The following is a 72089-nucleotide window of genomic DNA, read 5'->3' as shown; positions in this document are numbered from 1 at the left end:
TTTCTGTAGAGCCTGAAAATTAATGGATGGACTGGATACTATTTTACCTACCAACATGAGTTGACACTCTTTCACTTTGTGCAGGGGCGGTGAGTCATGCCAATCTTCAATTTCGTGGTCAGTCCAAAGGCGGCCCATTCGATTGCGGAGGGCAGCTAGTCGAGAAGTGTCTGCTACTTCTTGGGCGTCCATTGACAACAAACGCGAAGGAATTGAGGCAATCAGTTTAGGGAGTGCTAAGGCAGTGAGGCCATGCAAGGTGCGAGATGGAAGGGAGCGACATCAGAATTGATTGAAGGGTACTGGGTATTGAAAACAGGTGCATGTCAAGAGGGGTTTGGCGAGCAGAGAGATGAGGGTTTGATTCTGTTGGGTAGTTGGTGGATAGTGAATGAGAAAGGAAGAGACAATGGATGTCGAAAAAGGTTCCCGATGGAATCGAAGGCTGTTCGAGAACACCAAACGGAAGAGGCGAATTGGAATTGTAGAGGACGGGGAACTATTTCGATGGAATTGCAGAGGACTGTTGTGAAGTGGGATGAAGATGAAGGAAATCTGAGGCTATTAAGGTCGACGATTCAGTGAAATTTCACGGTTAGGGTTAGAGATACTAGCGACCATGATGGTCGGAAAGAAGCTCTGCATTTCGAGAGAGAATTTTCTGCAATCAGGTCCTTGTAATCATGTCATCATGTCTGAAGGTTTAAATAGCGAGACTTTGTATATTCTCGCTCAACTAATAATGAGTTACTTTACCGCGCTTTACATTTTGTTGTCCTTTTTATCACATTTGAGTGATATAAGGTTTTAATTTTAGCTCATAGCGTTCTTGTCAGGACCCAAAAGAGAAGAAGAAAAGATTGTTAAGTCAGATAAATTTGTCCAAAGATGCCATTTCAATTTAGTTAATCAAAACATAGATATGAAAAAAGCCTTACAATTGATAGAGATACCAAACCATTTCAATTATATCAAATTTCCAAACAATGTCTATGCAACATGCAGATTCGACAATATGTGATATAATTAACAATATAAACATTGATGGATAATTTTATAGAGAAAATTATCAAAATAGTTATAAATTTATTGCAATTTTTCCAATTCAGTTATAAACATTTTTTTAGGCCAATTCAGTCATAAACCATTTGCATCGCGCCAATTTAATCCATTAGGTCATTTTTGGCTAGTCGGTTGACGCCGATATAGACCAATTTTAATAATATTTTATTTTTTTTTCAAAATTTTTTATTAATTTTATTCTTTTTTTCGTCACTTCCTTCTCCTTTCTCTAGTCAGTTGCCATCAACAATGAGCTAGAGGTAGGGCCAGCAAGGGATCTCGTCGGCCTAGGAGAATCTTGGCCATGGTTGGGCGACCTCCCTTAGGCCACCCGTGGTGCTAGCGAGGCTCACGAAGTCGGATCTAGTGAGGGTCGAGCCTCGCCAGCCTTGGGCGATGCTTGACCTCACTAGATTTGAGAGGTTGTGCCTTGCCGAGGTCATGAGGTCGAAGGGTGCAGCCTTTAGCTTGGGCGAGTCTCACTAGACATGGGCAGATCGTTGCCTCGCTAGATTTGGCGAGGTCTCGCTCAGCCATTGCGAGGGTAGCCTCATTGTCACTGTTCGAGGCTCACTCTTGCTAATGGCCAACAAGAGCAAGCCTCGCTAGTGGCCGGTGAGGTTGACCTCCTAGCCAAAGGAAGGAGGAAATAGGGAAAAAGGTGAAAAAAAAAAGAAAAAGAAAAAGAAAAGGAATACAAAATAAAAAATTCGGAAAAAGTAAAATATTATTAAAAATTATCAACGTTAGCGTCGGTCGGCACATCAGCACTAGTTGGCTTAAATTGGCTGGATGGACTGAATTGATACAATTACAAAAAATATTTATGATAAAATTAGCCAAATAAAAAGTTTATAACAAAATTGGAAAAATTGCAACAGATTTAGGACTATTTTGGTAATTTTTGCCAATTTTATGACAAAAAAAAATATTATAGGTATTGACAATAAATAATAAGTTGCAGAAACTAAAAGAACAATGAATATCATGATTCCGGTGCTTCACTTTACAAATAGAAAGAAACAGACTAAATTTTATTTTCATAGCACATAAACTAAAGTTAGCAACTAATCATTTTAACATTCATGGTAAAACGCACTATTTATAGATAAACTTTGGTAATTATTCGTATCCTTAGAACTTTGGCACATACGCTTTGGTAATTATTCATTTCCCCCAATACTTAGGTAATTATTCATTTCCTCCAATACTTTGGCACGGTTTGTGCAATAACCTCCCTATTTTTTTTTAAGGGGGAAATGTATAACATTGCAAAGATCAAGAGCAATTGCATGACAGTGTCAAAGTTCAAGGAGGTCATGAGCAATGACGTTATGAACATAACTTAGTTTATCAATTGCTTTTTACCCTAGTTTTTCAATTGCTTTTTACCTTGAAAGGTTACTTTGTTATTTCCGCCAGAAAGACATTTTGCTTTAAGTCTCTTCTAAGACAGGTTTAATTTGTAGAGATGAATTCAACAAATATAATATATCCACAATTTGAGCATATTTGGTTTAGATGTTAATTTCACTATCCTATCTTGGAGCTCTTTTTGGTGGAACCTATCTTGTAGTTTAAATTATTTTTTCTTGTAATTACGTATATCAAACTTTTAATTTTTCTTATGACATTTAACTTAGTCTATATTCTAGCTTAAATATTAGTATTTGTAGCTTCATTATAGAACTATTTTGGAGTAACAAGTTCATTCAATTTCAATTTCATCTCCATTCACAGATCTATATTAGTTCTCATTCGAAAATTTGTTCGAGTTTTGACTTCAACTTAGCTGCTGAAGTTTAATTCATCCAATGTAATCGCCTTTATTTAAGAAGTTAATATACATCTTAAATTTATTCCATGTAAAAAGTCCATACATCTACAATCAATTGAAGGGTGAAATTCAACCACTCACCCCATTTAACCTCACTATAAGTACCTTAAATGCCACCATACTTTATAAGAATCACTCACACCGCCAAACTTGATCCCCAAATCTCTTCCTCCTTCCCTCCCAGAATAATGGAGAGAGAAAAATGGCAACATCTAACGAAATAGGTTTCTCCTCGAGATTGAACTAGTGGCGAAGGCATTGTTGTGCTTTCGCCTGCAAAATCGGTGTCTGTGTGTTCGATTCTTGTCCTGGAAAACTTAGATTTATGTAGAGAAGAAGTCATGAGGGTGGGTTGTTTGCTAGTGTGCCTCCGGAAAGCCATTTAATTACGGTTATACCCCTAGGTTATCAAACCAAAAAAAAAAGAGAGGCTGAGTTTTATGGGGAGAAGGAAGGATAGCAGAAAAGAGAGGGAAAAAAGAAAAAAAAAAGAAAAAGAAGGGAACACATTTTAAAATCATGCGCACTAAAGTGTCTTTTTATAGCGAAAAATATAAGATTTAAATTTATATGAAGGACTCCAAACACATCTACATAAAGTATTATGCATCCTATAGAGTGACGTTTGTGGGCTCCCTGTTTCCGACACTTTGGGTGGTGAATGCAAGTGATTACCTGATGTTGGGATTCTCTACTATATATGCATGGAGCAATGGCTAGGTCCAACTCACAATTACATGCATGAAGGACTAACTGATATATAAGTTAATCTCTAAACACATGTGCATATCATGCTCTTAACCCTATATCCAGTGAACTTTCAAGTTCGAGTCTCTTCTGTAGATCAAAAAGGGCATTGTGTGGCTTTTCCCATTTGTGATTGCATGGCAAATAGCAGCTCAATGAAAGGCATCCCGAACAAGGACGGATCCATCTAGGCAATTTCCATGGTCTTAAACTAGCATGTCACCATGTATAAAGTTTTGATAGCGGGGGGGGGTGGGGTGGTTGACTAGAGCAAAATCATGTTAGCACACAAATAGTGATTATCTTATTCTTGATAACATTTTGGAAGCTTCTTATTTAGAATTTACTTGAGCGTACAACTCACATTTTCTAACAAGACTTTGGAATAGGGGCAAATTTTGAAAGGGTAGGAAACCCAATTTTCTTCTCAAACAAACTTTAAATTATTCTCCAATTTTCCGTACCCACATGCCATGTTTCGTCTTCCAAACAAAGTCGAAATGAGAAATGATCATATTTGATTAGTTCGTCTTTCATCAACAATATTCACAGGGATTCACATGGATGGTTTAATTCTTGAGAAGCCTCTATTGTCTGTGGATGAAGAGATGAAGATGGCTCATATTCAATTACTTATGCTGGGTTCTTTCGTAAATGAAGACATGATCGTTGCAAGATGGTTCCCTGAGACGTGGATGAGCTCATGTAATCCATCAATAGTCATGCGTCATGTCACTTAGTAACTAAGATTCAGTACTTGCATGCTGAATGCATTTCTCAACGATTAGCAGTCCATCTATGACATTTTATGTAACAGTGTTTTATTTGTTTTTAGTAGACTAACATAAAAAAAAAAAAAAAAAAAATCCAATTACTATTTTTTTCCTTCCAAAGAGTGCCAAACGTCCTATTGATAAAGAATTACGAACTTATCTTTCTAATGAGAAGAAATATAAATATATCTTTTGTTGTACGGTAATTGATCCTATAAGTGACCAAAATTCACCTACAAATCAATTTCTTTTATACTGTAATATCACAATCTCAATAAAAAAAAAAAACTTGAAATTGCCAAAGTATACTGATAATTAAGCGCAAGTTAACATGAATTAACATGATTTGGCTAGTCTCCTAGGAGATACCGCAAGATCCAAGATCCTCTATACAACATATTAACAATTTAATGCTCCGTTTGTATTCTCTTATTAGACATGCTCACTAGGCTCTAGCATGTCCTGGGCTCAAACCCTCTTAGTTCTTGCCTAGGTCCAAACTTGCGGGTTTGGGAAAGTGCCCAGGCCAGCCCAAGGAAAAAACATGGGCGGGCCCGTCCTGCCATTAGACCAACTTTCCTTTTCTATTTTTAATTTCTCCAGTAAAGACAAATGGAAACAGAAAAAACTTAAATTAATAATGTCAGGACTTTGTGTTATTTTATATTATCACTTTACCTATGATTTTTATACTTCTTTTATCTACCGTATCAGATTTTCTTTCTGTTAGTGTTCATAAATATTGAGCTAATTAATTACATATATAATCTATTTTTTTGTAATTATGTGGATGGCCGGGCCTGGCCAGACCTCAAGGCCCTTGCCCAAGCTCGGCCCACCAACTTATTGGATTTAAGATTTTGTCTAGATTTGCCCAACGGGTCTAAGAAGTTCCGTCAAACACGCAGAGTTTATGAGTAGCTTGCGATTCCGCCCGTCCATTGATAATGTTTGGTTCTGACCTACTCAGACACTTGGGAAATTCCAGATTATGCACATTGTGTATATAAGAAGGTGATCTTTTACATTTGCAGCCTCTTTGGTGGAATAAGATTATGATTTTATTGATAATGCATTCGTAATGTAGTAGAGTTGTAAAAAATATACTATGTTGTCACTGCTTGGTTTTGATGAATAACACATAATAAGGAGCGAATAGCATCAGAGTTCTCAAAATACCCCTTAAATCAATATGAGAGAGAACATAAGAATCACCACTTAACAGTTAATCCTGATTCATGATTTTTAATATTCTGTATATGTTATTTATGATATCAGATATTGTTTGTTCTTCAATAATTTATTTGTAAATACAATTATAAGTTAAGCATATAACGTAGGATTATAGGAGGGCAAGAGTCACAACATTGTTCATGAAGAGACTAAATTCCCCTCAAAAGAATGAAGACAATTTTAAGTGGTCAGCCCTACGCAAAGATCCTTGCTTCAAAGCTTCATTTGAAACCTTCTAGGTTGATAAGTTTTTTTTTTTTTTTTTTTTTTTTGCCTAAAGAGGTATCAAACCTCGACCCAAAATTTAGAAGGAACATTAATGATTACACCAGCCTTAGCTTTTCTTTTTCTTTTTACTTTCTTATAAAAAGACTTGAACTTTCCCTTTTGTCGTCAAAATAATTCAATAGATCCGAAAACCTAGTGAAAAAAGTTGAGTGTGTGTGTGTGCTTTTTTGTTCTGAGTTAATAATACGAAGAACCCCAACTTGGTACACCTATAATAAATTTACTGTAAACTAATTTTTTTGTCACAAAAACCCTAAATTGGTATACTCATGATGCATATACCCTTCTTTAATTTCCATCAAATTTTACCTTAAAATTGTTAGCTAGATGACACATAGTGATAACTCAATTGACATGGCAAGTTCATATGGAAATTCATAACTCTATCTTTGTTTTTTCAATAAGCCCCAATTGTTTTCAAATTTTTTTAATTTGAAAACAATTAGGCCTTCTCCCCTTATAGGATACTCTAATTCTCCATCGTCTTCCTCTTCATCGAGTATTGTTCTTCATTGTCGTCTTCATCTTCGTGATTAGGCATCAGAACTCATTCGAGCACACTCTTCTTCATCGAGCAAGCTTTTTTAACACTCGTAATCTTCTCATCTTTGATTTTTTTTTCCTTGCACACTCTTTATCTCCATTATTCTCCTAGTCTTTGATTTTTTCCCCCTTGTTTGTTTGTCAAACTCATTTAGCTTGGTGTGAAAGATCTCAAGCAATTGTCTATGAGAGTTCAGTTTTTTGGCTTGTATGTCAAACTTGAATATTCCAAGTAGCTTGTTTGTCGAACTTGATCTTCTCAACTCATTTATCGAACTAGATCTTCCTATCTTTGCTAGTTATCTGTGAGAGGCTTTTATAATTGCACTTAACCTGGGTGAACTTATGGAGTTTGGTGAGATAATAAAGTACATATGCCGCCATGTAGAATATCTCCATGATTGTAAGTCAAAGGTAGTGAATTATAATGCAATTATTAAGGATGTTATTGGTCTAGGATACATAGTTCAAAAGCAACGGTACCAAATTCTCGGGTATTCCTTGAGAAGATGGTGTTGTGCAAATTTTTGGTGATGATCAAGTGCTAGAATTGGTTGATCTAGGATTAAGTTTTGGTATTATGGAAGTATATATTGAAGGAGCTGCTCTTCGCGATGGTAGTGGTTCTTATACTAGTGGTAGTAATATTGATGAGGATGATAGCGAGAGTGATGATAGTGACGGTATAGCATGATCCTGGTACATTATCCGTAAGTGATGATGACTACATTCCCAGAGGTGGTAGCGATGATTTCTTTCTTGCAAGGTGAATACGAAGAGAGACTGATGCCATTGTTGCTACTAATATAGTTAACGTTTACATTCCTAAAAATGAGGATGATGGTGAAATTGATGGAGACATTGATCTAGAAGAAGGAGATGAAAATTTGAGCCCTCCTAACTCCAATGGAAATGAAGAAGTCAACGACCAAATAAGACCCAAAACCATCGAATATGACCCCAAATGTGATTGTAAAAAAAAAAGAGAATACAATTTAAAGTAAGGATGCGGCTTCCCTCATGTGTTTAATTCAAGAAAGATGTACAACTTTACGCAATCATAAACAGATTTAACATTGGATGGAAGAAGAGTGAAGCAAAAAAGATTGCTATTAGACTTATGAGTGGCTATGAATGGAGAGTTTTTGCTAGTTGGATGTGTAGTAAGAAGACTTCGGTAATCAAGAATGATGGAAATGAACATACTTAACCTAGGATCATGAGAAATTAGAATGCAATTTATGTATGGCTTGCAGAGTAGTTCTTACCTAAAATTAGAGCTAACTTGAGGTGTACAACATCACAAATGCAAGTAGATGCAATGAAGATGTGGACATTGACATTGAATAGGAGGATTTGTTATAGAATGATTGCTAAAGCTATTGAGATAATCAAACATCCATTTATTGAGCAATACAAGTTGCGACACTCTTGTAAAGTTGAGTTGATTTGGTGTAGTCGCAATAGCTCATTCGACCTAGAAGTTTATAATACGTTCAAGAGATTTCATGTGGGCTTCAAAGAATTGAAATAAGGTTTTCTAGTAGGCCGTAGATGAGTAATTGGGTTGCATGGATGCTTTATTAAGAGTTTAATCAAAGGAATGTTGCCTTGTGCTACTAGCAGAGTTGGAAACAACCAAATGTTTCCAACTATATGGGTTATGGTTGAAGTTGAGCCTAAAGAATCTTGGACATGGTTCCTTGAGCCACTATTGAAAGACTTGAAAGTGGGGCAAGGTCTTGGTTGAACTTTCATTAGTGACCAACAGTAGGTAAGATTGTGCACAAGCTTTACTAACAGAAGTGTTTTGTCGTTAAAAGACTAACTTATTTGCATGTCCAATAAATGTGTTGTAGGGTCTTCTTAATGCAGTTTTTTTACTTTTCCCGCAAGCAAAGTAGATGAATTGTACTCACTATACAAGAGAGAAACATTTAGGAATTGCTGCTTGAGAGCTGCATAATTGACACATGAGGCCGATTTCAACATAGCCACAAAACAAATGAAGAATCTATTCATGTATATGAAGACTTCATGAGAAAGGTCTTAACACTTTTGTAGAGCATTTATTAAGTGTGGATAAAATTGCAATGCTATCAAGAACAATTTGAGTGAGACGTTCAACACATATATCTGCAAAGAAACGGAATGTCCCATTGTTGATATGTTAGAGGGCATAAAAAAATTACTTATGGTGAAAACATATCAGGAAAGCCAATAAGCAATCAGTTCAAGAATTAGATTGAAAATTGAGGAGGAAGAAATGAAGCCTAGGTTTTGCATTCCAAGGCTTCCAAATTCGAAGTTGAAGTAAATGATGAAATATTTATGGTTGATTTGAATAAGGAAAAAAAGTAAAGAAGGAAAAGAGAAGAAAAAGAAAAGAAAGAAAAATTAATTAAAAATTTCAAAATTAAAATATTATTAAAAATTGTTAACGTCGGTGTTGATTGTACCACGTAGGACAACTAGTGTCCACGTTAGTGATTCCAATAAAAAAATGGCCAAATGAACTTAATTGACAAAATGTGAAAATGTTTATAACTCAATTTGCACAATTATAAAATTTAAGAGTGAATTGGCAAAAGTGCAATAAGTTTATGACTTTTGGACAATTTTCTCTTTGTGTGCATTGTGTCTTTTCTTTTACCATAGGTTAAATTAAAATTGAGCTCTTTCATAACCCTCTTAATTTATCATATTAATTTATCGTTTTAATTTACATAATCGAAAGGCTAAGGGTTTATCAAAAGAATGATAGTGAGGTTGTGAAGATGATGAGTAAGGCATGATGTCAAGGAGCTAATGGTGGTGCTTGAAGCTACCTATACGTAGAGGTATTTAAGAATGCATTCGTTTCATGGAAAGTAAGTCAGAAAATAATCGTTTGAATCGCTGACAAAAATAAACTAATAGAATTTTTTTTTCTCTGCTCATGAAGTAGTTAGGCAAAGATTGTAATCAATGATGAAAACATTTTCCATTGACTAATTTTTCTCCAAAAATATAAGCAATCATTTTTTGAAAAATGTTTTCCCAATCTCTCATTTTCCTCGAAACACCTAAATCATTCATAAAAAAGTATTATCTAACAAGTTCTTTCCCATGGATTGAAAACATCTTGCATGAGCACTTCAAAAGAGGTTCGTTGTATCAGAATTTGACAAGGTAGAAGGAGGTAAGAAATTATGTAGTGGCAAATTCGCAATAAGTTGGCCCGTAGAACCGCAGATCTACTCTATGACTAGAGAGAGAAAGAAAGCCGATGGGTCAAGATTCAACATCAGGGGCCCCTCGTAGCACAAATCAAGCGTCCTTTTCTTTTTTTAAGATAAATTAGAATTCGATGCAAATCATTGAATATAGTAAGTAAAAGTACAATAATTAAAACAAGATGATTAAAAAAAAAAGGTGGATCAACCTTGGATCCTTGAGCCTGATCAAGCGACCTTTTCTTTTTTAAGATAAATTAGAATTCGATGCAAATCATTGAATATAGTAAGTAAAAGTACAATAATTAAAACATGATGATTAAAAAAAAAAAAAAAAAAAGTGGATCAACCTTGGATCCTTGAGCCGATGAGTGCAACTTAGAAAAAGGTGCTCACAAAATGATGCGAGCCCCCACTAACCTTGAATTATTAATTTCAAGAAAAGAACTACATTGTCCTTCCTCGTTGCCTTGACTTGCTTGATTACCAATTATAATCATAATCTACAACCAGACTAATTAATTATAACTATGGATAATGTCTATTTTGTAACTCACCTTAAAAAAAGTGATTAAAGGAAAGGGGTGGATAAAAACATGATTCTTTAAAACAATCTCGTATGCATGGATGCACAATCGAGATATTCATCTTGCATGATGTCATTACATTCAAGTAATTCTAGATAAGCATTTCTCCATTAATTACAATCAACATGTTTCCCGTTCTTTATTGACCATCTTTTTACGTGCAATTGTCATATGATATAAGTACAATGTGAAAAAAAAACTTCTCGACACAGCAAGGAAGAAAGTATTTCATGCATGAGTTATATGAACACCTAAAGAAAATCTTTGTGAATTTAATTCTTGATTTGTGCTTCGATTAAGCAGTTAATAAAGGTGCAATCTCCCACACAGATAAAAAAAAGAAAAAGAAAGTACAAACGATTTTTGGAACTTAAAAAAAAAAAAACAAGAACAAATCATTTGGGTATTTGGACCGTCTCAATCGATTTTACGCTAGCAACTCGTTAATGGAACAGGCATCATCTACACTCACCTCACATGCGCCTTCCCGGTGTAGATAGAAGGAAATTTAGGAACGTAGAAAGCGTGATTGACGATTGGGTGGACACGGGTGCATAAGTGGGACCCATTTCCTCGTCTTTGCTTTGGCTTGGCCTATAACTAGGGGTGTGCAAAAGAAACGGGACCCACCCGGACCGCCTAGAACCGGACCGGAACCGCCCGGAACTGGTGGTTCTTGAGGGAACCGGTCCGGTTCCCAGTTCTATGGGCGGATCCACCCACTGGACCGAACCAATTATATTAAAATTAAAATAAATTTCAAAATTACTAATTAATAAACTTAAATTTTAGGGTTCCATCTCCTCTCATGGTTTCCATGATTTTATAAGAATTTAGTAAAGTGTGTAAGTTGTCTTTCAACAACTCAACAAATGGCTCATTCAAAGGATGCTTTTGGGACTTACATAGGACACTGTGTTCAAGAAAATGTGGAGTATTGATGAAATTGTTTCTACAAAAAAAATTCAGTAAAGCAAAGGTTATAAGAGATTGGGCAATGTTATGGAATAAAAGAAAAGACGATCTACATAAGAAAATCTCTCATATTCTTGAACTTAAAGAATATTTTAGATTTCAATTGAAATAATTCAAAAATAGGAAAAAACCTATTTCTCTTCTTTGGTAGTGTTTTCCATTAAAATAAAGAAAAATGGTACCCTTAATTAAGTCGGTTCGATTTAAAGAAAAATGTTACTCGATATGAAAAGTACTTCTAGTAGGATTTTGAAAATGATATTATTATTGGTGAGACCGGTTCCATGGATTCACTGAGAACCAGACCGGAACAGCAGTCCAGTTCTCGGGTGGATCCATGCAATTAACGGGTGGTTCCCGATTCCAATTTTTTGAAACTAGTCCTTAGCGGGCAGTTCCTGGCTCTAGGCCAGGAACTGCCAACTTAGACTATGCACACCCCTATCTATAACATTGACAGAGGAGGTTTCACAGTCTCTTTTATCTAAGTGGGCCCCACACGCTCATAATTTACTTTAGGTGTTCATATAACTATATAAGACGGCCGTCTTATCTTCTCTTCGTTCTTGGGTGCGAAATCGAATTGATCTAGTGCAAGCTTGTACGTCCAAGGGGAATATAATGGGAATTAGCTGGTGGAGCTTAACACTCTTTATTTATTAATCACTTTTAACTAATGTCCGCACTCCAATTTTATGTTGAATCTGGGCTGCTATTACGCCTGAGGAACTGCTTGCATTCTAAACATATCTTAAGGTTGCTAGTTTGATTAGTATGATGGATGAACAATTAATAAGGGACAGCAAAGCAATTTGACTTTAAGCATCAAGAAAAACGAAAAAAAAAATGGCAAATGAGATTGATTAATTTGTTATTATTTATGAATAGAGTGTGAATTGATCTAAAGGAAGACTTTCTAGTCTTTGTTTATCCCAAGATTCCTAAGATTGACTAATTGGTTATCCTTTATAAAAAAAAAAAAATATGAATTGAAGTAGGAAAAGAATTATGGTTGTTGTTGATTCCAAGATTCCAATCATGTTATTAGGCTTTCATGAAGCCCCAAATAAATTGATCTAGACAAAGACTTTCTTGTCTTCATTTATTCCAAGATTCCAAAATCTAGTCGTTGTCATGTTATTAAGCTTTCGGGAAGCACCATGATGAGGACGAATTGTATATTGACCCACTTAGGTACATATTGTTGAAAAATTTGTGTAAAATCACCAGGGGAATTAGTAAAGTGTCATGAGAAATCAAGGATAATTAAGAGACGAATATCTTTTGTTAGTATTATTACTAACAAAAGCATACACCCACAAGTCGTGTGCGCGAAAAGTTGACATTTAAAAGATTTTATAAAAACATATTTGCATGAAATATTAGAATTATTATTTAAAAGAACAATTTTTTTTTTTTTTAATAATTGAAGCAATTGCGCACACACACATATATAGAAAGAGAAAAATATCGTAATATTTTTTTTAGGTTGTTTATTACACTAAAAAGATTCAAACTTTAAAATCAACATATGTTAAAGATGAGATAAATTTATTAATCTACATATTTATCCATTAATAGAATATCTCCAAAATAACTCATGAAGTATATATTTTGAAGAAAAAAATTATGGTTCAGTAAAATAAGAGGTCTTTTTACTTTATATAAATGATTTCTTTTTCGTTTGCTTCCAAAGACATAATTGACTTGCCCACAGTGTAAACAATGCCCCCATGATCGCAGCAAATTCTCCATTTCACTTAATTGAGCCGCAGCCTCCATTTGTGACGAAATTCAAACAACTGGCAAGATGGGGATGTGATATGGGAATTTGCCGGTCTCCCTCCTCTCCTTCACCAATTTCTCCTCTAGACTCGAACTCATTGGATAGGATACATCGCAATTTGATTGAGACTCCATGTGGATGTCATGTGTGGAACCACAAGTTCAACAATTGTAATTCATTTAATCCGTTTGCCCTGAATATATAAGTAATTCTCTTTCCTTATCAAAAGAAGCATTTTTTCCGTTGTTGCATATAATTAATTTTGGCATGTCTGGAACCTCTAAATCTGCTTCACCTCTGTGTCTCAAGCTTTTGAGTTACTCTCATCACTTATGAGAAAAAGTACAATTAATTTGAGCTCAAAGCTTACCTACCTAAAATGGATTTGAAGGGGCATCTCCTAGTAAGGTGAGGGCAGTTTGTCGCTCTGGCCTACAATGACCCCTTCTAGTTCTTTTCCCACCAAGTCAAGCTGAAAAAACTTCAATCCATCTCCTTATTCACACCACATCCATGATGTGAGATTGATGTTAGAATAATTGTGGGTGGACGAGTCATCACTACAAGATAAATAATCATTCAAAGCACTATGGTAGTTTTTTTGATCTAAATTACTTCTACGTGAACACGGATAATCTAGACACATGATTGGATAAGTATGTGGAATCGGATTAGTTAAATTATGTGAGGCAATTTCTTTTGTTCTTTTTTGATTGGCTAATCCCAATCCCCGAGTCATCCTCGAATTAATAAATCACATTAACAATGAAGTGTGATTAGTTAGTGGAATTGGGATTAGACACCACCATGCCTATCTAATGACTCGCTCATTAGAGATATCGTTTCAAACCCCTTATTCAAGTCCAAACACGTGAGGCCAAACATTCAAAGTCATCGAAGAATGACCCCACGCCTTTCTGTACATAGAGATGGCAAAATGGGTATTAGACCCATATATGACTCCTTTAAATTATAAATGCGTCATGTATGGATCACTTATTTTTCAACAAAACTAGTTAAATAGGTTTAAAAATTGAAGGTTTAAGATAAATGAGTTTTAAATGGGTTGGACTTAGAACCCATTTTCAACTAAAGTTTCACAATCTTTCTCTTCCCTCTTGAACTTTATAATTTTTATTATAGAAATTGAAATTATAATTATTTTTTATATTTCAATTTTCTTTCTTCTTCCTCCTTCCTTAGCTTGTGGCCGGCAAGACGACGGCCGGCGACCGACCAAGTAAGGCTCGAGTTCACTAGATCCAGCGACACGGAGGCCTCGTTGATGTTTGGTGAGGCTCGAGCTTGCTCAATGCTAGCGAGGCCGAGGCCTCACCGATGTCTAGCAAGGCTCGAGCCTCGCCAATCTCGCGAGCCTTGAGCTCGCAAGTGTTGGGTGAGCCCGGCTAGTTGGAGGCTCACTTGTGGCTGTTGCCGGCCGTTGTAGTGGCTGGCGTTGTCCGAAGAAGAAGAAAGGAAAAGAGAAAAGAGAAACAGAAAAATTATATTCTTCAAAAATAAAAATAAAAATAATTAAAAATTCGTTTTTAAAAATTAAAATAATTAAAAAATTCAATTTTTAAAAAATTATAAAAATTGAAAAGTATTTTAGCAATACCTTTTTTTTTTTTTTTAATTATAATACATAAGCTTTCTCTAATTTAGTTAGATAAGTTGGGTATGGGTCAAATATGGGTCATGTCGAGTATGGGTAAAAAAATTTGCATTACGATAAATGGGTCATAAATGGGTTAAATGGGTTAATTTGGATCGGACTATTTATGACCTGACCCAAACCCGACCCAATCCACTCGTTTAACAGGTCTAACTATATAGTTTCTCGTATCATATTGTTTGTATCACACACGTTCATCTTTTATCCAGTTCAGCTCATTCTATATACTCAAAAGACGCATCTCTCTTAGAAGCTGTCAAACGAGTTCTTATTTATTCAGATTTTAGTCATCGTGCCATCCTTTAACGCCATTCTCAGGGGGAGCGAGGCATTATAGCCCATTCCTACATGCAAAATGCTCTTATATTTTACTATCTACCTGTCGCGACCCAATTTTTTCGGGGTTTGGACCACCCAGGGTTTGGTTAATGGATTGTTAAGCCTAGACTTAACTCGGGCTCTCCCAAGCCCATACCAATTCGCGACTTAGGTTCAAGTTCTTAACATGCAATGATTTTCAATTCGGAGTCACCACTAATCTATTTTTGGTGGGTCGATTAGAAACCCAAGTAAAATAACGGGAGAATTATTTTACTCCTACGAACCAGAGACTATGGGTACGGGGACTTGGTTACGCTAGAATAGTCTAACGCCCTTTCGGTACCTTTCTTTTTATTTTGAAAGATGTTTGGCAAGCAGTTTGGACTGATTTTAAATCTATTTCCTAACATGTGAGGTGGTCATACGGGTGCACAATCCACCAATTTAACACTCAAGAAAGCAAATGAATAAATTGCAGGACTTACCTCATAGCAACGAAAGCATCTGCGTTGTTAGTTTAGAATTCACATCAGCAGTCCTAAATATGATTTCTAATTAACACGCAATTTTTGTTTTGTTTTCACTTAATTAATGAAAATCATGCAATATGTAATGCATGCCACTAATTTAACATGAAATGATATGATATGGTAACATGACTTAGCTATATGACCTAAGCAATATGACATAACTAAGCATGTAGTCTATCCTAAGCATGAGATGATTTATTCTAAATAATTTTTTTGTATTTTCTATGAGATTCGAATTTAAAGAAATGCAACATTTAAATATGCAATCTAAATTAATCTAATGACTGACAATTTCTAATTAAATTGACCTAACAAAAATCACTAAATGACGTGCATTGTATGAGCATAATTCTATATGACGTGCACATGGTTTTTATTCTAAATAAGCATGCAATTTATTCTAATATGCAATGACGTGCAAATGACATCTTTTATTTTTGAAAATGCAATCTATCCTAGAAATTGTAACTAATTTATCCTAAGACAAATTTTATGAAATGCAAAAATGATCTAGCTAGATTAAGATTCTATCTAATTTAAACTAGGGATTAAGTCATATTAAATCCTAATTTAAACTAAGACATTATCTAAATCTAAAATGCAATTTATCTAAAAAGATGATCTAAATTTAAAATGAAACATGAAATTCAAATAAAAAACTAACAACCTAAATGAATGCACTTTCTTTTTTTTTTTATTTTTGAAAATTCGAAATAAAATACCTATTATGAGCATACAAACCCTAAAACTACATTTTTTTTGATTTTTTTTAAAAGAAAACTAATTTAAGTAATACCACAGCAAATCAAGCCATATTGATACCCAAATCGACGAACCATATCTCGCGCATGAGATCGGGTTGGCCAATTTCACATAAATTACGAATCGGATCTCGAGCGGGAGATCGGATTGGCAAATTTTTTTTAAGTAATTGCGAGCTGGATTTCGAGCTTGAAAATCGGACTGACAATCACTAATTTCAAGGCAATTTCATATCATGGAATTTCAATTTCACATTAAAGGAATAATTACACTAAAAAGATAAAATAAAATAGCAAAAATAATAAAACAAAAATAAGATAAAGAAAATACCTAAATTTTCTTTTGCTTTTCTCTTTTTTTCTGAAAAAGAAAAAGAAAAATAAATCTGGTGGCCGGTCCGGCGAGGGAGATCACCGGCTAGGGTTCCGGCGAGGCTCCGGAGCGCGCGACGGCGGCATAGCAACTTGTGAGCTTCGGGGATCGGCGCAGCGGCGTCGCGGTCAGGCGGGCGCGGGCGTCGCGGGCTAGGGACTCCGAGCGCGGGCTGAAGATCGGATCGTGGCTACCGCATGGGACCTCGGATCTGCGGGCGCGGTGGTCTTCGGCCGGGGCGGAACGCGGCGAGACCGAGGGAGCAGCGGCAGCGTCGGGGAAAGGCAGCGGCGTCGTGAGCGGCGCGGGTCGCGGCTTCACGAGGGGAAGGTAGCTAGGCGTCGGGGCACGGATTCTGTGGATCGTCGCTCCGGTGGCGCAAATTAGCAGCTGCGGAGGCGAACCAGTGGCGGAGGATCGGGTCGCGGCTGCTGTCGCGATGGAGCGAGGGGAGGCTCGTGGGTCGCCGACGCGGGTGATGCCGGCGCAGTCGAGGGCTGGTTCTCGGGCGGAAGGAGCGGTGGCCGGCTGCCGGAGGAAGAAGATGAACATCACCTGCTTTTTTTCTTTTTATTCTTTTTTTCTTTTTCACTCACCTGTCCCCTCACATCTCTTTTCTCTCTGCAACTCTTTCTCTTCTGCTGCACTTTTTCTTTTGCCAACAAAAGCTTAAAACCTTGACTTTTTCTCCACAAACCCTAAAGAAACGATGGAAAATTTTCTCTTCTGGCCTGAATTTTTAACCTTCGAATCGAGAGAAAGAAGACCCCACAATATGGCCGTATATTCAATGTGTATCTGGCCTCTTCTCAAACCCTACACATTTAATCTATTTATAGGCCACGATTAGGGTTTTAATTTTTCCAAATCCATATCCACGAAAATTCATTTTTCCAAATGCAATATTTGCTTTTGATACGATTTAAGATTGCAAGAGGATTCTTCTAAAATTTGAAATCTCGCACAAATCAATCCGTAAAATCGAGGATACGGGCTTGAGCCGATTTACTCCCTTCGTGGGCTTAGTTCAATTCACCAAATTAACATTATGAACCATCAATTTGAACTCATTTGTCACCGTCCCAATGTAAATGCAAATTAAAATAAATGCACCTAAAACTATATGCCATGCAATTAATTAATTAACTAATATTTTTTAAAGGTTAAAATTAATCCATAATTTTTTAATTAAAAGAGTCAACAGCTGCCCCTCTTTGAAGGTGAGCTCGCAGAGGTTGCCTTTAAAGATAAATTGAGATCTAAATTTTGGTCATGCACATGCATTGAATGATTTTTGTTGAAAAATGATTTCCATTTTTTAATGCAATTTATATGATGCATGGAAATACTAATGCAAATGGTAGAGGAACCTACCTGGAATAACTTACCTTCGATGATGATAAAGTAATTCGAGGTAGTGGGTGTTACCTGTCCAGGACCCGTACCATTCTACGGTCGCCTAAAATGGTAACATGATTTTGTGAAGATGCTGCTTTCCTAGGACCCGTACCATTCTACGGTCGCCCAGTATAGCAGAAAGGAGCTGCTTTCTCAGGACCCGTACCATTCTACGGTCACCCAATACGGCAGAAAAGTTTTGTAAGGAACTGCTTTCCCAGGACCCGTACCATTCTACGGTCGCCCAAGACGGCGAAAGGTTTTGTCTAGGACCCGTACCATTCTACGGTCGCCTAAAGGGGATTCATTTTCCAGACCCGTACCATTTTACGGTCGCCCGAATAAGGAATAGGTGTTGTCAAGGACCCGTACCATTCTACGGTCGCCTCGACGAAGAAAATTATTTTTAGGACCCGTACCATCTCTACGGTCGCCTGAATGAGGAAATTGCTTTTCTAGGACCCGTACCATTCTACGGTCGCCTGTTAGAGCAATAAATGTTGTCTAGGACCCGTACCATTCTACGGTCGCCTAGACTGAGGTTTTGCTTGGCTAGGACTCGAACCATTCTTCGGTCGCCCAGCCTTGCGACGAAATCATCCGACCAGGACCCGAACCGTTCTTGCCGCCTTAATCGATTGAATCTGGAGGAAAAATCTTTGAGGGACAACTCCATTGAGTGTCGGTGTAAAGGACTCAGGCTACGAAAGCACGCCGAGGTTGATATAAAGGACACCGGGCTACAAAAGCACGCCGTGTCTATTAAAAGGGATTCTGGGTTATGAAAGCACGCCAGGTCAATATGAAAGATACCGGGTTACAAAAGCACGCCGGGTCTACTAAAGGGACTCTGGGCTACAAAAGCACGCCAGGTTAAGAAAGAGACATCGGGTTACGGAAGCACGCCGAGTTGATGAAAATGACTCTGGGCTACGAAAGCACGCTAGGTCAATATGAAGGACACCGGGCTACAAAAGCACGTCGGGTCTATTAAATGGACTCTGGGCTACAAAAGCACACCAGGTCAAGAACTCCGGGCTACAAAAGCACGCCGGGTCTATTAAAGGCGACATCGGGCTACGGAAGCACGCCGAGTCGATGAAAATGACTCTGGGCTATGAAAGCACACCAGGTCGATATAATTGGACAACTTGACCAAGTCAAGTGTCGATGTACTTGAGAGAGAATACCTGCACAATGACAAGTATTTTAGAGTATGGTAGAGATATACTTACCTGATGATATCTCTGATTCTTGGGGATATGTCTTTTGGAATTTGGATATCCTGTGGAGGTCTTTCACCTCATGGTGGAGGTTTCTCATCTCCTAATATCATGAAACATTCTGAAAGGAACTTAAATTACCTCGTCGACATGGTTTAGAGCAAAACTGATATGCATTCATCAAAGAGATAGACAATCTGAGTTACTCTAGAATGCACATTTCAAAATTTAGTGAGGTTTTCATCAACTCAATCGGGGTTCATGTATAATGACCTTTGCATCACCCAAATTTCCATTGGAGAGAATTATCATTCAAGACAATCTTCACTCATGACATGGATTTCTTAAGAATACCAAATGAGGGACCTTCAATTAGAAAGGACTTTCACTCACTCTCATTTAGAGGCTATTTTATGATAATCACTCCATCTCACTATCATCACACCAACAAGGGTCCGAGTATTCTCGCAAGCGGTACAACCTTACAAATCTGAGAGGTCTTTAATAGGGACCGTAATGTGGGCTCGGTCAACGGCTTAACAAAGGGACTCTTTGAGTCAATGCTATTGAAAGAATAGCTTCGCAATCATCTCCGGGTTTACAAGTCAAGAACCCTGCAAAATGAGAAAGAAGTAGTCTTGCTCGCATTCCTTCAAGCGATGCTTAAAACATGTGAACCCCTATGTTAATTCAAGTTCCCTAATCTGAAGAGATTTTGTAAGGGTCGTAACATAGGTTAGGTTCATGGGTTGAGAAATGAAAGGATCATCAGGCTCAAAATGTGTGTAAAGAGTGAAAGTTGGTGATCATCTTGGCATTGCCACCAGTTTTCTTTTTCATCATCGGGGATTGTCTTCATGAAATGCTCCATTGATTGTAAAAACTCAACTTTTGAGTTCTTTGAGTATTGCTCCATTGGAGATACAATCTTTTTACAACAGATAGTCTTTATCTTGACTCTCTTTTTCATCTATGGGCATCATCGACCTTGCTTTTATCAAGCACACTGTTTTTTCATGCCCCTAGTTCTTGTTCATTTTTTCTTCACTTTTTTTCATGGGCATTGGCCTTGCTTTTACCAGGCACACTGCTTTTTCATACCCCTTAGTTCTATTTTGATTTCTATGCATGCGTCAAGCAACTACACTTTGAATGACATTCAAACTTTCAAAGGTCTTCATATGTCTCTTGCCTTGCCCCAGTGTGGGGGATGATCACCAACTGGGTTTAAAAGAAATGAAATTGTAGGCTCAAGTGGGCTATGCAAAGGATATAAGTATGTAGGATAGAGAAAAAATGCTCTTCGTCATCCTAAGGCACTTAAATTACCATATGAATTCAATGTAATAGCACGACTTGAAAATTGATGCAAGTGAAAGCAAGAAAATTTCAATCCATTTTCTTCACTTTATGGTGCTATCTTACCCTCCAATTTGCCCCAATGTGGGGTGGTTTCTTGACAGGGATAATTTGAAAAGAATTTTCACAAGTGTATAAGGCTCAAAGTGGTTAAGCAATGAATCACCTGTAGTGTTTGGGATAGAGAAATAAACTGCCCCTCATCATTTCGGTCATCATACCTTTTGCGAGAGAACTCTTTACCTTGTAGATATGGAACTTTCTACACTCATCTCACAAATGTATAAGTAGGGGACTGTGTATAGGATAAGGCTTGCCTTTCATCATACTGACACGTCTCATTCAGCATTCTTAAGCATTGATGTCACTCCATTAAATTGTCTATCTTGACAAATCTCTACATGAAATTGGTGAGCTAAATTAATATGAAAATTCTCTTTTCAAAAGAGTCCAGCAACTTTAAGCATAAAAAGTGTTTGTGACTTCAAAACAAACAATTTATTACACTCAAAACATGGTTTTAAGCATTCATTCAAGGAATTGTCCCACGAAGGGATTATCTCAGCAATGGATGTCCTTGGATTGTCTCTATCAATCAAAAGTGAAAATCCGCTTTTTGATTTGATGAATACTCCGTTCTTGCTTTTGCCCCTGCACAAGAGAACGTGCATGAATAGGATACTTTGCAACTCAAAGTAAATTCAAATTGCACAACCATTTTGGCTCGGATCGAGATTTTGTCTCAGTCATGTCACTACTAGACTCTGTAGTGCCCCCAATTCGTCATCTGCAAGGAAAAGAACAAAGCGTCATGTCCCAAAATTATTTATGTTCAAAGACGAGATGTACCTCTTTCACCAAAGATGGACGATCCTCTTTTAACTTGCCCCTCATTTAATGGACAAGAATGAAAATTCCGTCAAGCACGGAAACGGAACACACTTTGTTTGACTCCTCAAGATGGATATTTCAAGTAGTATCGAGATGTGATCGACATTAACTCTTTAGAAGCTTGTTTAGTAATAGTTGAATCAATTGCAACCTGTGTGCCTTTTTCAGAAGCTTTCTTATCGGGTCAAGAAAGTAATGCTCTGAAACATGAAGTAAATGAGTTAGAAAATTAAACAAGACTAATCTAATGCATGCTTTTTGGAAATGGCTTGAAAAATGATTTTTTTTTTTTTAGGAATATTTTGGATGAGGAATCATGACGAAGCCCAGTCCTCAGAATTTCTCCATGGATGATATTTTCTTTTCATTGTTGGATATCGTCACCAGACTGGTTTGGCATACCCCATCATGTCCTCAAAACAAAACTTGTAATTTTATTGATATTCGTCAATCAAATTACATTTATTGGAATGTGATGCTCAAGCACAGAAGAAATTGAAATCAATCCCTAAAAAGCGATAAGAATTCCCAGGGGAAGGTGCATGCCCCTAATTAAATGAGGAAATGGAACAACTTAGGACCATGAATCGTGTGTACTTGAATTCTTCACCCTTCTTGATCTTGTAATGCAAACCCTTCAGGTCAGATATTCTTCCATCTAGATATGTCGCTACCCTCTTCATGATGGCATCAAATTTGACTACCTCAGGAAAATGAGAAGATTCAAAAGGTCTTCTTGGCTCTCTTCTTGGAGTCGCAATTTCTCACTAAAGATAGATTGCAGCATTTTTGCTTGACGAGATAAGCTCTTTTTGATCCGTCATTTTAACTCTCGATTGTGAATGGATGGGTGAGCGAGATCATTCCATAATCACCTAATTCAAATGAACGGGAACATGTAAGCATGGGGGTAAATAGAAAGTCGATCCATGACAATGATCTAATCGATTTTTCCATTTTTTTTCATTTATTCATGAAAAGTTCTTACAAGAAGGGCATTTCCTAAAAATGGACTAGGAAAATAAAGCTAAACACCCTAACAAGACCAAATTTCCTAAACATGAATTGAAAACAAATTCTCCAAAGTTTTTTGGCAAATGATTCATTGCATGGCAATTACCTCATTTCATTTCTAATTGACAAATGAATTAGATTAAATGACTAACCTAGATTGTCATGGATGGACCGAAAGTAAATTGCATAGTATATGGATAGAAGACTTACTTCACCAAGGAAAATCAATGGCAATCACATAGACATACGCATGGTAAGTGGCTCGATTTCTACTCTATAAGGCTTATCAAGGTGGAGCCACAAGGATGATCGGACTAGCCACGAGCTTGTGGACTATGTCGGGTCCTCATGACTCCGGCTTGGTCAAAGAGCCGACCTGGGTCGCGAGCATGCGGACCGAGGTGGGTACTCTTGACACCATGAAAGAAACTTCGGGATTGAGATGGACGACTCATACCGCGAGCATGCGGTCGGAGTAGCATTCATCCCAATACCATCCTAGATGATCCTATGCGGCCCAGGTCCGACGGCAGGTTGTGTGTGCAATAGTGTAGTGCTAGATGCAAGGCATGCACAACAGTTCATATCAAGCAACACTTCATATATGAATGTAAACCATACATTCCTACATCTCCCTGCATAACAAAGATTAGCAAACACTTCCCCTTATACCTCCCAATCTGCAAGAACATTTAACACCTAAATGTTAGGGACGTACCTGGAATCCTCGCTGCCAAACAAAAGCATTTCTCAAAAAGAAGAAAATTGGCCTAAGTCCACTAAGTGTTTTAACACAAGTTCCCCAGCGGAGTCGCCAAGCTGTCGCGACCCAATTTTTTCGGGGTTTGGACCACCCAGGGTTTGGTTAATGGATTGTTAAGCCTAGACTTAACTCGGGCTCTCCCAAGCCCATACCAATTCGCGACTTAGGTTCAAGTTCTTAACATGCAATGATTTTCAATTCGGAGTCGCCACTAATCTATTTTTAGTGGGTCGATTAGAAACCCAAGTAAAATAACGGGAGAATTATTTTACTCCTACGAACTGGAGACTATGGCACGGGGACTTGGTTACGCTAGAATAGTCTAACGCTCTTTCGGTACCTTTCTTTTTATTTTGAAAGATGTTTGGCAAGCAGTTTGGACTGATTTTAAATCTATTTCCCTAACATGTGAGGTGGTCATATGGGTGCACAATCCACCAATTTAACACTCAAGAAAGCAAATGAATAAATTGCAGGACTTACCTCATAGCAACGAAAGCATCTGCGTTGTTAGTTTAGAATTCACATCAGCAGTCCTAAATATGATTTCTAATTAACACGCAATTTTTGTTTTGTTTTCACTTAATTAATGAAAATCATGCAATATGTAATGCATGCCACTAATTTAACATGAAATGATATGATATGGTAACATGACTTAGCTATATGACCTAAGCAATATGACATAACTAAGCATGTAGTCTATCCTAAGCATGAGATGATTTATTCTAAATAATTTTTTTGTATTTTCTATGAGATTCGAATTTAAAGAAATGCAACATTTAAATATGCAATCTAAATTAATCTAATGACTGACAATTTCTAATTAAATTGACCTAACAAAAATCACTAAATGACGTGCATTGTATGAGCATAATTCTATATGACGTGCACATGGTTTTTATTCTAAATAAGCATGCAATTTATTCTAATATGCAATGACGTGCAAATGACATCTTTTATTTTTGAAAATGCAATCTATCCTAGAAATTGTAACTAATTTATCCTAAGACAAATTTTATGAAATGCAAAAATGATCTAGCTAGATTAAGATTCTATCTAATTTAAACTAGGGATTAAGTCATATTAAATCCTAATTTAAACTAAGACATTATCTAAATCTAAAATGCAATTTATCTAAAAAGATGATCTAAATTTAAAATGAAACATGCAATTCAAATAAAAAACTAACAACCTAAATGAATGCACTTTCTTTTTTTTATTTTTGAAAATTCGAAATAAAATACCTATTATGAGCATGCAAACCCTAAAACTACATTTTTTGATTTTTTTTTTTAAAGAAAACTAATTTAAGTAATATCACAGCAAATCAAGCCATATTGATACCCAAATCGACGAACCATATCTCGCGCATGAGATCGGGTTGGCCAATTTCACATAAATTACGAATCGGATCTCGAGCGGGAGATCGGATTGGCAAATTTTTTTTAAGTAATTGCGAGCCGGATTTCAAGCTTGAAAATCGGACTAACAATCACTAATTTCAAGGCAATTTCATATCATGGAATTTCAATTTCACATTAAAGGAATAATTACACTAAAAAGATAAAATAAAATAGCAAAAATAATAAAACAAAAATAAGATAAAGAAAATACCTAAATTTTCTTTTGCTTTTCTCTTTTTTCTTTTCTTTTTTTTTTCTGAAAAAGAAAAAGAAAAATAAATTTGGTGGCCGGTCCGGCGAGGGGAGATCGCCGGCTAGGGTTCCGGCGAGGCTCCGGAGCGGCGCGACGGCGGCACAGCAACAGGAGCTTCGGGGATCGGCGCAGCGGCGTCGCGGGTCTGGCTGGGCACGGGCGTCGCGGGCTAGGGACTCCGAGCGCGGGCTGAAGATCAGATCGTGGCTACCGCAGGGACCTCGGATCTGCAGGCGTGGTGGTCTTTGGCTGGGGCGGAACGCGGCGAGACCAGAGGAGCGGCGGCAGCGTCGGGGAAAGGCAGCGGCGTCGTGAGCGGCGCTGGGTCGCGGCTTCACGAGGGGAAGGTAGCTGGGCGTCGGGGCACGGATTCCTGTGGATCGTCGCTTTGGTGGCGCAAATCAGCAGCTGCGGAGGCGAACCAGTGGCGGAGGATCGGGTCGCGGCTGCTGTCGCGATGGAGCAGGGAGGCTCGTGGGTCGCCGACGCGGGTGATGCTGGCGCAGTCGAGGGCTGGTTCTCGGGCGAAAGGAGCGGTGGCCGGCTGCCGGAGGAAGAAGATGAACAGCACCTGCTTTTATTCTTTTATTCTTTTTATTCTTTTTCACTCACCTGTCCCCTCACATCTCTTTTCTCTCTGCAACTCTTTCTCTTCTGCTGCACTTTTTTTTTTCCAACAAAAGCTTAAAACCTTGACTTTTTCTCCACAAACCCTAACGATGGAAAATTTTCTCTTCTGGCTTGAATTTTTAACCTTCGAATCGAGAGAAAAAAAACCCACAATATGGCCGTATATTCAATGTGTATGTGGCCTCTCTCCTCAAACCCTACGCATTTAATCTATTTATAGGCCATGAGTTAGGGTTTTAATTTTTCCAAATCCATATCCATGAAAATTCCTTTTCCCAAATGTAATATTTGCTTTTGATACGATTTAGGATTACAAGAGGATTCTTCTAAAATTTGAAATCTCGCACAAATCAATCCGTAAAATCAAGGATACGGGTTTGAGCCGATTTACTCCCTTCGTGGGCTTAGTTCAATTCACCAAATTAACATTATGAACCATCAATTTGAACCCATTTGTCACCGGCCCAATGTAAATGCAAATTAAAATAAATGCACCTAAAACTATATGCCATGCAATTAATTAATTAACTAATATTTTTTAAAGGTTAAAATTAATCCATAATTTTTTAATTAAAAGAGTCACCAAAATTTAGGTGTCAACACTACCTTTAACAATTAAATTATTCTGGCCTAGGAAAGTTTAATTTCAAAGGCTGATCGGGGCAAAATAAAGACCCAACCATACCGTATGATGTAAACAGCTGTTTGGGGGGAGTTGTGATCTATAAAGACCGACACTTTTCAAGAGTCTTTGTGTCCGAGCACTTCAATGCGTGCTCAACACTCTCCAACACTCTCGGACACTTGGTCAACATGTCGGAAAATCCGACACCTAGTCAACTTTCTCGATACTCTCGAGTTGGAATCATAACATATGATTTTTCAACATGTGATTTCAATATCAAGATCAATTTTAAAAATTCAATAAAAAGAGATCAATATATGTGTGTGTGTGTGTGTGTGTGTGTGTGTGTGTGTGAAAATAAAATACAATAATAAACATAATAAATGGAGAAAGAAGAAAAATTTAGTCTTCTCTTCTCTTCTGACTCCCACTTCCCGTGATACGCAATTCACCCCTTTTAAGTTTTTTCTCCTCTTCCAACATATCTTACATGCGTGTCCATAATATGAATTACTTGGTTTATCTCCAAGTTTTATGAATTATCGAAATAAAGTTGAATTTGTCAAATTAAAAGAATGAATGATATTGATAAATGACAGATTAATGTTTTTAGTGTATGTTATTTCTAAGCTTTTTTAATAATTTATTTGTTTATGAGTTTGATTCAAATTAATTCAATTGAAATAATTATAAAATGATAATTTATTATGTATATATAAAAATATATATTTAATATACAACGTGTCCCAACGTGTCGGAATTCTTTATTTTTTTATAAATGACGTGTCAACGTGTCATATTGTGTCATGTTACGTGTCGCGTATCAATATCGGTGCTACTTAGATTGTGATCTATACATCGTCAGGCAGCTGATTCCCTAAAAAGTCAGTCCAATAATTATACCTGGCATGGTTAAGGTTGGACATGTTGTCTATCATCTCGCCCTCGGTGACAGCTTATGGATAGGATGACGAAATCCACGTGACGTCGTAGAGGCTTAGAGCACCATAAAGCTCGTTTCGAATCTCGATGTTGGAAACATCTCTCCTCGCTCCCAATATCCTCCCTGGACGATACAATCTCTCGTCTCTCTTTTTTTCGGCGGAGAAAGCATCAAATCCAAGATTAAAAAAAAAAAAAAAAAAAGCCCAGGAGAGAAACACAACAATTCTTCACAAGAAATGTTCGCTGTTTTAAAGAAAAAGCTCGCTAGTGGGTATTCAATCACTCTCAACCTCAAAGAAGCTTTGGAATCTGTACTGCCGAAGAAATCGAACTCCGATGCATCCACAGGAGTAATAGATCACCCCCACCACCAACAAAAACAACAGCCTCAGGACCAGCAGCTGCACAAGTTACCGCAAGAACCATCCCAGGACAAAAAGGTTGCCGAAGATGAGCCGAGGCCTACCAAGCCTGAGTGGGTCGTCTCCATCAAAAAGCTTGAGCAACTTTGCCTGGAAGACGTGGAGTCCCCGGGGCCAAACCCCTCAATTTGCCGGATCCCGCACTATCTCAAGGACGGCGAGGACAACGCCTGGGTCCCCCAGATCGTCTCCCTTGGGCCGTACCACCACGGTAAGGAGCACCTCCGCCATATGGAGAAGCACAAGTTGCGCTGCCTCCACCGCATAATCTGGCGCACTAAGCACGAGAGAGACTTCTATCTAGAATCAGTGAGGGAGGTTGAACAGGACGCTCACGGCTGCTACGAGGGATCGAAATCCATGAACATCGAGGAATTCTTGAATATGATGGTTCTCGATGGTTGCTTTATGATCGAGCTGTTCCTGGGGTTCACCATAGGGTTCGAAAAACTGGGCTACCCTCGCAATGACTCCGTCTTCTCAACGTGGAGATCGATGCACAAGATTCGGCGGGACATGATCATGCTCGAGAATCAGATCCCGCTCTTCATACTTGACCGGCTTCTCGGCCTTCAGCTTGGTGATCCTAACCAGAAGGGGCTCGCGGCCAAGTTGGCGCTTCGGTTCTTCAACCCTCCCCAGCCGACGGACGATCCTCTGACTGAGGTTAGCATGAATAGAATTGATATCGACCTGGTATCTGACAAGTGTAAGATCCATTGCCTCGAAGTGTACCGGTGGAGCCTCTTGCACCCGAGCCAGAAGCGGGTGGGGAACCAGAGCCCGTCGCAGAGGCAGCAACAGCTCATCCACTGTGTGACCGAGCTTTGGGAAGCCGGGATTGAGTTCAAAAAGAGGAAGACGGACAAGTTCTGGGACATCCAGTTCAAGAACGGGGTCCTCTATATCCCTAAGCTTGTTATCCATGATGGTACGAGGTCACGCTTCCTCAACTTGATAGCCTTTGAGCAGTGTAACTTCGATTGCGGCAACCACATCACCTCGTACGTAATCTTCATGGACAACCTGATCAATTCCGCCGAAGACGTCAGGCACCTCCACTCCTGTGGAATCATTGAGCATTGGCTTGGGAGCAACACCGACATTGCCAACCTCTTCAACCGGCTTTGCCAGGAGGTGGCCTTCGACATCAAAGATAGTTATCTCTGTGGACTGTCTGAGGAGGTGAACAAATACTACAGCAATAGGTGGAATGGCTGGATAGCCGGTCTCAAGCACAAGTACTTCAGTAATCCCTGGTCAATCATTTCGGTCATTGCTGCTTTCATTTTGCTCGCGCTTACTTTCACTCAGACCTTCTATGGAATCTATGCCTACTATAGGTAGGGTTCTTGATTTCTCCTATAGTAGAAACTATCTTATGAACGATTTAGGAATGATAAAATTCTGGCGAAAATCTAGGAATTAGAATATTGGCTAATTGACTATTAGTAGCCGATTGGCAGATGAATGCTTCAGATGTAATGATCTCGCCTCCCAGTGAAAGAGAAACTGTGCTTGTGGTAAACTTATACTCCATGAACTATATTTGTCACGCAATTTTGAGTTTAATATAGTAATGTATTTCCTGAAAACCATCTTATGATCTTTTTTCGTCAAATTATAACTTTCCACTTATGGTCTTTCAGCCTTTTTACTGCTATTAAATGTTTAAATTACATGACGAATCTAACGTATTCCGATGAAACTAAGCTACAGTTCTAAAGCATTCTTTTAAAAGGTGCAGAAAATGGCTGTGAAATAAGAAAAAAGACAGCTCATCTATTAAAAAAAAAAGGTAAAATTTGCCTTTCTGCTGGGCCCAAAGAAGCTCCATACTAACTCTTTTTGGGCGGTAACCCATGCAAATTTCGACTTCTCGTATTTCTTCTCTGTACCCGCCTTTATTAGACCGAGTATATCGCAATTATCAATGTTATATACTCTACGTGAATTCCACGTGTTACCATGAGATCGAGGACTGTGTTTTACTTCATCCATCCCTAATCCAGACAAATATTTGCCTCTCTTCTTATCGAAAGAAGCATTTTCCCGCATCAAATACAATTAATTTGGCATGCCTTGCGTTTCTATATGTGCTCCACCTCTGTACTTTAAGCCCTTAAGCTATTCTCACCATTTCTCTAAGATTTGTTCTCAATTTGTCACTCCTAAAAAACAGTACAGTTAGTTTGAGTTTGAAGCTTACCTATCAAAGAGGCATTTCTTAATAAGGTGAGCAAAGATTATCGTCATGATATGAAAATGATCTTGTGAGTGGATGAATCATCTCTACATAAAAAAAAAAAAAATGATCTAGAAGCCCTGCACAAAGTAGATACGGAGCAGGTACATGTACGCCACCACACTGCTAGATTCGTGACCCATTGCTGCGACACATGCGGCACCGACTTGTCTAGCAAGTGTTGGACGGCTGCAAGGCAGTAAATGCCCACCGCAACGCGGCGGAGGAGGCGGTAGGGATTAGTGGTGATTGAAATGATCATTTGATGGGCTCAGGCCAGGCCCTAATAGATGGGGCCCAAGTTTTGGCCCTGGCTTGCCCACAAGAATTGTTCTCCGTACAAAATACTCAAGTCGGGTTTTTATTTAGACCCAAAAAAAAAAAAAAAAATTGGGTATTTATAACTAGTCAGCCTTGTCCAACTCATCCAAAAATACCTTTCGGTTCCATGTTGTTTAGCATGGGCTTGGCCGAGCCCATAGGCCCTGCCTTTTGTAATTAATTAGGACATGTTCATTAGAAATCTTAAAATTCATCACAAAAAATAAGTTTTAAAACTGGCAAAAAATGCAATCAAGTCCTAAACTTATAAAATCGGAGCACTCGAGTCATTCCGTTAATTCCGTTCATTTAGACTAATGAAAAATACTGACGTGATTTATCATAATCATTTCTCTCTCCTATGTGGCTACTAGGTCAATTAAAACCATTCATGTCCGCAAAACGACTTTGTTTTGGATAATTTACTTATACAAAAATGACAATGTCTCGTCTGTCCCTCTTCACGTCTTTGTAACTGTGTCATCCTTCTTCCCAAATCGACGTCTCTTTTGTCTAAACCTTAAGCCCCAAATCAAATCGACGCAAATCATGACTTGGCTCCCCTCACGAGTTGGAGTTCGATCCCCATGGTGATTTGGAGTTCATAGAGTTGGAGTTCAACGCCCGTGACGAGTTGGAGTCTCTTCGTCAAACGCGAGTTCCTACAAAGACTAGTACCATGGGGGGTCTATATGTTAAAAACAAGAACTTTCACCAAAAGTTCAATCTATATCGTCTTCCTCTTTAAGTTATCTAAACATGAATGGACAATTCTCAACTATAATGAGTCTTTCCATGACCAGAATATCTCAAATTTAGAATAAAACGAACACACAATTCCATCTTCAACCCCCCAAATGCCGCATATCAATTCCATCAAATCCAATTGATAGCTAATTGCAACTACCAATCGAGAATATAATGCGAAGTGATCCCGACTGCAAACCTACCAAACCCTTGAACTCAGAGGCGGCAGATGAAGGGCCTAAACTCATCAGGGCCGCGGGTGGGGAGGGATGGGCCACCGCTGTTGACAAGGTCTTGGAGCCCCGGGTGGACCTGAGGGAGAGGAAGCTGATAAGCAGGGTCAGCTTGTAGATGCCTAGCGCGTACATCACGATGTAGAAGCCCAGCATGAAGTCGACCCGGAGGAGGTACGTGTACGCCACCGGACACGTGCGGCACCGACTTGTCCAGCGAGTGCTAGTACCGCTGTGAGACGAAAAATGCCCACTGCAACTTGGCAAAGGCAGTAGTGAGCATCTAAGTAACACCGACACCAACACATGCGACACACGATACGGCACACCAACATGTTGTTTCTAAAAAAATAGAGAATTTTTATACGTTGAGATACATTGTATATTAAATGTATATTTTCATACATACACGATAAATTATCATTTTTAATTAATTTAATTCAAGTTCACAACTAAATAAATTATAGAAAAGAGTCGAGGATGAATTTATCCTAAAAACATTAATCCACCATTTGTTAATATCATTTATTATTTCAATTTAATAAATTCAACTTCATTCCGATAATCTATAAAATTTTAAGGAAAAAAAAAAAGCAATCCACATTCTAAATTCACGTGTCAAAGTGTAGAAAGAGAAGAGAAAAATAAAATTGGGAGGTGAATTATGTGTCACAAGAAGTGAGAGTCAAAAGAAAAAAATAAGACTATGTTTTTCTTCTTTCCCACTTTATTATTATTATTTTTATATTTTTACATTTTGACTTCTCATTTGTTGAAAATCTTTTAAAATTGACTATGTGCTTGTTGGAATCACATGTCGAAATTCCGAACTCACATGTTGAAATTATAGACTCAAGTGTCGGAGAGTATTGGAAGAGTTGACTAGGTGTCGAATTTTTCAACGCCCGTTGACCGAGTGTTAAAGAGTGTCGGCGAATGTTGACACATGTCGAAGTGTTTGACAAGATAAAAAGCTCCCGAAGAATGTCGGTACTTCTTAGATAAGCATTAGTGGTAATTGAAATGATCAATTGATAGACTTGGGCCAGCCCCTCAGACATTGGGCCTTAAGTTTTGCCCAAACTAGCCCATATGAATATTTTAATAAATAAAATCTCAAGTTGGGCTTCAAAATTAATTAGTCTTGTCCAATTCATTCAAAAGTGCCTTTAAAATCCATATCGCTTACAATGTGCTTGGGCAAGCCCATAGACTACAATCCTCATAATTAAAGGTCCTTTTGTTGGAAAAGAAAGTTGTTTTCAAAAAAATTATTTTCTAACTTTTCGGTGTTTGAATGACGGAAAACTAGTCAATTAATAAAAAACAAAGTTGTTTTCAAAAAATTATTTTCTGACTTTTCGGTGTTTGGATGATGGAAAACTAGTCAAATTATGAATTTTTTTTTTCATTAATTGAAAACATAAAGTTTAGATTGGGGAAAAGAACTTCTCCCTTTGACAAAAAAAAAAAAAGAAAAAGAAAAATATTTGCCATAATCAATAAATAAAAAAATTAACTATTTTCTTAAAGGAGGATTTTCATAGAAAATATGTATTTTTTCATGCGATTTTCAGTAAAACATATGCACCCTAAAATTTAGTGGCAATTTCTAGATAGTTCACGATAAACTAATAGAAGGGATGAGCGGACCAGGAAGTCTATTGATGTCGCCAGATTAGGAGAGTCCCAATAGAGTATGCGCCTCCCTTATTTATTTTGTTGCTCGTTGGCCTCCTTTAACCACGAATGTTGGAAGAGTTGCGACAATGGAGCTGTATGATCATTTTTATTTATACCTCAAATGTAAAGTATTACCATAACACTCAAAACTCTATGATTTGATCACGTATGCACTCACACACTTTTGGTTAAAACAAATAAAGGGGGCTGGCTCTTATTCCGTGACTTAAATAGCTTCTTCATACACAAGCTTTCAAGTGTAATTGACGATAATGCCCATTGAAAAAGACAGTAGTATTCTTCTTAAAACTCCTTTCTCTGAGTCGATTATCAAAATGCACATTAAAGTGATATAAGCTACAAACAAGCGCATCTCCTTTTTCCATTTTAGGCAACTCATCTTCGCGGACTTTCAGGTGGAAATGTCACTCCTCCAAAGCTCCTCAATTGTCTCTTCCATGGCGTCTGTCTTCTCACAGAAACGCAGGGCCACCTCCATGCACCCGTCGCTCCTCCACTGATGCTGTCATACTGGCTGCTCCATCGTGGATTCCCCCGTTGTCGATTTTTCTGTGTGATTGTGTAGCTGATTGGGCTTGCACAGGGATTTTTCTTGGATGCAGAAATGACTGAGGCTCTCCGAGAGGCAGAGTTACCATCGCTCTCGGGCGAAGTAACCAGGTTAAGCTGCATCATTTGGCAAAATGTCGTGAAGTTCGAAAAGTGAGGGTTTGCGTATAGTTTGTCTCTTGTTGTCGAGCTGTGGCGTTCTTCTTTGAGATTTGCTTTATAAATGTTACTGGATTTGTCTTATTACATGGAAAAGCGAAGCCTCGAGGATTATTTGGTCGGTTTGCCTGTACTCAAACTAACTTTTAATTAGAAAAAGAAATGTAAAGGGGTGGCTCTGATTCCATAACTCAAATAGCTTCATACACATTCTTTTGAGTTTTAATTGACCAAAGTGCCCGTGAAAAAGGCAGTGCTCTTCTGAAAACACGCACTCTCTCCCTCTCGATTATCAGAAGCACATTAGAATAAGAAGCTAGAAGCACATCTTCTCAGTCTCCATTTTGAACACTCTCAGACATCGATGGAGTAGCCAAACTAAAAGGAATAGTCTAATTAAACAACTTGATGGAACATCGAAACAATTCAAATTAACACTTCCCCACATGAGCAAATATGCTTGGGTGATCCAAATGGCATGGGTATGACACCATATGAACCTCAATTCAACTCATTGCAAATCTGAACAGCAAGTATATCTACCATTTCAAACGGGTTTCAATCTTCAAAATGTCATGATTTGAATAAAAACATAAGTTCCATGTAACGTTGTGTTATATGAATGCATATGTATGTATGATGGGTCAAAATAACATCAAAATGAGATTCAACCACCATTGTGAAATCACGCTCAACAAATTTCAATAAGTATACAACATGCACAGCCTAACAAGTGCATCGATTTTACAAGAAGTTGCGAAGATTTCAAACTTGATGTTATTTATGATTAAGTATCTCAAGCGTCGCTTGCAAAAAGGATGAAGCTCTCATCATTCAATGAAGAAATAGTGCAAGTAGCAAGTTTTCAGACCATGTTCCATATACTGAAGCCATGAAAATGCAGTGATTCAATGATAAATCAATATGGATTCTGAGCTATTCAGCATGGACGTGAGACAGTAATGCGCTAGAAATGCTGTCATCATGGACAACCAACGTCTTCCTCCCATGACACCGAAGCACATCAAAGTTGTGCTTAACAGGTGTTGGCCAGCAAGCATTCCAACAACCATAATCCAAATTTCACTCCTTAAAATGGCGTTCAAACATGCCAACGTGACCAGGGATTGAGCATAAGCGAGTCTAATATCATGTATTTCATTCGTACAAAACATCAAACATTTGGGGTGCGCAAACATCAACAACTTCATAGCGAACATTCAGCTTCAATTAATACAGTGAATCAAGTGAATTTTAAGCCGTCGAAATATATACTATTTGGACAAACCAATGAACATTTCATAAGCGTAACCAACAATATAGTCTCTTGCAGTATATAGAGTAAACATTCAACACACATAGGCAGATGTCAATCATGAAATCGAGAGAGAGAGACAGAGAGAGAGAAGCGGAGCTTGTTGAAGGAACCGAGCTGGTGGAAGCTACTGAGAGAAACAAGTTGCTGGCTGAGGAGGGAAGTGAGAGGAGAAATCAAAGGAGCGCTCAAGATTGGAGCGTGAGAGGGTGGACTCCACTCCTGAATTCCCATCGCTGCGGGCCGAGTTCTCCCTCGCGCACTCTGATCTACAGGGTTGTGGATATAATGCCGCCGGCAGCGGAAGTTTGGGAGCGGCATCCAACCCCGCGTGCTCCGATCTTGAGGGTTGTGGGTGTGAACCGGACGAGTTTCTCATTGTGTCATTGACGGAGACCATGACGATTTCTTGACTTCACCTGAGGAATCGGCGGTCGGCAGCGGAAGCTCGGGAGTGGAGTCCACACGCTCCAATGAACTACCTGACGATGATTCCAATTCCAAGCGAACCATCTCCAGCTGCAGATCTGGCCAGGAACTCCATACTGCATCAAGAAAAAAAGCAGCAGAGATTCCAGCACATATCAGCATTAAAAAAAATGAAGAACAAGAAAAGAAAAGGAAAAACAGTATAAGAGATGATCGAGTGATTTGTGTTCTAAATGCAGATTCCAATGACCTATACAGACATTAATTCTTGCCCTCTGAGTATTAGAAGATAAGAAACTGATCGGAGCCTAAAAAGGGATAATAAAAAGAAGGATATGAAATACATCACTGCAAATAAATTACGATTGACATCAATTTGAAGATGTCATCCAAGACTTCCATAAGGAAATTTGACAAAACAAGTTGCCACTACTACTATCTCAACACATACTGGGTTATCTGAGTTGGATTGTCATTGATAACCGCTTAGCTATTGCGTATCCTTTAACAACTGTTCTTGGCTTTGTCCACATTACTTTTCCTCGCAAATCACTTTACCTACTCTTCATACAACCGTCTTGACCATGTTCCATGTCGTGAGGCTTCATATAGCAACTGCTCCCTCATAATCTGCACCTTTAGCGCCTACTATCCCTGCAACTTGTGTTTTTATTGAAAAGTCTGCCGCCGAAGTCCATTTGAGTGACTACCAATCATCCGTCGTTATATTTATACAATTGGACACGCGGCATTTTCTTATCTTGCCATCGATCACCAGATGTTATCTCTGTGATTGTAAACCATTTTTGCCTAAATGTCATATTTTCTCCCAGGATCAGCACATGACGACAAGGTCAATTTTGGGTGTCAATAGAAATATAATAGTTTCATGGGTCGAATTCCTCCATCGAGAAGCAAAATGATTTGCCTCAAACTAAGCCTCTTAGAAGTTCTTATCCTTCTTTAGGTTTCCAGAGTTTTGAGACGAAGATTTCTGGGAAGGTATTTTGCCAGTTCTAGGGGCCTCCCCTCAGAAGGAGTCCAGAAAAAGTTCATAAGTCAGGTCAATTGCTTACGTGTGAAATATATGTGCTTGATATTGCCAGGCCTATGAGCAGGAGTGAGCATTATGTTAGAAATTCAACATGCGTAAGGCCTTAAGCAACATTTCAGGGTCAGTCTCGTCCTCCAAGAAATGTTGTGCAGAAAAGCTCATATTATGCAGCTTCTTGTCTTTTCTAATCACTTTATTTTATATTCACTCTGCAGAAGCTTATACAAAGAGATTAATCGTATTGGGCCAGTTTTCACATGGATAACTTTTTTGCTGGTTCTTGTTTTACGTGGTATCATTTTGTCTATAATTTCTGTTACTTTTAATTTGGCCAGATTGTGGGAGCATGCGGCTGATGATGATGCACCGGTTGAAGGAGAAGCTCTAGCCAAGGTGTCGCTGTTTTAGAAAGAAACAGAGTCGCTATGTCCCAATGCCGAGGCTCTCGAACAAAGAACAAGCTCGCATATTGAAAATAGAAAAAAGTACAATAAATCCAGGAATTTTTGCTGCTGTTGCTACTACTTTGTCTTCTCTAAGGCAAAGGATTTAGGATGCTTCCAATCTGATGTACATTCTAGTGAGTCATCTCTCATTACTTATTGATTTCTGTATTTTTAGAGGTGCATTACTTCTCTGTGCCATGGGCTTGGGAACTGCTTTTGTTGTACTCCCTTCTCCATAACTATTCAGGCAACTCCATAACTATTCAGGCTATCAAATCCATGTCCTATATGCAGCATAGCTATTGAATGCTCTTTCTCCTATTGCGCTCCAGTTAACCAACAGTTGGCTGGGATTTGACAGGGGGTGCTATAACTATAACTAATTTCGTCTTATCTTATGTATTCATCTTTTAGCACCTTTCTTCGAGTGTAATTCTTCTATCGGTCTCTGGCCTTATGCACCACACAAACTTGATCGAATTCTTTCTTAACGTGTTTTATATTTGTCGAGACGAAGGGCTTGCTACTGATTATTACTCATGAGATGAGCTTTGAAGCAACATTTCTTAGCTTCCTCTCAAGACCAATATATATAGCTGATGGGAGTTGAGACCCACGAGGTATTTAAAGTGAAGCATCAGCATACTTAACGTATACTTGTAATTCATTTTGATGAAAATATGATATGGGGTTTGTGATTATCACCAAGTAGTTCTCTAAGCTCCTTTATGAACATAATATTTGTTTTATACCAACCCAAAAGGGCACAAACGTCAAACACGCACTGGTATAAGTCGATCAGTACTTTTATTTTACGTCTTTGGCCTCATGTGAGGTAAAACATATTTGGTTGCAATCAACTTGATCATGAAATGTAACTTATTATTTTCTATTGTATGTTGAGAGCCACTTTCACTTTTGGGAAACCAACATATATGAAAGTTGACTGCATACGTTCAAAGTACACCTATGGAATCAACTAATCACAACTTCATTTCAATCTTGAAAAATTGACCCTATGACCATTCCAATGATCATCAATTCCGCGGCACTATATACACTTGCCATTTAAACATATCAAATGCAAAAATTCAACCAAAACAACAAGAAAGCTTAAGAAGAACAAAATCCTCCGCCAAAAAATCTAGACAACCATGGTTAATTCATGACACTGGACTACCACAACGCCATTTACTTCCTAACTTCATTGAGACTCTAAGAACTATCGTTAAATATTAGAAAAGATGAAATTACCTGGACACCAAAATTTAAAGAACGTAAATTTAACTAGATCTACACTGCAAAATTACTTAATTAGGAGATATTTTTTATTCTCTTTATGACAATCACTCATGAGGAGCCAAACTTTCCATTGCCTCAGAGTGGTGCTTCAACCTTTGTGAGGGAAAAGCAAACGTTGTCATCCACTCTAAAGGATAAAGCTGGACGAGACCATCCTTTTTGAGTCTATTCCGCTTGTGAGGATGCATGACCACATTCCACTACTCTGTCAAGATATAAGAAAAAGTTCTGCTTGCGTAACTTTGCTTCTTGACTTGCAACCCATATTATGCTTTGAGAATGTTCGAGGATTGTAGAGAGAAACTTTTTAGACAGAGAAGTTCTAGATTTTTATTACTTGTGACATGATACAAATGAGGGGAGGAGACCTTTATATATGCAAATACCCTTTTGATTACAATGGTAGATCTTTCCTCAATCTAACAGTGAAAATTTTATATCTCCATTTACTAACTACCCGTATTAATTATAGGAACACTCCAAAATAGTGTACAATTTTCATATTGCCTGCCCTAAGAATATTCTATCATAGAGAAAAAAAAGCCTATCACTTAAAGGCTCACTCGATCTTCTTGGATGATCCTTAGTCCATCGTGCTAGGAAATCTTTGGACCATGACACATGGCTCGATGTGGGTGGAGTTATCTTTACAATATAATCTTTCGAAGTACTATGAAATATTTGGTTATGTAAAATCAATTTTATGTAAACAAAGATAGTACATACATATAATTGGAAATGTAAATGTTGAGTCAGATTAATGAATTATGTGGGGCAATTCCTTTTGTTCTTTTATTTATTTATTTTTTTAGGTAATCACAATCCCCAAGTCTACCATGGACAAAGGACCACATTTTCCCCACCCCGAATTAATAGTGTATGTGTCAGGTTAGGTATGGATTGAAAATTTTACATGACGAATAAATGGGTCATAAACGGGTTTATTTGAAAAACGATAAATGAAATTACAAAAATGATAGGTGAGGTATGATGAGAAGGAAGTAATGGCGGTGCTCGGAACCGTCAATAACTTAGAGGCATTTACATCATCCCTCGAAAAGTATCTTCTAACAAGTTCCAATGGTCATATCGTGGATTTAAATATCTTGCATGAGAACTTCCAAAAAGTGTGATTGTATCAGAATTTGATTAGGGAGGAGGAGGAAAGAGATTGTGCAGTGGCAAATTTGTAATTAGATTGCCGGTGGAATTGCGGATCGTGCATGACTAAAAAGAGAAAGAAAGTCAATGGGTCAAGATTCACCATCAGGGGTCCCACCTAGGAAAGTTCAAGGGATGTGGTACAAGGTTGGACGTGGCTCAATCACGAAAAGATAAGAATTTCCCAACTGGCCTTCAATTATTAATTTCAAGAAAAGGACCTTAGGAGAGTGCTTAGAGGGAAAAGGACGGAGCTAAACACGAGTCCATATGCATTGAATAAAATCAACATGATATATATCTACTATTATGTCTCTTGCTTGATATTATCATGTCCAATCAATACTAAATATGTTAAAATCAATTTATAAAATATATGACAGATTGAAAGTAGGCATTAAAGCAAGTGAGTTATCTTCAATACATTCTTTCAGTCACAATTTAGTATACCAATTTAGTAACCCAGATTTAGTAAATATAACATTTCTTCATTAATTACAATCAACCTCATCCATGAATTTTAAAATTCTCTTTGTTTATTGACAAGCCTTTCTACGTGTTCTTGTCTCATGATGTAAGTACTATGTAAAATACCTTCTTGGCGAAGCAAGGAGGAACTTCATGCATGAGTTATACGAACACTTTAACAAAACCATTTTCAAATTTGATCCTTGATTAGTGTTTTGATTAAGCATTCACTAAATGTTTGATTCTTCACAGATCAAGTACAAAACTCAAATTTATATTTTGATAATCTCAATCAACTTTAGGTTTGCATCTTATCCAATCCATGAATTAGATAATGATATTCATTTTTTAAAAGTAACAAATGATCATTTATAGGAATATTTTTGAAATCATTCAATATTTGCAAAATAAACCGAAGCTAATATTTCCTCTATTTTGGAGAAAAGAAAGATATGTAAGTATAGGAGGGAAAATATTGTATGCATGCAATCAAATATCTCAATTATTGGGGTTTGGTTTAATGCCTAGGGCGGTGCCGGTGGGGCTCGCTTCATTAGTAACGTGATTAGTTCGTTGGGGGAGGACCCCATTGAACGCCAAGTAGTCAAGATATTTTTTCGACCCCTTCTCCAAGTCCACATACGCGAGGCCAAATATTCAAAGTCGTCGAGATATGACCACACTCATCATATTAATAGTATTGCACACTAAAAAATTTCTTCTATTCAATCCAGCTTGTTCTATAAATACTTGAAAGGCACTGCACCGAGATGTGTACATACACACAATTTGGTGAAAGAGAAAGAATACGAAGAGCTTAAAATTCATTCGATTGCTTCTATGAGAGAGGTGAGATGGGCATAATGATATCTAATTCTCGTGCTATCATTTAAGTCTGTTCTTAAGGAAAGTGAGGAATTATCACCAATTCCTACATGCAAAATGCTGCTATATGTGACTATATATTTCTCCCACTCATAATTAAATCATTAAATCTAATTAAAAGGCTAAGCGGGGCAAAATAAAACCCGACCGTTCGCATGAGGCGTCCGATTGTACCATGTATGGATAAGGTAGGGCATGTTATTAATAACGTTTCACATTATCAGTACAATGACGAAATCGACCTGACCTCCTAAGGGCGACAATATTATAAAGCTCGTTTTGGGGGAGAAAATCGTCCAAAACCCTTGGCCATCAAAGTAGCAATTCACAGACCAAACCTATTGCTTAGAAAGCATCAATTCAAAGAATGAAAACCCATTGAAGGTAAAGGCAGAGGAACACAGACCAGTTCTTCACAAGAAATGGCTGCTATTCACGACAAGGAGCTCTTCTTGGGTTGGTATTTAATCACTCTCAAGCTCCGAGAAACTGTGGAATCTCGACTCCCCAAGAAATCAACCTATGGGGGCGAAATCGTCCCTGACTATGAGCGAAGGCCTCCCAAGTCCGAGTGGGTCGTCTCCATCGAAGAGAAGCTCGAGCAAGGTCGCCAGGACCACGTGCCAAGCTCATGGGCAAAGCTCTCCATTTACCGGTTTCCACACTATCTCAAGAATGGTGAGGACAAGGCCTGGGTCCCCCAGATCGTCTCCCTCGGGCCGTACCACCACGGTGAGGAGCACCTCCGCCATATGGACCGGCACAAGTGGCGCTGCCTCCACCACATCCTTGAGCGCTCCAATCAAAAGATAGACCTCTATCTAGACTCGGTGAAGAAGGTCGAGAGGACAGCTCGTGCCTGCTATGAGGGAACCATATCCATGAGCCGCGATGAGTTTGTAGAGATGATGGTTCTTGACAGTTGCTTTGTGATCGAGCTGTTCCGAGGATTCACCGAGGGGTTTGAGAAACTCGGCTACCCTCGCAATGACCCTGTCTTCTCAATGCGGCGATTGATACTTGAGATCCAACGGGACATGATCATGCTCGAGAATCAAATCCCGCTCTTCATACTCAACCGGCTGCTCCGACTCCAGCTCAGTGACCCCAACCAGAAGGGATGCGTAGCCAAGCTGGCGATCCAGTTCTTCGACCCTCTGATGCCGACGCAAACAATCAGACCGAGCCACAAAAGATTGAAGTTCAACCCGTTATACAACCATGACACGCTCCATTACCTTGAAGGGTTTCGGCGGAGCCTCCTGCACTTGGGCCCCAAGCGGTCCAAGACCAAGCAATGGCCTCAGAGCCGGGAAAAGCTCACTTTCTGCTTGACCAAGCTCTGGGAAGCCGGGATCAAGATCAGGTTGAGCTATCCGAACAGTTTTTGGGACATCCAGTTCGAGCAGGGGATCCTCAAGATCTCCAGGCTTGAGATCCATGAAGGGACATGGTCGCTCTTCCTCAACCTGATAGCCTTCGAGCAGTCTCACTTTGATTGCGAGAACCACATCACCTCTTACGTAATCTTCATGCACAACTTGATCAGCTCCCCTGAGGACGTTCAATACCTCTGCCGCTGTGGTATCATCGAGCACTGCCTTGGGAGCAACGCCGAGGTCGTTGACCTCTTCAACCGGCTTTGCCAGGGGGTGGCCTTCGACATTAAAAACAGTTATCTCTATGATCTGTCCAAGAAAGTGGACAGATACTGCTTAGTCAAATGGCTTTCCTTGAGAGCCGCTCTCGCTCAAAAGTGGAATGCCTGGAGAGCCATTCTCAAGAACAAGTACTTCGACAATCCATGGTCAATCATTTCCTTCATTGCTGCTGTTGTTTTGCTTGTGCTTACTTTCATACAGTCCCTCTATGCTGTCTATAGCTACAATAGGTCGCGTTCTTGATTTCTTATACAGTGGAAATTATTTGATGAGCCTTCGAGGAGTGACAAAATTCTGGTGAAATTTTGGGAATTAGGATTGTGAATAATTTGACTATTAGTATTAGCAGCCAATTTGCAGATAAATGCTCGAGATGTGGTGATCTCACCTCCTTGTGAAAAAAATATGTGATGGTGGTCAAACTCTTCCAAGTTCAATATGGCAATATATTTCACGAAACCGCATTCCACTCATGAATCTTTCAAACTTTTTTACTTATATTAAATATTTAAGTTACATAGCTAATCTAAGTTTTTACCGATGATATTGAGCGAAAGATCTTAAGCATTCTTTAAGAGGTGAAACTAAGGCTACGGAAAAAGAAAAAGACAACTTATCAAAAAAGAAGAAAACGTTTGCCCATTATTAGGCAAAAAGAACCCCTAAACCTCTCCGTTTTTGACAGTAACCTACGCGAATTCTGAGCAGCTTCCTATTTATGACGAAGTTCAAACAATTAGAAAAAGGCGACCGGTTTAGGAGTTTGGAGGACTCCCTTTCACCAATTACTTCCTCAATCCGTTCATTGGAGACGTTGAATCACAATAAACTGATTTTATGAATCTCACGAGGGTTTTACATGTGAATCTCACAAGATTAAATGTCAAAGAAGCATTTTCCTACATAGTACAATTGGCTCTCCCATGTGAGAGTTGTTCTCTCTCCTTTGTGAGAGCTCTTTTCTATCCTAATGTGATAGTTTCCCCAAATCCCTATTTTTTTGTCCTATGGAAACCCTAAATCCCCTTCAACCCTTTCACTGTTTCATCCCCAACCACATCCATTCGAATCGTCTCAGTTCTCTCTTTAATCGACCCACAATCTCCATTCACCCATTCAGAAACGTAGCAATTGATGTTTAATCCCAAAGGAAGAGATCTTCATAAAGTGGATTTTTATGATCTAACAAATAATCAGACGTATTTAAATATTCGTCATTCTTTTTTTACTTGAAAAAGGTAGTCAACCTATAGGGATTGTTTATGATATTTTAAAGGAGGCGGGAGTTTGCTTTTATAGAATTTCGTCTTAATTAAAGGAAAATCAGTTAATGACATACAAAAGAAGTGGGTGTGGGTGATTCATATATAGCTTTATACATAGGTATAAATTTTTTCCTACTATACTTTCTGAGCTCCCCTCTCTTCTTTGCTCTATCTATACTTTTCTTTTTTTTTGTATTCTTTTCTAACTATTCATATTAACAAGTGTATTGAACAAATATAATTCCATCTTGTAGAAACAGATCTCTTCTTCTTTCTTAGATTTTGTTTTCTTTATCTTTACTTCATTCAAAAAAATAAATATCTTTTTATATATGAGTTCGTTTAATTTGTTGTGATACAAACAAGAAGCCTTTTTTTGGTTAAAAAGAGAAATAGATAACGTAGAACACAATGTCCAGCCACCTGCAATGTTTATTACCGGTCCTGCACCGATCTCCATACTTCCGAAACAACCCACATCCCTGACACGTTTAACCTCCATTTTCCCAAACATTCCCACATCAACACCCATACAGATTCTTTCAGTAAATAAATGGGAAAATTACTAAAATCTCATAAATATATTGTACCACTTGTCACGGGTCGATCAATTTCGGTCGATCAAACACCGCGCGGCCTTAGGATCGGTGATCCCAAGTCAGCCTTGTACACACACACGCTCGAACACAAGAGTTGGATGAGCAAAGAGAGTGTATTCCCTTGTGAACGAACTGTTACAAAGTGGGAGAGGGATCCCTATTTATACAAGAGCGGGTCGTATATCGGCCGTTGATCGTCCCTCCGATCCAACGGTATATTTTAAATACGTATCATCATTACAAGGTTACTCATAGGCTACTCGATGGCTATACACGGTAGGCCCTTAGGAAGACCATGGGTCGCGTACGTCAGGCCTTGGGCAGACCATGAGCGTGCGTCAAAAGCAAGATTAGGGTTGCAGGTCCGTCTGACACGCGATCAGCCAAACGGTCATGGCCTGCTCCTGGGCTGGGCGAGCATCGCTCATGGGTCACTCATGGATTGTGCATGGGCCTTTTGCTCGTTCTGCTCATGGGCGACCGTGGGCTATTCTCGGGTAACTCTTTGTGTGTGACACGGCCGATCATGGACGATCTTGGACCATGCTTTGTCCGTGGGCCGTGTCATTCTCCCCCACCTAATCAAGCGACGCCCTCGTCACGTCTATGGCATAGAAGGCTTCAATGTGCTTCTTGAACTGCCACAGAGCCTCAAAGGGTTCCCAACTTGCTTCACTTTCGGGAAGGCCTCTCCACCGGATGAGGTATTCCTTCCTTGGTGCACGATATTTCTTCCCTATGATCCAGTCGGCCATGATGTACTGAACATCCCGATCATAGGAGGTCTTCGCCCCAAGGGGAGCTCATTGTGATGTGCCTTGATCCGGATCATCCTTGTCCGCATGGAACGGCTTTAGCATGCTCATGTGGAACACAGGGTGTAGCTTGAGCTTGGATGGCAAGTCCAGTTTGTACACCACCTTCCCGATCTGCTGTATTACTCGGAAATGGCCTTCATAGCGACGGATCAGCCCTTTGTTTACGTCCTTGTATCGAAGGATGAGGTGCAATTTGGCCAGCACCAAGTCCCTGACTTGAAAGTCCACATGCCGTCGCTATTTGTCGGCCCATTTCTTTGTGCGATTCGTGGCTCTATTTAGACACACCCGTGCCAAGTCGACGTGTTCACCCCATTCCTTTGTGAGCTTATACACAGACGGACTGCTCCCTCAGTATCCTGAGGCGATTGCGCTTGGCGTGAGCGGCTACTGCCCGGTCACGATCTCGAACGGGCTTTGGTTCGTGGACTCAATCCATTGCAAGTTGTAAGAAAATTGGGCCACGTCGATCATCCGTGCCCAATTCACTTGTGTGTTGCTCACATAGTGCCAAAGATAGATTTCCAGCAATGCATTCACCCGCTCCGTCTGTCCGTCGGTTCGGGGATGCATGCTGGTGGGAAGGTTGAGACTCGTCCCTAGCAACTTGAAGAGCTCGATCCCAAACCGTCCGGTGAATCGAGAATTGCAATCTCTCATGATCATGCGCGAAACGCCCCAATATTTGACGACATGCTTGAGGAATATCTTGGCGGCTTTCTCGGCTAGGCAATCCTTTGTTGCTACCACGAATGTCGCATATTTGGAGAGGCGATCTACTACAACCATGAGGGTCCGACACCTTTCGGGCTTGGCGGCTTCCTTAGGTGAATGCATTGCTGGAAATCTATCTTCGGCACTATGTGAGCAACACGCAAGTGAATTGGGCATGGCTGATCGACGTGGCCCAATTTTCTTACAACTTGCAGCTGAGCGAGTCCACGAACCAAAGCCCGTTGGAGATCGTGACTGGGTAGCAGCCGCTCACGCCAAGCACGATCGCCTCAGGATACCGAGGGAGCAGTCCGTCCGCGTACAAGATCGCTAAGGAATGGGATGAACACGCCGACTTGGTGCGAGTGTGTCTGAATAAAGCCGCAAAACGCACAAAGAAATGGGCCGACAAAAAGCGACAGCATGTGGAGTTTCAAGTCGGGGACTTGGTGCTGGCCAAGTTGCACCTCATCTTTCGATACAGGGACGTAAATAAAGGGCTAATCCGTCGCTATGAAAGCCCTTTCCGAGTAATATAGAGGATTGGGAAGGTGGAATTCAATCATAAACTTTTTGTTTTGATAAATTCAGTCTTAAATATTTTGCAATTATGCCTTACCAAAAAAAAAAAATATGTTGCAATTATGTCAATTCAGTCTATTCGACCATTTAGCTAATCGGCGTTGACATGGACACCAATCAGCATCGGGCCGTCCGATCGACACCGACATGACAATTTTTTAATAATATTTTACTATTTCAATTTTTTATTATTTTTTTATTTTATTTTATTTTTTTCCTTTTGTTTTTTTTTTTTTCCTATTCTTCCTCTTTGGCTTCTCCCTATAGTGGCCATCGGTGATGATCGTGGCCATCGGGCGAGGCCATGACCATCGCGGATGGCCGGTGAGGCGAAAGTGAAATACACATACTTAAATCCGCCTCAATCCTCCCGACCCATCTTTGAGTTGAATCTTTCTTCCATCTTTGAGCCCGAGTGCTTTTCTTTGGTTTGATTGAATCGAACCTAGAAGAGAGCATCCATCATTCGCGTTTAGTAGCTCGAAAAGATTTGATTTTGGTTGGTGGTCATCGAGTTTTGGATCGGCAAAATCATAGAGAGAGGAAGAGCTTTCTGGGTCTTTTTGACTTCGCCCAGGCTTGCCATGGCCTCGCTAGCTGTGAAAGAGGCCGCCTTTGCTTGCACATGGCGAGGCTGGCCTCGCCTAGATGTGGGCGAAGTCTCCTCACCCATGGCCCTTAGGCCTCACGTAGATCGGGGCAAGGCTGCCAGCGAGGGTGGGCGAGAACCACGACCTTCCCGGCGGTTTTTCTTCGTGGCCCTCGCCCGCAGCTAGCGAGCCTTGTCGGTCATTGAGGGAGAAGAAGCAAAGAGGAAGAAGAGAAAAAGGAAAAAAAAAGGGAAAAAAATTATAATAAATATATTATTTAAAAATTGTCATGTTAGTGTCGACTAGTGTCCACCTTAGTATTGGGTGGCCAAATTTGATTAGATGGACCGAATTTGCATAATTACAGGATTGAGCTAACAAAGAAAAAATTATGACTGAATTAACAGAATTACAATAGGTTTAGAACTTTTTTGATAATTTTCACGTAAATCAATTATTGGCAAATTTTGTCGATACAATCTTTGTCTCTTCTTCAACGATTTGGTCTAGCCGTGCATTCTTCATTCAAGTACCCATTTACTCTCTCGGTGCTGATTGACTCGCCGACCTCTCTCCGTCTCGAGCTAGGATTTTACTTTTGTGAAGGTTGTCCGCTCTGTTGGTGTTGTCTGTTTCGTTGGTTTGACTCGGGCCCGCTGTTAGTTTATCTTCAATTTTACTTTCCCTGTCTGGCGCTGCAATTCTGCCCTTTGACGGTCACATGGTGCCCTGAATACTAGGAGTGTCAAAAACTGAACCGAAAATCGAACCGAACCGAACTGAAAATTTTGATTTTTTTATCAGTTCGATTTTTATCGGTTAACTGAACCGAACCAAACCAACAAACCGATAAGAGCTTATTTCTTGAAATGAAAAATATAGAGAACAGAAAAAAAAAAACAAAAAAAAAAAAACAAATGCAAAAACCAAAAATTGAAAGTTGAAAACCGAAAAACTGAACCGAACTGAACCGAAATTTTGGTCGGTTCATATTCAGTTTGGGTCTCATTCGGTTTGGTTCGGAAGTTTTTCCTAAATGTTTGGTTCGGTGAGGTTTTTTAAAAATCAAACCGAACCGAACCATTGACACTCCTACTAAGTATTGGAAATAGGATGGAATGGTAGTATGTTAATGAGCTTCGTTTGGCGGCCTTGTGCAAAAGTTTAGATGATACAAAGCTAGTATAAGTCACTTAAGATATATTGAGGATCTTGAGCTAGAATTGTTAGGGGTTGGGCACTCCCCTGATGTTCCAGGAACTTAGAGCCTTAGTGACTCGTGAAAGGTCCAACGTGATTTTTTAATGGAGATAAAGAATAAGGTGAACTTCATTTAGCTTTCAAGTTTCCGAATTCTACACTGGTGCAGCCAGAAGGCATTGTTGAGGGTTTAGCAATCATATGGGATGAGGAAGCCTCGTTGGAGGTGGTCTCAAGTTCAAAGGAGTATATAGACCTGTGCAGCGAAAACCCATCTAGTGGACAGTTTATGAGGATCACTTTCTTACATGCCCCTTCTCTTGTGAAAGCAACCATACACAATGCATGCTAGCAACCAACTCCCTTGGATTTTTATGAGTGATTTTAACAAAATACATGATAACTGGGAGTTGGTAAGAGAGAGACGGATCACCATCGTAGTTGCCTTCCGAGAAATTTTAAATGACTGTTCACTAATGGATGTCGATAGCAAGGAGTGTGCATATACTTGGGAAAATAACAGAGAAGGAGATGCCTAGGTAAAAGAGACTGTACGAGGTCTTGTGTAACATCGATGGAAGGCTTTGTCCTTGATTGTAGAAGTTATTGCTTTACCGGCCATAAGTTCGGACCATAGGTCCTATTCTACTTTCCTTGTATCCAGTGGGTGAGAGAATGAAAAAAGAATTCAAATTTGAAGCTTTCTAGTTGAATGATCAAGAATTTAATGAGATTATAAAAAAGAACTTGGTTAGATCCACAGTTACTGCAAAGGAGGTTCACAGTAAAGCTCAGAAGGTTTCCAACGAATTGGATGCATGGAGTTTGAGGAAGTTCTCAAATTCTTCTCATCATATAGGGGTTTTAAAGAAGAAACTTACTGAAATGACAAATAGAACGTTAGGAGCATTTCACAAGGAGGTTTCCCAAGAAAATGTGGATCAAATTGAAAAACTCTAGAGACAGAAAGAGGTGTACTAGGGCTTAAGATCCCAGATTAATTGGCTAAAATGAGGTAATTGGAATACAAAGTACTTCCATGCAACAACAGTTCATAGGCGATAATGCAACAAGATTACAATGCTGAAAATTGATGAACAGATTCGGTGTCATGAGCCTAGCCTCTTGAGACAACACAACGTAAACGTCTACCAAAGCCTTTATGAGACGATGATACCTAGAGATTTCCAACCAATCTTGAACTAGTGCCCTTGCATAGTCCAAGATGAGATTAATGGAGATTTGATTGCTCCCATAACACTAGAGGAAGTGAAAGAAGCAATGTTCCAAATACAAGCTCTTAAAGCTCCAAGTCCAAATGGACTGGATGGCCAATTTTATCATCATTGTTGGGAGGATATTTAGTCAGACATGTTTCAACTGGTTAAAAAGTCCTTTAAGTCAAGTACTCTTGACCCTTTGATTGATAAGACATATATTTCATTTAATTTAAAAATTCCCAACCCTGAAATTATGAACTAGTTTAGATCCATTAGCCTATATAATTTTAGTTATAAAATCATTTCAAAGATAATGGCTAATTGTTTAAAATGTTGGCTCCTTGAGCTCATAGCCATTGAGCAAAGTGCCTTTTGTGAATGGAAGGCAAATTCAAGATAATATTTTTATTATTTGGGAGGTTTTACACCAACTGAGTGCTAGGAAGAGGGAAAGAAAAGTTTCAGGCTGTATTGAAATTGGACATACAGAAAGCCTATGATAGAGTGGAATGGAATTTTTTTAGGCCATGCCTGCTTAAGATGGGTTTCTATGAAGGGTTCTTTGGTCATGCAATGTGTCTCAACTGTCTCCTTTAGTGTGAAAGTGAATGGAGAACCACTACAGTACTTTTAGTTTACGCAAAGACTTCGATAGGGAGACCCACTATCTCCTAATCTATTCATCCTAATAGCTTATGTTTTGTCTTGGCTCATGTAAAGCTACAGAAGAGGGGAGTATAAGAGGAATCAAATTAAACATGTTTTGCCCGCACATTCTCTCATCTATTATTTGTTGATGATGCCCTCCTTTTTTTGGACGAAACAGTTAAAGAGTGCCAAAACTTGGTAGCCACATTGAATCACTATTACTTTGTGATAGGCCAAACCATTAACCTGAATAAATTAGGAATCTATTTTAGAAGTGGCTGTCCTTTGCATTTAAGGAAAAACATGGCACAAGGGTTTGGGGTACTGATTATTGAGAAGACAGGGAAATATCTTGGGATTCCATTTAACTGGGGCTAGTCAAAGAGACAAGTGTTCGCATAAATGTTAGCAAGGGTTAACATGAAGCTTGAAGGCCAGAAGAGAAACTAATGTCCTAAGCAGGCAAGAAAGTTCTCATAAAAATAGTTGTGCATGCCTTGCCCCAGTATGCTATGATAATATTCAAGATTTCGGTCTTGGTTTGTAAATCATTTGAACAATAGGTCGCTTCTTTCCAGTAGAAACAAAATGAGTCAAGGAAGGGCATGGATGGGAAGAACTGGGATGTGCTAAAAACCAGAAAGGACGGAGGGGGACTTGACTTCAAAGACGTGATTATCTTTAACAAAGCCATGTTGGGCAAATAGGCTTAGGGACTATCACAACCCCCCTCAACCTCATGGAGTCAAGTTCTCAAAGGAATTTATTTCCCCAAAGGAGACCTATGGAGTGCAGCAAAGGGATCTCGTCTGTCATGGGATTGGTAAAGCTTAGTAATGGGTAAATATGCATTTTATCCTAATGTGAAATGGCTGGTAGGAGATGGCAAATCAATCAACGTTCGAGAAGATAAATGGCTATTAACTAGGTTGATTGGGGGCCCGGTCAATAGGGAAGATTCTTTAGCAGTAGTCAAATTGTTTAACTAGGAGACCAAAGCGTGGAGTGAGTAGAAGCTACACGACTTATTTGAAGATTACATAGTGAATGAGATTCTATCAATTCCAAAATTAAGAAGCAAAAATAATATTTACACCAACCTCAACTTTTCTTTTCTTTTCTTTTTTCTTTTTATAAAAAGGCCACAACTTTTCCTTTTTTGTGGTAAATAATAACTTAACAAATCAAAGATATTGCGGAAATAGCAAGTGTTGCGTTTTTTTTTTAAGTTATTGCCAAACGTGGAATATCAAAATTGAGCCCTCTCATGACCTTATGCTGAGCCTAGTATTTTATAATCCCATCATTTTCATCTACGTAATTGAACGTATGACAGCCAATAATTATAGCTTGTGTGGGTAAGGTGGGGCATGTTAATCGTGACACTCCTAGCTTTGCTCAAAGCATGGACAAATCCGTCTCTCCACCTCCTTCTATGCATATTGCATATGCAAAATTTTGTTCAATAAAATGATACTAATTATAATTATGGTTAACACCACGAAAAACGACAAATTGATACTCTTATGATAAATTTATCTCTAACTAAGTTTTTAACCATAAAAAACTCTAAATTGATACACCTTTGACACATTTATTAAAAGAGTTAATATCCTAAAAACCTCAAACTGGTACATCTATGACAAATTTACCAAAAACTATTTGTTGACCATGAAAAACCCCAAACTGGTACACCTGTGACAAATTTACCTTGATTGATCATAAAAAAAAAAAAATCCTAAACTGCTACATTTATGAAAAATTTACCTAAAACTAATTTATTCGATTGCAAAAAAACCATAAACTGGTAAATTTGTGACAAATATACCATCTGCTAAATTGGATTAATGCAAAAAAAAAATCACAAAAATTGTAAATTGTGACAAACGAAGCGTAAAATCCTAAATTGATGTACCAGTCAACTGTCACGTGTCATTTAACTTAACATTCCTTCTGAGCCAAGACCAGGTTCTCTGGCTTCATTCCCATATGACTTGTCTTAGTTGGATTGATGTCTTCATTTTTCTTAAAGGGAAGGCGAACAAAGAATTCCGAATTTTTCCATAAAGGATGAGAATACTTTTGCAAGAATTCAGAATGGGATTCTAAATAGCATTCTAGCAACTTTTGTATGATTGGATCTAACAGACTCATTTGGATGGAAATAAGTCTTTGGATATTAACAAATTTAGAGAATTAGTCCCTATACTTAAGACATTTTCCAGGAATAATACAAAATTAAGGAATTTGAGTCATTATGTCCCAACTAATTATCAAATCTTTGTTGGGAAGACTGGATCCAAAATTTTTTGTAGTTATGGAACATTGGGGAAAAAACTGGACAGTTACTAGTGTAGTTCTTACATTAGTAGAAAAAGTATCTCCTGATGCAGAATTGAAATATCGGACACAGGAAATTCAATATTCCTCAAGAAGAACTTTAGTATCTAAGATTGAACAACTGGCTCCAGTATCTATGAGAGTGATGAGAGTGATGGGTTTAGAAAACTTTGATGTACAGATTTTTACAGGGAAATGGGGACAATGGAGTTGGCTTGAAAATATGTCGGGGTTTTGTTCTAAAGAAATCATATATATATGATAAAGATCTTTTGAACCTTCTGAACCTTCTGAATCTGAATTAGTTTTACTTAGAGTTTGGTAACAGAGAATGACACAGAGTCTATTCAGATGGTTCTTCATCCGCAGAGAATAAAGATTCGACATCATCATTTTCAAGTGAAATGCCTGTCTTAATTTCTATGTGATTTATTAGATGATGCTGACATTTTCTTGCCTAAGGGTAGTTTTTGGTGAAATGGCCTTTTTGGTTGTAGATAAAGCATCGAGTTGATTTCTTGTGGTCCGAACGATCTTTCTTTTGCGTAGGAATCACCATTTCTTGTTTCTCCGGAAGTGCTTAGAGCCACTTCTGGATTTCTTTATCCAGAATTTCTTGAAGTGTTTTTTTTTTTTCTAGAAGACTTTCCGCAAGAACCATCATAGTCTTTCTTGGAATATTTGATTTCAACTCCTGGTGAGAGCAGGCTCTATCAAGTTCTCTGTTGTCCGTGATATGAGTTTTGACCATTTGGCACTTCAGGCAAGAATCATCAAGGCACAGAAGGATCTCTTGTTGTATTTCTTCCAAAGGAATATCCATAATTCTTCTATTTCTACTGAGAAAAGATTTTTCAACCTATTGGGATAACTCTTTGGGGATGGAAGTAAAAAAAATTTGCTTTAGGTTTGGATCAGCTCCAATACCATAAAAAAGCTTGAGCATTTCCCGATAATGCTTATCGAGATGTTTTTTCTGAAGAGAATTGCATTTTCTTTCAAAGAATTCTCTCCTTTTGAGCTCATGAAGGTCAGAAGGTTTTCCAATGAAAAATGATACAGGAGGGTAATGGCATGGTGAAAGTAAAAATTGGACTTGATCCTATTCTGTCACCGATTGTCACCAATGTTTGAGACTTCCTGTAAACCTTACGACAAAACCAAAAAGAACATCATATTTATGCTGGTTGATAAGAGCTTAGACATTTAACCAAGTATGAAATTCCTCAAATCTTTCTAGCCATTTGGAATAAGGAATGTTATCGATAAAGTGAAAACTGTTTGGAAGAAGTAGTCACATTCTCGAGAAGGATTGTTTGCTTGAATCACATCTAGTTTAGAATGGTTGGATTCCATATCTTGTCTCGGAGGGTCGGCCATAAATATGGATGGAGTTATTGGCACAATAGGGAAGGAATCAATGTCAGGGATTGAGAAAGATGAAGAGGGTGAAAGAGATACTGATTCTGACTCAATATTAGAGTTACTGGGAAAAGCTGGTTCTACTAAAATTTGGTCTTTTGCAGTAACAGGATCCGGCTGTTCTTCCTGATTGCTCAAATCTTTCAGGAATGATTCTAACTGATTTGATAACATCATCTAGCTTGGCTTTTCCTTTATAACAAGCAAGGATTCTTCAGGCATCTTCTCATTTCCCTTCTCTTTCCTTGTTCGGTCCAATTCCTTGAGGCGATTTCGCATCTTTGCCACATCTGTCTTGTCCTGTTTGATAGGGACGTTTATGAGGGCAGTGAAGATAGACGTATTATGAGGGGGTGGAAGCGAATTTTCTGCTCACAACGTTGTTGGAAATGGGCTGAAGGGATTGAACATTCCTTCTTCAAGGAGTTGGATCTATCTTTTGAGCTTTTCTATATCTTGGAGCTTTCAAAATGATAATATCCCAAATGTTGTTTGGATTCCAAGGCACGAAGCCTTTTTTGGAAATCAAAAAGCATCTTCTTGGTTGTTTCATCATATCTTCGAAGATCTTGTTGCACATCCACAATTTTGAAATCAATTACTTTGAACGCATTGTTGTGTGCTAAAAGAGTCTCCGATTGCCAATTTAGGATAGCTTCAGCAACAGGAGTCCTCTTCTATCTTCCATGTTCATCCACATCGATGGGGGCAAGTATCTTAGGAGCATGCCGATATCTGTCTTGTGGGTCAGTGAATTCTTTTGGACCAAGGAACGGAAGTTTTGAACTTTCTCGAACGAGAGGAGGAAAGTCTGTTTCATGGAACATGGCGATGGAAGAACTCGGTGGAGTTTCTTTTGAAGCCTCAAGCGGGTAGGAATGTTTCTTTACCCACTTTAAGATTGGCTTATAAAATGGGGAAAGAGCTGACTCTTTCTGAGGAGGAGATGGAGGAGGTGATGCTGATGGAGTTGGTGAAACAAGGGGTGGAGCAATGAACTCTGGTGGTGAAGCTGGAGCATAGGAAACCATAAATTGGAATTTGTCACACTCACTAAGAGTATCAACGAAGGAGTCTCCGTTCAAGTACCTTTGGTACATTGTATCCTTTGACTTTCTATGCTTCCATCGATGTCTTGTAGTTGGGTTTACTTCATCAGGAGAATTTGTATAATAGGAACATTGACAAAAGGGGTCCCATAAACAGTGATCATACTGTTCTTTGTAGTAATAGATAGGATTTCCATTACTTTGGAAATGTCGGATAAGCTTTTTGGGATTTGGCTCGGAAATTGACTCAAAACACATGGTTCTATCATGAAGAGGGTCTAGAAGATAGAAGGACTTTCTTCCTTTTCCTTGCCAAATTTGATGGAAACGGTACCATCTTTTTTCTTGACAAATTCGGAGTGTGAAGATTGGAAAGGTTTGTTGTTCTGATAGAGCTTTTCATAGTTGGTAATCCAGGTTTCTAAATAGAGCTTGGCCAACTTTTCTTTCGAGATTTGCCTAGGAACATGAATGTAGGATACTTGATCATTATGCATAGAGATGAATAAAGCATCTTTATTTCTATTGTGAAAATTCAAGTCAAGAGCATGGTTTTGGACTCGGTAAACCATCCGGTATTGCAATGTTGCTGCAACAGAATCAGCAGTCTAAGGAGCTCCAGTGAGCTGGACTTGGACCAAGAAAGTAGCTGGGGATCTGAAAGAGCGATATTGAAATTTGGATATAAGGTTACAAAGATTGTTCTAGCATTCAAAGTGGTTTGGAAAATACCAATACAAGCATAATGGTATTCTAGGAATTGAGTATCCAATAATGCTATTCTTGCCACAACCAGTAAGCCCTTGCGACTATGAAAGGTGAGAGCAAGATGAATAGCTCCATAATGGACATGAGAATATCCCTGTTAGGTCCATTACCTGGGAAACTCTAGAGGGATTTGAAGAGTAACAAAGTGCTCCTTTTCAGTGGTAGGAATGGGATGTTGATCAAATTGGAGGATTGGATGTACTCCTTTACTTCCTTTGGAGTTTGGCGGATAAGTTGTCGAATGGTGCGGATAGGAGAAAATGATGAGGTGGGTTTAGCAAAAGCAGAATAAGGGTTCATAAGGGAAAGTTGAGTTTAAGAGATTTTGGTTTCATCACTAAGAGAGACTTCATAAAGATAGTCAATCTTAGAAGCATTTGACACTGGAAAATTTGAAGGGGTTGAGGAAGATAGGGATGAGGCAAGAGAAATAGGGGCTTCTAGAATCTCGGGATTAGCCATAGTGTGAAGAGATCTTCTCAGCACTGGATTCACCTACTAAGTGCATGGAACGGATCTTGTTATAAATGAAACCATGGCTCTGATACCATGAATGGACCTAGACTTAGAACCAGGGAAGACAGAGTCAATTTCCTGCAGGTATGCCTTCCCACAGTAGGCGAACCTCTTGTTCAAGCCCTTAAAGAACAACCTTTTATTAGAAAACTACTATGACTTTTAGTTCAGAGCTTAGAGACACTCAGAGATGCCAAGATTGTAACATTTCTAACTACCCAAGCTGCATTTCTCAGAGGACCCTACCGGGTTGGAGAAGAACAGGAGTTTAGAAAGCTATTAAGATTTTTTCACAAAGCACTCACTTTACTTCAAGGGACTCTGCCCAACACATTACATCCCATTAACAAAAACTAACAAATGATAAATTTGTCAAAAGTATACCAAGACGTGGGTAAATTTGTCAAAGGTATACCAGTTTGGGGTTTTGATTGTCAAAAATAGTTTGAGGTAAATTTGTTACGATGTACCGGTTTGAGGTTTTTCAGACTATTAACCCTTATTAAAAACTAATTTTTTTTACTGTCAAAACTCCAAACTCGGAATATATGTGATAAATTTACTCTCTAATCATAAACCGATACATCTATAACAAATAGAGAGTAAAACCCCAAATTAATACACACGTCAATTACTACATGTCATTCAAGTCAAAAATTTAACTGTAAAATATAACGAAAATTAACAAAAAATTTATCACAAATGTATCGTTTGGAGATTTTTGTTAAAATTAATTTAAGGTAAATTTGCTACAAATTTATTAGTTTAGAGTTTTTGTAATATTAATCTTTATAATTATTATAATCAAACCCTTAGTGATTTCAATGGCCGAAATCGACGTCACCTCTTAAGGCCTAGAATATGCGCAGGGGCACACGGCACATCAACGCATCATAGACCTCAGAAATCAATCAGGCTTAGGAGAGTAGCTTGCGCTGGGGCAACAGTAGGGGCTTTCACGAACACGGGGAGAAAAAAAGGGGGGGAAACTGAAAAAGAAAAAGAACCTCTTCCATGGCATCTATCTCCCAACAAAAATGCAGGGCCACGTCCACGCAACCATCGCTCCTCCACTGCTGCTATCGAGCTGGCTGCTCCGTCATGAGTTTGATCATTGTGAAACATCGTCAATCCTTTCGAGACACAGAGTAATCATCGGTCTCGTGCGAAGTGACGTGGTTAAGCTACATCATTTCGCAAAATCTCTGGAAGTTCGATAAGCAAGGTGTTTCTCTTGTGGTCGAGCTGGGACATTCTTATATTAGATTTGCCCTGTGAATGCTACTGGATTTGTCTTATTATGTGGATCATATGGTCGGTTTGCCTGTGCTCTATGTCGTCTTGCTGAGAGAGATGCTGTCTGCGAGCATGTTTGATTGATTGCCTTTTAAGTTGATTACATGGAATCTCCAACATACTAGAGAAATAGAGCGACATCGAAATGGATGTCGTCTCTTCCTTAGAAATTTAGTTTGTAACTGGTTGGATTGTATAGGGTCAAGAGTTTGATTTACATAGGTCGCTTTCTAGGCGGTATAAGGGGCAGGAGTTGCTTCAGATGCTTCATATGCTGATTTGGTGCCAGTCTTGGGGAGCAAGCGCTTAGTAAGATAAGGATTTTGTACTGCTGATAATACCCTATTGCCTAGAGACAACCCTAGTAATAAAAGGTCCATGCATTCGCATGAGACTTTCTTTCCTGGCTCGCTCTAGCTTGTTTTGTCCAATTTGTTATTCATCTATATATTGTTCGGCGTTGCTCATCATCATATCTGTTACCGCTGTGATTCTGCAAGCTTTCCAATTCCAAAGAACATTAGACTTGGTTCATTCAAGTTAGTTTGTGTCTAGTAGAATAGCATGCTGATATGTTGGCGTTTTGCAAACAATGAGGTGATATTTCCATATTAAGTAAAGGTAGTAATGGAGTAAATGGTAGGGTGAGCGATTCCGGGTTCCTTATAAGTTCTACCTAGAATCTGAAAACCTACCATCGGGTACAGGTTTCTCATTTTTTGGAACCTAAAACTTACTGGTCGGAACTTGGAACCTAAAACCTATGCTATCAAAAGTTATAGGGTCGGTTCTAAGGTCCAACAAGTTCATTTTCTTTTTCTTTTTTTGTTTCATTTTTAGTTAAACAAAGCGAAAATGAACATAATAATAATAAACAAGCTTGTCATTCATCAAATATAAAATGAACAAAACTATTAACAAAAGAAAAGGAATTGTTGGCAAAGAATTCAACTAAATAAAAGTAGGGTGAACAGTTCCAAATTTCGTACAGATTTTATCTAAAACTTGGAACCTACCCATTGGAATAAATTCTTCATTTTTGGAACCTAAAACCTATTTTGCATACACTAGAACTTGGAACCTATCTTGTCATAGGTTCCAAGATCTACCTAGGTCCTACTTATATTATTATTTGTACGATTCCAATTCAATAATTATAATTTATATTTAAATACACGAAAAATATGAACATTAATAAAGTAAAAATCTTAGCCATAAAATGAAAACTCTGATTAGTGCTTCCAGATTATACACTCATCATCGAACATCATGGAATATCGGAAGATCGCACAAAGATATGGATCAAGAAAAATATTAAAATTTGTTCTAGGTTCTGAGTTATAAATTCTAGATTTTTCCAATTAAGAACCTGGAACCTACCCGTTGAAACAAGTTCCTCATTTTTTGGAACTTGGTGTTGGATGTATGCCCTCAAGCTACTATGTAATAGTTACATATTAGGAATTTCAATTGTACTTTCATTATTATTATTTAACTAATAGCAATGATGTATTCATTTATTTGTCCAATTATTTTATATTTATGAATGGTTCCATAGGATTAGTTGCAACTAGACCTATTCTTGAGACGTCAAGAATATATGTGACAGGTTCATAGTTAGGCTGAATCTTTAAACTGTTCCTGATCAATGGATTATTGAGTGGATATTAATAATCCTGTTAAGACCGGTGTGTTCATAACTTCACCATTAAGTATTGGATACTTAAAGGAATGATGAGTCACAAGTCATTGGGTATTGTGATGCCTAAGTTAAGAATACAAGTGTTTGTATTAGACAAGTTCACTGAATGTGACGCATATGGAACGATTAGCGACATGGAAGCTTTTAGCGTGGTCAATGTCTAATTGTTCATGCTTTGGTCTTGTGTAAATAATCCTTAGATCTGAGGCACAGTGTTAACTTGTGATTATGGTTCACAGGTGCACATAATATTGGGTCATTGATTCGTCTTTATACCTAATTGTCATAGTTTGTTCATATACAAAGTTGCACGTGTGCGCAATATGGAATCTATTGCACGTGTGCGCAATGTGGAATCTATCTCCTTGTTACATGCAAGGTATAATAATGATGTCCTATGTGATTTAATTATGACATTGCATTGAAATCCTTGACCGGGGTTGTAACCAAGAATAAAATTGTTTATGTCTCGAATAAAATGCATGTCAATTAGATTTGTGCATATGATCGAATTGGTGACTTGACAAATATTCTATGGTCTTTATTTGATTGGGACATAGTAAGACAGAGGGATTGAATTACACTGTAGCAAAAACTGACAAGTTCATTATGTTATTAAAATATTCACACTATCTGGGTAGCCCATGGCTTTAAGACCTAAAGATTAATTGGGACAATTAATTCTTTTGGGAGTATTAATGTGTTAATACAAGTCTTACTACCAACTTAGTGATGAACCTAGAGATTTTACATACCGTAAACAATTATGATAACGTGGAACAAGAGAGAAATATTGTTGCAAATCTGTTTGCAATTACTGTAATCGAATTGAGTCGATTTGAAATTAAATTAAATGAGATTTAATTTAATTTGTATTATGGTCACGAGCCTACTTGCATATGATGCACACGCATGTGCAAAATGGATACATGTTAATGTATTCCAATTGTACATATAAATATTATGTTCTTTTTATTTTTAAAGGGGATTGATTAATTATTTATTTATTCATTTAATTAATTGATAACTAATAAAATTGAAGCTTCATGCATGTGCACGAATTCGTGCACATGCACGAAGCATGATGGTCCATGCATGATCATTCGTGCATCAGCGGACGATCAGCAATGGTTGCTAATCGATTTTATTTTTATTTAAAAAATTGATGGTTTTTGTGATATAACATGGGCTGCAAAAATAGAGAAATTTGAGAGTGTTCTTGTGTTTTTGAGACGCGATAAAAAGAGGAATTCTCTCTCGTTCGGGCCGTGACTAAAACATCAAGGATACGGCGGATTGTGTCCACGAGATTGCTAGCACTTTCATAGTGGTGAATATCCTAAAGTTCTTTCTTCCGTTCGACGTCCGTTGTTGGTGTGTCTGAACTAGAGGTTCGACGTTTGTGGGGCTCGAACTGTAGAACATCCGAACCAATTCATATAAAGCGCGCTTCGAGAGGTAATTTGTTTAACTCCATTTTATATTCAGATTTTTTATTAAAACGCATGAACAACGCCTTCGAAGAATGGTGACCACAAACCCACTCGCTTCTATACTTGACAAGAATTGTTTGACTGGACCCAATTTCACTGACTGGGTGAAGAATTTGAGAATTATTCTCAATTTAGAAAAAATTAGATATGTGCTTGATGAAAAGATGCCAACCTCCTTTCCTGAGGGTGGGACCTAAGAGGAGTGTGTCACTTATGGTAAGTGGCATGACGATGACTTAAAAGTTAGGTCATATATACTTGCTTCGATGAATAATGAATTACAGAAGAAGTATGAATCTATGGAAGATGCTAGGTCAATCATTTTGCACTTAAAAGAATACTTTGTTGAGAATGGTCGAACTTCTAGATATGAGATATCTAAGGCATTATACTATATGAGGATGGCTGAAGGATCATCAGTTAATGATCATGCTTTGAAAGTAATCTGGCACATTGAAGAATTGGCTAGGCTGAATCTCGTTATGGACAACGAGTTAGCTGTGGATTTGATCATCCAATCTTTACCCGATTCCTTCTCTAGTTTTGTCCAAAACTTCCATATGCATAAGATGGAGAAAACTCTCGCTGAGTTGCATAGCATACTGGTAGTTTATGAGAAGAAAATGCACAACACAAGACCAAATGTAGTAGTTACGGCGAAGACTTCTTCTTCAAGGGGTAAGACTGTTTGAAAGAAAAAGAAATGGAAGAGGCCTGTCAAACCTGTTGTGTAACCAAAACCCAAGATTGATAAAGAGAAATGTCATTATTGTAGTGTCAAAGGGCACTGGAAGAGGGACTGTAGGAAGTACCTCGCGAGCTTGAAGATCAAGCCCAAGGACCAACCTTATGAAGGTATGATGTCTGTGCTTATTGAAACTAATCTTACGGTTAGTGCTAAATCCTGCTCATGGGTTCTAGATTCTGCTGCAACTTCACATATTTATATGTCTTTGCAGAATCTGGAAACAAGCAGGATGCTAAGGTAAAATGAGATTGTCCTAACATTTGCCAATGGAGCAAGAGTTGCTGCATTAGCTATAGAGACTTTTCATTTATGTTTGCCTTTGGACATGTATTGGTTTTAAAGAACTGTTTGCATTATAAGAATGATATTAGGAACATCATCTCTATACCTCGTTTGGGTAAAGAAAATTATGAATTTTCTTTTGCTAATGATGTATGTTCTATTTATCATAATAGAAGATGTATTGGTTCTAGCTTATTAACCAACAATCTTTATACCATTACAATGTTCGGTAATGCGATTATCGATGTCAATAAGGAAAATAGAATTGATATAAATGCCATAACTAATAAACGCCCTAGAGACAGTCCAAATAAAAAGTATGTTTGGCATCTCTGATTAGGTCATATTGGAGAAGAGAGAATTAACAAGTTGAGTAATGATAGGTACATTGATCCTTCAAATTTTGAGTCATACTCGACTTGTGAGGCATGTCTTCTAGGAAAAATGACCAAAGCGCCATTTGTGGGACATAGTGCGCGAGCTGCTGATATATTAGGATTAATACATACAGATGTATGTGGACCAATTAATGAAACGGCTAGAGATGGTTATAATTACTTCATTACCTTCACCGATGATCTGTCACGATATGGTTATTTATACCTCATGAAGTATAAATCTGAATCCTTTGAAAGGTTCAAGGAATTCAAGGCTGAAGTTGAGAAGCAAACAAGAAAATGTATTAAAGCTTTTCGATCGAATCAAGGAGATGAATACCTTAGTACTCAATTCCCGAACTATCTTAAAGAGAATAGCATTTTATCACAATGGACACCTCTTGGAACTCCAGAACATAATGATGTATTTGAACGAAGAAATCATACTTTATTAGATATGATGCGATCTATGATGAGTTACACCAATTTGCCAATATCCCTTTGGGGATATGCCCTTGAGACAGCTGTATATATACTGAATAGAGTGCCGTCCAAATTTGTTCCAACTATGGCCTATGAGATATGTCATAGTAGGAAATCTAGTCTTAATCATATTAAGATTTTGGGTTGTCTAGCTTTTGTGAAAAAAGCTAAATATAGAAAAATTGGAGGCAAGATTTGAACAAAGTCGCTTCATTGGATATCCAAAGGAAACTCTTGGATATTATTTCTATTTTCATTCAGATTAAAGAATTTTGGTGAGCAAACACGCTTCTTTTCTGGAGAATTATTTCGTCCAAGAAGGTGGTGCTAGGTGGAAAATAGTCTTACAAGAAGAAAATAATGAAGTACCAAACAATTGAGTTCAGATGCCAATTTCTGATTCAGTAGGAGCTTCTGATACACAATCTCTTAGGAGAAGTGCGAGAACGTCTCGCCCACATGCTTGTTATAGACACTCAGTTGATCATATTGAACCATTATTCATTATGAATGATAGTGATCAACCTAGTGATCCTAAAACCTATGAGGAGGCGATGTCGGACATCGATTCTGGTAAATGGCTAGAAGTCATGAAATCCGAAATGGATTTAATGTACTCTAATGGTGTTTGGACCTTAGTTGACCTGCCTAGTGGTATTGCACCAATTGGCTGTAAATGGATCTTCAAGAGGAAGATGAATGCTGAAGGTTAAATTGGAACTTACAAAGCACGGCTGGTGGCGAAAGGATATCGTCAAAAAGAAGGAATTGCTTATGACGAAACTTTCTCACCTGTGGCCATGCTAAAATCCATTCGGATTATGTTGGCTATAATTGTAGACCTAGATTATGAAATATTCCAGATGGATGTCAAAACGGCTTTTCTAAATGGTTTTCTCGATGAGGACATCTATATGGAACAACCACAAGGTTTTGAATCCAATGGTGAAAACGGAAGATGTGTAAGCTTAAGAGATCCATTTATGGACTCAAATAAGCCTCGAGAAGTTGAAATATTCGTTTTGATGAGGTAGTCAAATCATTTGGCTTCATCAAAAATCCGGATGAACCTTGTGTATACAAGAAGATCAGTGGGAGTGCAATTGAATTTCTAGTTTTGTATGTCGATGATGTACTTTTGATTGGAAATGATGTACCAATGATATCATCGATAAAGCTATTCTTGCCACAGAAATTCTCCATGAAAGATTTAGGAGAGGCAGCCTATAATTTAGGTATCAAGATCTATAGAAATCGATCAAGACGATTGATTGGCCTCTCACAGTCTACGTACATAAATAAAATGTTAACACGTTTTAACATGCAATGTTACAAGAGAGGATTATTGCCTTTTAGGCAAGAGATCCATCTTTATAAGGAGATGTGTCCCAACACTCTTGAAGAAAGAGAGCGGATGGCGAAAAAACCATATGCATCCGCTATTGGAAGCATAATGTATGCTATGCTATGTACTAGACTTATATTGTGCATGTTGTAAGTATTACTAGCAGATATCAGTCTGATCTAGGAGAAGAGCACTAGATAGCAGTCAAGAATATTCTTAAGTACATTCAATGGTGGTACAGTTAGTTGGAAAAGTTTCAAACAAAGCATAACTGCCGATTCCACCACTGAGGCAGAGTATGTAGCCGCTTCTGAAGCTTTTTGAAGTAGCAAAGGAAGCCGCTTGGATGAAGAAGTTTATTTCTGAACTTAGAATCGTTCCTTCAATTGAGAAATTGATTACATTGTTTTGTGATAACAATGGGGCGATAGCTTAAGCTAAGGAACCAAGGTCTCACCAGAAGTCCAAGCACATTAAGAGACGCTTCCATCTCATCAGAGAAATTGTTGGGAGAGGTGATATCGCCTTGCAGAAAATTGCCTCAGCGGAAAATGTAGCAGATCCCTTCACTAAGGCCTTACCTCAGTCTTCTTTTGAAAGGCATATTGACAAAATGGGTTTGAGGTACCAGACAAGTTGGCTTTAGTGTAAGTGGAGATTGTTCGATGTATGCCCTAAAGCTACTATGTAATAGTTACATATTAGGGATTTCAGTTGTACTTTTATTATTATTATTTAATTAATTGCAATGATGTATTCATTCATTTGTCGAATTATTTTATATTTATGAATGATTCCATAAGATCAGTTGCAACTAGGCCTATTCTTGAGACGTCAAGAATATATGTGACGGATTCATAGTTAGGCTTAATCTTTAAACCGTTCCCGATCAATGGATTATTGAGTAGATATTAATAATCTTGTTGAGACCGGTGTGTTCATAACTTCACCATCAAGTATTGGATACTTAAAGGAATGATGAGTCACAAGTCATTGGGTATTGTGATGCCTAAGTTTAGAATACAAGTGTTTGTATTAGACAAGTTCACTGAACATGACGCATATGGAACGATTAGCGACATGGAAGCTTTTAGCGTGATCAATGTCTAATTGTTCATGCTTTGGTCTTGTGTAAATAATCCTTAGACCTGAGGTACGGTGTTAACTTGTGTGTCGAACAACTATGGTTTACGGGTGCACATAATACTGGGTCATTGATTCGTCTTTATACCTAATGGTCATAGTTTGTTCATAGACAAAATTGCATGTGTGCGCAATATGGAATCTATCTCCTTGTTACATGTAATGTATAATAATGATGTCCTATGCGATCTAATTATGACACTACATTGAAATCCTCAGCCGGGGTTGTAACCAAGAATAAAATTGTTTATGTCTTGAATAAAATGCATGTCAATTAGATTTGTGCATATGATCGAATTGGTAACTTGACAAATATTCCATGGTCTTTATTTGACCGGGACATAGTATCTCGATGTATACAAAGGAAACATTCAACACACATATGCATCTATCAATCATGAAATCAACTAAGAGAAAGAGACAAGGGGAGCTTGTCGGCAGAACCAAGCAGGAGGAAGCTACCGAGAGAAAGAAGTTGCTAGCTGAGGAGGGACACGAGAAGAGAAATCAAAGGAGCACCTCGCGAAATAGAACAACACATGATTAGATGATTGGAACCGCAACTAGACAACACCATAATCGCAATGGAAGTTGGGAGCTGAGTCGTTGCATTAGAGACAACCACGGACTAAGAAAGGGAAAGAAAATGAAATAACTATTAATATATATATATATATATATATATATATATATATATATATATATATAAACGGGAAAAAAAATAAAAGAAGAAGATAAAAATAGTTTGGAATATACGGACGTTGCGTAGTTATGGGTGTGTTTGGAAAAATGTGTTTGTTTCCGGAACACAAATTTTTGTTCTTTTATTCCGGGAGCAAAGAAAGAATAAAAACGCGTTTATTTATACTTTTGTTCCTGGAAACAAAAGATCTATTTTTTTTTTTTGTTCCCAGGACAGATTTGTAATAGAAACAAGAGATAGAAAAAGTTGTTTCTTGTTCAGGGAACAATTCCGAGAACACTTTTTTTCTCATTTTTCTTCTTCTTTGTTTTCTTCTTTCGTCCTTTTAGCTGGTCGTTGGCCTCGGCCATGGCGTAGAAATTATACAAATTTACTAAACGTGTTTATATTCATGGAGTAGAAATTTTTTTTGCAATTACCAAGCGCGTTTTTATATTCAGAAATTGTTCCCTGGAACAAAAACAAAAAAAAAATTTATTTTTGTTCAAAAACTATTCCCTAAGACAGAAACGTTACCAAATGCTCCCTAAGTCTTAATTAACCAGTTGGCCAAGATCTTCACATCAGTAGCTGCTAAAACATAGGTTCAACACACAATAAATCCTTTGCCTTGGTCATTTTGCTCATTTTGAAGCAGGGCATTTTGGTCATTTTATAAGAAAAATGCGAAAGGAATCCTCCGCCCTCCGTGTAGTCAATAAGATAATCGCAATATGTAGAGGAAACATATGCATATGTCAATCATGAAATCAACTTAGAGAAAGTGACAAGCGGAGCTTGTCGAAGAAACTAAGCAGGTGGAAGCTATCGAGAGAAAGAAGTTGCTAGACAAGGAGGGACGCGAGAGGAGAAATCAAAGGAGCGCCTCGGGAGAAAGAACAACACACAATTAGACGATTGGAACCATAAACAGACAACACCAGAATCTTAATGGAAGTCAGAAACTGAACCGTTGCATCAGATATGATAATGGATTGAGAAAGGGAAAGAAAAGGAATTAACTATTAAAATATATATATATATATATATATATATATATATATATATATATAAACGGGGAAAAAATAGAAGAAGATAAAAATAGTTTGGAAAATACAAGTGTTGGCTCGTAAAGTCTAATAACCAGTTGGCCAAGAAGATCTCCAGAGCCAGTGGCTAACGCAGGTTCAACACACGACGAATCGTTTGCCTTGGTCATTTTGGCCATTTTAAGGCAGGGCGTTTTGGTCATTTCACGAGAAAAATATAAAAGCCACCCTTTGCCTTCGGTCATTTCACGGATCTCTCGCCCAAAAAGGGAAATTCAAAAAATGACGAAGTACTCGATTTTTCTGGGCGCCGCGAGCCTCTCGCGTCCTCTCTAGCTTAGCTACCGCCAGTCTTCCATTTCCGATCACGGAAGACGCACGGAGCTCCAACCTGGATTCCCTGGACTTCCTCTCCCGCCTGAGGTACATTTCCCGTCGATTAGTGTTCAGATGTCTCCGCCTACTCGCCGTCAGCTGCTCCGGCGGCCTGACCTTACCTTGAACTGAATCACCTCCAGTTGCTGTGGGGAGAGCAACATCGAGAGTTGTGCGAGTAGGCCGGTGGATTCATTTGGTGCGAATGCTTCTTCGACGTCGGAGACAGAAGCTCGAGGCCTATGACTAATCATTCCGTCGTCCGTTGGCGTCGAATTGCGAAGAGGCTTACGTCGCTGAGTTCGACAATCAACTTCGGCTCCATTTCAATCGCTGTAGTATGCACTGCATGTTAAACGGGGAGAGAGAAGGATAGAGAAATCTTCATCGACGGCCAGTTCCTTGGGACGTTCCAGCGATGATGGAATTCGTCAGTCGAGTCGTTCCTTTCCCGATTAAACTCATGTATCAAATTTCGAATTCATTATTAATAGCCGCAAACGAGATTCACTATTTCTTCGGTCCACAAGGTTATCGGTGCTAATTGGTTCGAGAGTAATGGTTTGAGTTCAATGTGGTGGTGTCAGAGTATGGGAGGTGCCATGTGTTAGACGATGCGCGTAAGTTGTTCGGTCAAATTATCCAAGACAAGGATCAGTAATGTTGCCTTGCAGAATTCAATTATGCTCAGCCAGGAACTGCAGGAATGCGCTTATCTCGGTTGGCGGATTCGGATTCCAACAAATAAGCTAAGTCAAACATCTCCTTTTACATATGATCATGTGCGACTTCGCTTCATGTTCAATTTTCGTACGGATATTCCCTTCTGTTAATGTTTATTGTTCAGAGTACCTCGTTGCTCCCACCATTTACTTCACTTCCACAGAGACCATTCTTGTTTCAATACGTAGCCTGGGGTTATTTGTTAAGTTGAGTGAGATGGAGTTGCTCTTCTTCGTTATTGAATGCTGCGACCTGTTATCAATTACCTCGAGTTAGATGTGATCGATTTTCAGTAAGATTAAGATCACATACTAATGACCACCAAAGCTCCCTCATATTCTAGGGTCTTGCTTCTCATCTAAGCGAAGTTTATAAGTAGTCCACATATGTCTAAAAGACCGTGACATTCTGGTTGAGTATCCTCAAGCGTGCCTTTAAGTCTGTGTAAGATATCTTGACAAAGTTTATTTTTGAGGAGCAAGGCCCATGTAAGTGGGGCTCAATTCTTGATTGACTTCTTTTTAGTGGGTATCATAGGATTTCACCTAGAGGCCTGGACCAATGGTACATGCCTATGTTATCATTTCCATTGCCAACTAAACATGCTAAATTAAGGGCTATACCTGCAGCGTGTGTTCACCATATGTTGATTTCTTAGTTATAAGTGCTGTAGATACGTGTTCAGCACATGTTGATTTCTTGGCTATGAGTGCTGCTTCTAGATGTTAAATTGGCTGCACTTGGTTTGAATATGCTGGCTTCAAGGCTACACATGCTATTATATGTTCCAAAATATGCCGAATTCAAAGCAATAGATACCGTATTTACTTAGAATTTGCGGATTACATGATTAGAGATATGCTGTCCATGCTTAAAACTTGCTGAATTCTCAATCATAAGTGTTGGTCATGCCTTGAATGGGCTGTATTCATGATTATACGAGCTGTCCATGATTTGAATTTGTTTGATATATTTTCATGTCGGTGGTTCGCAACCATTTCTATACAAATAATGAAGGTTTGGTTTCATTTAGATATTATCTTGGCTACACAAATAAATGTGTGATTTTGGGAAAGGGTTATGTGGGATTTGTGATGAAATTTTTGTTGAACCATTGCACCTTGATGTCTTGAATACTCTGAATATCTCCTGAATGCTGGATGTTCTTTATTGCATGTGAGATGGAAGTAATTTGGTTTCATTCAATATTATTTCATTTGCCTATGATGTTACATCAACAAACCGTTGATGCCTCACCTTTTTGACATGTTTAGGCATAATACTCACAGGTAAAATGTATGCATTTGCATTGGGTAGTTTGCTGAATATTCTGAATTAGATGTCATTTAGTTGGGTCTTGAGATTGTTTGAGGGCTTATTTGGTTTTAAAGATAGCACATAGATGTGCTATTCATTTCTCATCATTTCCAGCAATTCCGCTGTTAATTTTTCACAGAGAAATGTCAATGCGGCCTTTGAATGTTGGTTTACTTCCTGGTTGTTTCCTCAAAGTATAAATTTGGCTTAGTTTGAATGTTGCTTTGCTCATTCATGATTATGGGGCTAATGTGTCATTGATTTCTTAGTCATTGCATGAATGTTTTGATGTCATTTTCTTTATCTAATTCGCAGACTGAACTTGTAAAATGTTGCTGAACACTCCTTAGAGGCTTTGGGTTGACTCGGGGGTGGTTGAGTAATCCTTAGGCTTGCTGAACTTGTTTAAAGTAGTACTCATTTCGTCGCATTTTGGTATGATATAGTTTAACATGGTTTCCTCTGAATAGAGATTCCTTTGGATAGGATTGCGTGCGGTAGGCTGGTCTCACTATCAAACTAGACTTAGACTTTGATTTTAGCTCATGAGAGTTCTAAGCCACTTTCGCTTTTGGGAAGGAAGTTGACTGCATACATTCAAAGTACATTTATGAACTCATCTAATCACTAACTTCATTTTGATATTGAAAAATTGGCACATTAGTATCTATGGCCATTATAACGAATCAATTCTACAACACTATATACACTCACCATTTGAACATATCAAATGCAAAATTCAACCCAAAGAAAAAAAAACTCAAAAACAATGGAGTCCTCCATCAAAAAATCACAGACAACTGTGGTTGATCCATGAAACTAGACTACCTCAAGTCCATTTACTTCCTAACTTCATTGAAACTCTAACAGGTCAATTTTAGAAAATATGAAATTGCCTATACCAAAATTTTAAGGAATGTACAACGAATGTGAATTTAACTAGATATGTTCTGCAAAATTACTTAAGAGGTATTTCTTGAACTTCTTCACAACAATCATTCATGTGGAGGTGGACTTTTTATTGCCTTAAACCATCGTAAGGCAAAAGCAAAGGTTCCATCAACTTCAAAGGGCCAAAGCTGGATGGTAGCATCTTTTTGAGTCCATTCGGCTTGTGAGGATGTGTGACTGCATTCGACTGCTCGGTTAATGCATAAGAAAAAGTTTTGCTTCTGTAGCTCAACTCGTTGAGTTGAGAAAAGGTTTTGCTACTGTAGCTCAACTCCTTGAGTTGCAACCCGTGATGTATTTTGCGACATGGGTCGATGAGAGAAATATTAATGCCTTCCTTGCTATCTAGGGTTCCGATCTCTTGGTTCCTCAAAAATTTTTGGAGTGCCTACTTGGGTATGGAGAGCCTACTTTGTCAGGGGCTTATGTCCGTGGCAATAAATGTCTTCTCGATCACGAGCATCAATGAGACGGGAGGAAAAATAGACCGTCGCCGCTGGAATACTTTGATTCCCCATTATCGCCAAGAGATGAAGGGATGAGAAAGACGAAGAGCTGACGATCGTGGGTTTTCAGAGAGAGAGAGAGAGAGAGAGAGAGAGCGCGACAGAGGGGGGCGAGACAAAGGGGAAGAGCAAAGACGTGTGGGGATTTCAACGGACAATAGGCAGTACTTAAAGAATATGAGAATTTCTGAGTGGAGGAGTCTTCGGATCATCTGTGAGATACGAGAGTTCCAAATTAGGAAATGTTAGGGCAAGTAGCGCTGCTGTTGTATTGTGATGTCTAAGTTGAAGGAGGTTGCGAGCAATTATGCTATGAATACAATTTAGTTTATCAATCACTTTATAACTTCACAGTTTACTTTGCAATTTAGCTAGAAAATCATTTTTCTTTAATTCTCTTACAAGACGAATTTCATTAGTAGATATGTACTTAAAAAATTCAATATATCCACGATTACCTTGGGTGTGTACTGGGGATTTTAACATAACTCTATAGTCTTGAAAGAAAATAGGTATAAGAGGTTCTGAGCTTTATAAAAGAAAATCATTTAAGGACATTCTGAATGTCTGTAGTTTGGGGGATATGGAAAGCAAGGGATATGTGTTTACCCAGAAGAATAATCGTGAAATAGAATAATCGTGAAATAGAGGAGTTTATGAAAGAAAAAAGGACTAGATAGAGTTGTGTGTGACATTGGATAGAGAATACAGTCTCCTGAAGCTTAAGCGATTGCTTTTGTTTTTTTTTTTTTTTTTTGGTCGAAAATGAGTTATCTTATTTATATTATAAAGCAGAAACAACAAACCCCACAGCTGGGCATCAAAACATAACAAGGCCCAAAGGCTTGGAGGAGGAGAAGCTTGCCAGTTTGGAGGGAGGGTCTTCATTCGCTGCTATCGTGCGGCCCAATCCGTCATTGCATTAGCAGATCGTGGGCAGTAAGTCAAGCCCACTAGCGGCAATTGCTGAAGAAGAGATTTGCATTCGAACAGAGCTGCACATGCTTGCCAGTCCACTTCATTCGCATTCTTCAAGTAGTTCACGAGAGTTCAGTTGTCAGACTCCACCAAAGCCTCCCCCGTTTTTTTTTTAATGTTTTAAGTACTTCAAGGCTTTGAGAACCTGTAGGGTTTCCAGCTGAAGAATCGTTTCCGCCCGGACGAGCTTCGTAAATCCATCGACGAGGCTACCAAAGGAGTCTCGGACGACGCAAGACACTGCTCCTTCCATCGATCCCTTGCACAACGACCCATCTACATTAAGCTTAAAGGAACCGGCTTCTGGAGCTTGCCAGGTAAGCGAAATCCGTGGCTCTTCTATCTTTTCTTCTGGAAAATACATAAATCCCCATTTTTTGATAGCTAGCTTGCTGAAATCTTGCTAGATCTATCACTTTGCAGGCCTTCGGTTTTGTACCTCAAAAAATAAAGTTGTTGCGCTCCTTCCATATTTGTGAAAGAAAGTTTCCGATCGTTTCCAGAGATGGGAGATTCGAATTTTTTCTTATAAATTGTACTAGTGACTCATCCGTTCGTTTAACCTCCTGTGCGTCTACTCATAGGTTAATTTCC

The 72089-nt window shown here is 38.5% G+C and overlaps 2 protein-coding genes and 1 long non-coding RNA gene across 6 annotated transcripts in view; all 3 read left to right on the top strand.

Moving 5' to 3' along the window:
- Nucleotides 1-27449: 27449 nt before the first annotated feature.
- LOC120288444 (UPF0481 protein At3g47200-like) lies at nt 27450-29153 on the top strand. Its single transcript, XM_039302428.1, has one exon. The coding sequence runs from the start codon at nt 27450-27452 to the stop codon at nt 28980-28982; it is 1533 nt and encodes a 510-aa protein (XP_039158362.1). The 3' UTR covers nt 28983-29153.
- Nucleotides 29154-41075: 11922 nt separating this feature from the next.
- On the top strand, nt 41076-42557 carry LOC120288443 (UPF0481 protein At3g47200-like). The gene has a single exon (XM_039302427.1). The coding sequence runs from the start codon at nt 41076-41078 to the stop codon at nt 42555-42557; it is 1482 nt and encodes a 493-aa protein (XP_039158361.1).
- A 28809-nt stretch (nt 42558-71366) lies between these two features.
- LOC108955398 overlaps nt 71367-72089 on the top strand; it is a 5812-nt gene continuing 5089 nt past the window's right edge. For 2 of the 4 annotated variants that reach the window (XR_005546293.1, XR_005546291.1), the window contains exons 1-2: nt 71367-71812; nt 71903-72089. The exon at nt 71903-72089 is cut by the window's right edge and continues 94 nt beyond it. This is a non-coding gene — a long non-coding RNA (uncharacterized LOC108955398). The remainder of the gene's footprint in view (nt 71813-71902) is intronic. The other 2 variants (XR_001981517.2, XR_005546292.1) reach the window with 2 other exon arrangements.

The sequence above is a fragment of the Eucalyptus grandis genome, chromosome 9, assembly GCF_016545825.1.
Source record: "Eucalyptus grandis isolate ANBG69807.140 chromosome 9, ASM1654582v1, whole genome shotgun sequence".
Classification (NCBI taxonomy): domain Eukaryota; kingdom Viridiplantae; phylum Streptophyta; class Magnoliopsida; order Myrtales; family Myrtaceae; genus Eucalyptus; species Eucalyptus grandis.
Note: the sequence above shows the minus strand (reverse complement) of the source record. Positions and strands in the feature narration are given on the sequence as shown.

What these genes read in the sequence shown, in the direction of transcription:
- LOC120288444 (XM_039302428.1), top strand. Translation starts at nt 27,450, where the DNA reads ATGTTCGCTGTTTTAAAGAAAAAGCTCGCTAGTGGGTATTCAATCACT.
- LOC120288443 (XM_039302427.1), top strand. Translation starts at nt 41,076, where the DNA reads ATGGCTGCTATTCACGACAAGGAGCTCTTCTTGGGTTGGTATTTAATC.